Genomic DNA, 68,456 nt, shown 5'->3' with positions numbered 1-68,456 from the left:
TAAGCTAAACTATCAGTTTTCCGCTGTTTCTAGTTTTGTGCTAAGCTAGGCTATCAGTTTCCCTCCACTTCCGGTATTTGTGCTAAGCTAGGCTATCAGTTTCCATCCGCTTCCAGTATTTGTGCTAAGCTAGGCTAACAGTGTCCCCATGCTGCCGGTCTGTCTTTTTAAAAGTAATGAACCGCTGTCTGCTGATGTCCTCGGCCGATCTACAGGAGCACCTCCCCGTGTCTCCAGCAGATGTCGCTCTCTCAGATCACCCCCACCCTGTTCCTCAGCGGGGCCGACGCCCCCCTCAACGCAGCGCTGGTGTCCCAGAAAGGCATCACCCTGATCGTCAACGCCACGCTGAACCACGTCTGCCCCGCTTACCCGGGGGTGGAGTGCGTGCGGGTCCCCGTCGCCGACCTGCCCGGCGCCCGCCTCGGGGACCACTTCGACCGGGTGGCCGAGCGTATCCACGGCAACCGCCCGGGAGGCACGCTGGTGCACTGCGCCGCCGGGATGAGCCGCTCCCCGGCGCTGGTGATGGCGTACCTGATGCGCTACCGGGGGGTGACGCTGTGCGAGGCGCACCGCTGGGTGCGGGACAGCCGGCCCTCCGTCAGGCTGAACGCCGGCTTCTGGCAGCAGCTGCTGCAGTACGAGCGGCGGCTGTACGGGAGGAACACCGTCAGAGTGGCCGAGGAGCCGCCGGCGCTGCCGTTGCTGACGCCGAGGACGCCGCGGCCGACCGGGGCGGCGGCGCCGCCGCCGCAGGCAGCAGAGCAGGAGGTTCGCGGTGGTGCCGCCCCGGTCGCCTCTGACATCACGGTCGTCTCTGATGTCACGGTCGCCTATGACGTCATGGTCCCCTCTGATGTCACGGTCGCCTGTGATGTCACCGGCAAACCAAAGAAGAAGAGGAGCCAAAACCAGCGGCATCAGACACTTCTGAGTCGCTCACTTGTGTCCTGCCGCCTGATAAACCCGGGTTCCCCCAAGAGAGCCACGGAACAACGCAGCGGGTCTAACTCCCGTGTTTTCAGGGTTACGGAGACGGTCCGGTTCTTACCCGGGTACATCGTCGTGGTAACGTCCCGGGGACTCGATCAGTTCCCCTGAGTTCAGCGCGCGTGTTCGTGACCTCTGGTGACGTAAACGTTTGCGATTTCAACATCGACCTGAAACTCGAGCGGAGGAGCGTCGGACTGGTTCTGGTTTCTGAGCGGCTTCGTTTGGATTTAAAACCGTTCCGACACGCTCGGAGAGCCAATTTTTTTTTTTTTTTTTAAATTTGTGACACTTCACTTCTTTGTGGGTCCACAGTTTCTTAATTGTTTGCTGACAGATTGTTGTTGCTCAGGATATTGAAGATTTTGGGACCCTGTTTGTACAGAACTACGATAATAATAACTATAATATAGTTTCTCATTGTAACAAGAAAGTTTCTCGATATCATCGTGATTGATTTATACATTTTGGCTTGTTTTGTCATTATGGTGAGATACCAGTTTAACCCTAATTGCAGGAGGAGAGGAGCCCAGTGCATCATGGGAGATTCACCTGAACCTTCATATCGACAGAGAGGGCGGGTCCTCTTCCACCGAGCGGCCATGTTGCTACAGAAGCTGCAAAGAGACAAACCGAACTCTGTAGCGGGACTTTGACATTTTTTTATGCATCCTACAGGCCACCGTAGATTCACTTATGCGTTTGCAAGCAATCGTACGCTTTGCTGCTTTACATTTTGTGTATTTTTTTTTTTCACCAGGGATCAATAAATTCTTATCTTCAGCTGAAACAACATATCAATTTATTTGTTGATCGATGCAATCGATTTTTATTTACAAGGCAAAAAGATGAGGTTAGTCATGATTTTTTATTCATCTGAATCAGAAAAGTACAAACTAACTTTAAGTTTTTACAACATGTGTCTGCAGTAGAAAGTTTGAAAGACAGATTAAGACATTCTGTAACATTATTGATTTGGAGCTGATGTGTTTTATAAGTTGTTTAGTTTTTCAAATTAAAAGACAAAAGAAGAACTTCCAGCCATAAATTAAACCTGTCTGGATTATCAGAAAACTGCTGCCTCTGTCCTCTTCTCGTACTGGCCAGATCTTTGGACAGGATGGGGTTCGGGTCCAGAATCAGAGGAGAGGTGTTTGGCCTGGTCGCTTGGAGCTCCTGAAGGCAGCTGAGGATCCACCAGCAGGGGGCAGCACTGGATTTTCTTCCACTGCACCCCTGTGGTTGTTCAGGGTTGAGATGTCTTCAGCTCACAGCTCCTCCTGTGGCTCTGACTGTGTCCTGGCTTCCTCTTCTTCTTCTAGAAACTGGTGAATGTTCTTAAACTGCTCCTTAATCTGCCTCTCTGTGTGTCAGTCCTGGACCTGAGTGTGTTTTGCTTCTCTTAAACTCGCTCAGAAACCTTTAACTTCTTCTTTAAGGGCTCCTAATTATTTTTTTTTAAATCGTTTGTCTTATACATATACATCTCGTCTTGACGCCTTTTGTATTTTATTTAAAACACTTTGAATTAACTTGTGGTTAAAATGTGATGTATAAATGACCCTATTAGCTTTTATTGTGAAAACCCCATCACAGGAAGTCACCGTCTTTTGTCCGGCACCGTGAGCTCGGAGCTGCTCGGAAGTGCTCGGCTGGGCTCGGGTTTATTTTCACCCCGCCCTCCCACCTGAGCGGAGCGAGATGAAAACCGGATCCCGCGACGTTTGGGAGCTTCGGCGTCGGACAGGCTGGACCGAGCGGACCGGGAGGCAGAACGGACCGGGAGGCAGAACTGACCCGGATATCGTCGCGGTTGTGCAGAGGTTTCAGAGCTGAGAGGCTCCGCAGAGACACCGAGCGGTTCGTTGCAGCGAAGCCGGGTTGGGGTGGACTGTTGGCGGCTGGAGCTCCAGCTGCGTCCCGCTGAGCGGTGGAGGACGGATCTGCCTGACAGACATGTACCAGGTCCAGGTGAGTTCTTACCTGAGTTCATACTCACATCGTCCAACACAGCACACAACTTTCACTGAGCTGACTGACAGGAACAGGAAACAACGAATTATTGATCTGTCCTAAGGAGATGTATATATATATATTTGTATATATATTTATTTATTTATTTATTTATTAATTTTTTAACTGTCTCCTTCATCTTTTTTTTTTTTTTTTTTTTTCAGTTTATTTGTCTGTTTTAAATTATTACTAAATTATGAGAACATCAGCAGATTCCGTAAAAAAATATTTTAGATTCAAAGAAATTGAAAAAAAAAGGTAAAAAAAATTGAGGTTGTTATTAATCACTTTTTTGATTTTATTCTGTTTTAAATGCACAAATGACATTAAAAAAAATGGGGTTGTTATTAATCACTTTTTTGATTTTATTCTGTTTTAAATGCACAAATGACATAAAAAAAAAAAAACACCAAAAACATCTCTAATATGTTGTCAGTGATGTTGCAGCTAAAAATATGAAAACAATCAATCCCCTGATCGATGTCTTGTTTTCTTCCACCAACAGTCTGAAACCCTAAAATATCCTGTTTAGAGTAAAACATCAAACCGTCACACCTGAGAGCGCTAATATATGCTAATATTTACCACTTTTATTGATTATTTGATTCCTCTCATTGTTGCAGCTTATTTATGACTGAATCGATTAATTGTTGCCGCTCTGATTGATCTGAGATGGTGCTGCCAATTTTCTGTCAGTGAGCTTCTTCATTGATCAACTCTTTAACTGTTTCGTCAGAGAGTTTACACGACTCAGTTTATTTTTTTTTTTTTTTTGGATCAATGGGATGTTTTGCTCAAAAATATTTCTGTATCGACTGCTTTGAAACTCCCCTGTGATGTCCCCTTAAAACTCCCGTGGTGTTCCTCTGTCGTGATTAGTCACCTTCAGGGTTAAATGAACTGCAGCTCGGTGCTGTTCGAGGCTCATGAAACGGCAGCGCCGGGGCAGATTTACAGTTTCATTATCCAGCTGAGCTGCAGCTGCTGCCAGAGAGTCCACCTCCAGTCTTCCATCATTTTCCAAACGGCTTCGTGCTCTTCGTTCGAGTCTTTTCACTCGTCCCTGAGCTTCCACTCGTTTCTGTCCGGTTAAACTTGGTCTTCAGAGACTTATGGAGTGCAGCAGTCGCAGACTCCGGCAGTTAGACCGATCCCTTAGTGATCAGCAGGGAAACGGGATTCGCTCTGAAGATTCGTATCGTGGTTGTCCAGAGCTCTGACGGTTATTGGATTAATTCATCGGCAGGAAAAATTTTCATCATCTGAGTTTTAATAAATCTGATCATTTTCTGTCCCGTATAATTTGAAAACTGAGCTCCTCACAGCTTTCAAATGAGCAGTTCGTGTTCTCGGTCTGACGCACTTTAATCACACGTTACAGTAATGCAGTTTTTAAAACCTTTTAAAGACAACAGTTACGCCAAATCACGACATTACGATATCAAAAATCAAAGTCTCGTAACACGATATGATAAAAAAATATATGTATCTCAGTCTAATAGCTGATTCACTCAAAATGACGGCTGGTGTCGCTGTGATTGTGTGGTAACTGGTCTGCAGTTATAGTTTGAAGTTATATAGCGCTGTTAAACTTTAGCAGGCTACAAAATGTCGTACAATTTTTGTCTTCCGTTTACGCTCTGGTTTACAGTTTTGATCAGGTGGAATTAAAACTGCTGAAGTGTTTCAGATCTCTCGGACCGGCCGACGTTTTATTTTGAGAGTCTCTCTGGTCCAAAGAGTCGGAGGTTTACCTGTTTGTCCCGTGGATCGTATATAAAAGTGGATGAAGCTTCCGGGTCTGAAAAATGAGGCCAGTGCGGAAGTTTCTTTAAACTGCAGTACCACCTAGGGCCACTAGGAGTTGCCTCCAAAAAAGCTCCGAACCCATAGACTCCCATTCAACTTCTCTCATTAAATACAAAGTCAATACAGTTTTTATGCTGTCATTCGCTAAAGTCGCTCATTCTCATGAGTTTTGTCAAACTGTTGGACAAAACAAGACGACGATGAGCATCAAAGAACAAAGTTTTCCCGCTCAGTCGGATCAAAGAATCCTTCTGAACGGTTAACGTTCATGACTTTGATAAAATCGTCCAGAAGCAGAAAGTAAACGCGAGCGTTGAGTTCAGGGGGCATGGGAAAGTGCAGCGCTCTGAGAAGAACCACCAAACATGAGTGACAGATGATGAAAAGCAGCTCAGGTGATCTGGTTCTGTGAAATCCAGCTGGACGGACGTCAAAGGAGAAATGAGAGCGACAAGTCGACGGAGCTGCGACTTTGATCTACCGCAGATAAAACGGAAAGAAAACAAGAGTCTGCCTCTCACAGTTTGTGTCATCTGTATTTTTAAGAAACTAAACCTCTAAACTCTGTTTAATCCGCTGTTTTTTCTTTTTGAATCTGTTCATGTATGAGAATTAAAAATAAGTCAGAATATCTCAGCTCTTCCTCAAACGGACCAGAAGTCAATATAAGTCTTGACTTTTCATTTAAACCAGTTACAGGACCAAATCTTTTTCACTTATTGTTGACCTTTGTCCTCCGGATTTAAAGAAAATTGATGCTTTTAATTTTTTATCATTTGAGACAGTTATATTTTGAAAGACGCCAGGATCCGTCAGTGAAGCGCTGACTCATGGTTCTGTCGGCCGGATGGACGATAAGTCAGAAAACCACCCCTGGGCTCCTCCGCGGGTTTATTTCCCGCCTTGCTGCTGCAGAACAGCTGAGTCAGCATTCAGCTGAACTATCTGCTGAATGGTAGAAAGTGAACTCGCGTGAAGAATACGGACGTGATTCTGTTATCTCTCTCCTGATTGGTTGGGATCAATCGTGTCGGTTGAAAAGAAAATCAATCAAATAATACAGAAAGTGTTTACATGATACTCTGAACGTAAACGATGCTTTCTTGTCTTGTTCGTCTGACTTTTAGTTTAGACGTCTCTTTCAGGACAATATTAGACCGGCAACTATTTTCATCTTTCGATTATTTTCTCGATTAATCAATCTGCCGGTTGTTCTTTTAAAATGTCCGAAAATAGTGACAAATTTCGAGAAACGTTACCCAAAGCATTCAATATTCGCATTTAAAAAGTCAAAAAAAAAAACCTGAATTTGAACAGTTTCTCTCACTCATTTCGGTCACTAAATTATGAAAACGTGTCGGAGGAAGACTCCCGTGGATAAGATGAAGACGTTAATCCCACCTCTGAGGGGCGGCGTTCGTCTTCCTCTCGACCTTCGACTCGAGGCGCAGCGTATCTCTTCAGCGTGTCACTCCCTCTCATTAAACACCGTGAATGAGAGCGCCCCTCCTCCCTCCCTCCCTCCCCCGCCGCTCGACGGGGGGAGGTGGGGAGGAGGGCACGTCTGACCTTGGCGACGGTACGAAAGCGAAGGACGACAGGATCAAACGGCTTCCGTGAAGAGGCTGGAAACATCAGCGGCTCTAATTACCCTCTGAAGAGCCGGCTGGAGCGCCGAGGTGGAGCTCAAGGAAGAGTCGGCGGGTCAGAGCTCCTCGTCGGGACTCTCTGTCCCGTCTCATCTTTGAGGAACCCGAATCTGCGGCTAGAAACATAAACGGTGTTTCCACGGTAACTTTCTGCAGGTCGGCCGTGTGTTTGCGCGATCGTCTCCGTCGGACGTAACACCGCGGCAGATGCACTTCACGCTCTCAGTTACATAACAAACCGGTTTAAAGTTTGATGAGGACTTCAGGCCCGCAGCGTTTGATAAAACGGCTCCGAGCGGCCGAAGGAGACGTTTCATAACGGAACTAGTTTCCCCTTCTGGAGGTGAATAAAGTCAAGAGTTTCATCAGTGGTTCGATATTTAATCTACGGCAGCGTCAGATGTTCAAGATCAGATTTGTTTTCTCCTCATTTCATGTTTCATTTCATTGTCAGGTGACATGAATGCAGAACAACGTCAGAGCTTTATTATTTCTCAGCTGATTATCTAAAACTCATAACGAAGCAATATGCTGTTTTTTGTTTGTTTTCACAGCCGTTAAACAAATCAATGAGAGCGCTCTGGAGACATTTGTCATTTTAATGGGTGCAGATCTACACGGCTGTCGAGCACAAACAGATTGAAAAAAAGCTTTTTTTTCCCCTGTTAGTCTGAATCCGTCGACCTCGTTGAGGTGCAGTTTTTGCACGAGGTTCGTTTCTACGAGGGTCGACCGACACGTTCGGAGACGGTTCCCGTTACATGCGAACGGAGCGCAGCGCAGCGATGCGCACGGAGCGGGAGGAAGCTACGACCTTCACGAGGAATTGTTCCGAGTTGCGTCTCTTGATCGACATCAGCACCTGAGTTACACACGTTGTTTGTGACCGCCGGTACGTGAACATTTGTGATTTCAACCGTGGACCTGAAACTCGAGCAGAGAAACATCCGATTTTGGTGGTTGAAATGCACTTATTGTAAGTCGCTTTGGATAAAAGCGTCAGCTAAATGAAATGTAATGTAATTTTGCATCAAACTCTGGAAAGTCATCAACGGACAGCCTTGAAATGCTTCAGAAAGTCCACAGCAATAAATCAGGGAGCCGGACGAGGTTTGGGTTTATTAGAGGTGCAGAACGTCCGGGCAGGAGACACCGGGGACATTTACAGGGTTGTGCACCAAAGAATTCGTCCCCCAGGGTCAGACTGTCAACACAGAGTTCTGCTGTGACGTCTGAGGGGAAAAACATTCGCTGAGAACAACCTGAACTGTGGGCACGACGGCACTTTGGTCGGTAATTCGACAATCTGTTTAATTGGACACCCGCCCGGAGGGACTCGGTGTGAAGTACGCAAGCGTTACCGCGGTAACGTGGAGCTCCACGGAAGGAACCAGGAGTCGTTGAGCTCGGTGTCGCTTTCAGAAACGTTGAGTTGGTTCTTGTCAGTTCTGGTTCCTCTGGAGCCGATGAAACAAAAGACTTCCTGTTGGCTGTGTGTGTGTGTGTGTGTGTGTGTGTGTGTGTGTGTGTGTGTGTGTGTGTGTGTGTGTGTGTGTGTGTGTGTGTGAGTCTAGGGGGAACACTGAGAAAGAGGAGAGTAATTTGTCTTCTGGGATTGATCCCAGTTCACCCAGTCAGACCTCGCGTACGCACGCACTCATACTGAGCCCCCCTGCGGTTTTCAGTCCATTAAGCCGAGCAGCAGTTGTTGTTGTTGTTATTGTTGTTGTTGTTGCGGGAGCTGAGGCCGATTTCACCGTCACAAGGTCACGTCTCGTGTTTTCATAAATCCACTGAAACGACTTCACATTCACGCTGCGAGCGGCGTCGCGTGTCCGAGGTGGATCGGAGGAGCTCTGGAAGAGCGAACAGCCGAGTTTAAATGCAACCGAGATGCAAAAAGATTAATACAAAAAAAAAACAAAAAAAACAGCCTTCAAAGCCATATTTACAGTAAAATGAGGCCACTGATGCTTCGACGTGAACTCGGTTACTTCAGAGGAACAGCTATGATTCCAGTGGCTTTACAGGATGGTTCTGGCAGATTGTTCCTTCTCTGAATTATTAACGCGCACTGACTTAAGCAACATGGAGGATAGTCATGCGTCCGGGTCCCTTCGGGGATGTACCGCCGGAACACGCGGTTCCTGGGTCGTCATTACAAACCAGTCGGTCCCTGTAGAACTGGAAATGGAGCCGAGTGTGCGTTCCTGGATTTCAAACACATTTCCTGGAGGGTGTTGACCTCCGATAAGATTGTTAGCCTTCTCAAAAGTCCTGTTGGTGATTTTTATGGACGGGACCTTCAGGTGCATCCGAGAGGAGAAGGTGAAGTTTTGGGGATCTCAGAATTTCATCTCTGCTAATCGCAGACGATGTGGTTCTGTTTCCTTCGTCAGACTGTGACCTGTGGTAAAATCAGGGATGCAAACAGCTGAAATAAGTTACTTCTTCACTTTGGCCGGGCTCAGCCTTAAAGATACGAGAAGGAGGTCCGGTTTGGATATATTTTTTTTCATATTATTCATCATTGTACTTTGATTGAACCAGCGAAGCTCAGCCGTCTATTTGTGTTCTATTAGTTTAGTTATTTCGTGCGTCTGCATCTCGGAGACTCTTCCCTTCCTGGACAGGATGTAGCGCGGATGTTTGACCAAAGGGCATCAAGTCCTGGAAATAATTAATCACATTAGAAAAAACTGTCTGTATTTTGCGTATTAGTCTCTTTTTAAAGGGATAACCAGAATCCTTCAGAAACCAGCTCACAACTAATCCTTTAATGAACCCCCTCGACGCGTCCTGAACCAGACGGCCGTTCACCGTTTGTCCTCTGCAGGCTCCCGTAGCTGTCCTGTACTGTAGTTACAGTCTGGGTGACTGAGTCACCACGAGCCACTGGGAGGGGAAAACGCTCTCATACAAGATTAATTAGCAGTCGAGACTGCTGGATCATTGGTGGATATAAATATCTAAACCCTCCGGGGACTCAGATATTCCTCCATCAGTCGCCTCCCTCAGCTGCTGCCGTCCTTGGCACAGTTTCACCACCATACCTTTTTTTTAATTTCTGTTTTCATTTAACTGGCCGTGAGCTCGTCGTTAAGGGAAACCGAAGGCGTCGGTACGTCCCTGCCCCCCCCCCCCCCTCCTCTCCCAACACCTGTGTGAACATCGCATGAAGCTACTACCTTAATTAAAACGACGATCTCGTTCTCCCGCTGGCCTGACCCTCAGCGGGACTCTTCGTTTTACCAGATTCCACTTTGAAAGCAGAAATAAGTTGTTTTCACCTTGAATTCAGATTGAAAAAAAAAAGAAAACTAGCAGATTTTGTACTGATGACATAAGAATCCTCCGAGTCTCTCCTGCCTGTCCTGAAGTGGAGACTCTGAACACTCGCGTGTCACAGTGTCAGCGGTGCAGTTGGTTCTGGAGCAGAACTGATGGATGAAGGTGGTCAGGAGCCCCGGCGAGCCCTTGCCAGCCTGACTCATTAAAAACAAGAGAAAAGAGCAACAAATGCACACAATAGCTTTTTATCCACACTATTGATCTTAAATCCTTTTTGTTTGACTGAAGCTTTGTTCAGACGTTATCATTTTAAATCCTCAAAGGCAGGAAAAGGACTGTTTTCCTGCTGTTGTTTAGATAAACTAGGGACGTAGTTGTTGTCAGTATAGTGGACCTAATTTGCACAGGCAATATTAAAAGGAATATACACTAACAACAAGACAACAGATTGATGTGCAGGAGAACTGGGCTCATTGATTACCTCTAATTGAATTACACTGTTAAAAATCGAATTATCAAACCAAATTTAGTTTTAAATACAAAACACTGTAATCCAATGAACATCAGAAGTTATTTAGGTAATTAACTTTATTTAGTCACAAAGTGCTTCACACAAATTAAAATGTAACCGAAAATTAAAATCTATGTTAAGAGTCAAAAATAGGTCAGTTTGAATTCATGAACCTTCAGGTGAAACTTTGAAAACATCAACGGATTTAGTTTGCAGACTGAGGTGTAGTACTAGTAGTAGTATTACTGTTGTAGTACTGTAGTAGTATAAGTACTAACTGCGGTGTAGTACTTTAGTAGTAATAATGTAGTAGTACTGCATTAGCACTAGTTGTACTGTAGTGGTAGTAGTACTAACTGAGGTGGAGGATGTGCTGCAGTCGTAGTAGTAATACTGTAGTAGTACTGTAGTAGTAGTAGTAGTGACTGAGGTGTAGTAGTACTGTAGTAATACTGTAGTGGTAGTAGTACTGTAGTAGTAGTAGTAGTAGTGACTGAGGTGTAGTACTTTAGTAGTAGTACTGCAGTTGTATTACTGCAGTAGTAGTACTGTAGCAGTACTGCAGTAGTAGTACTGTAGCAGTAGTTGTAGTACTGACTGAGGTGGAGGATGTGCTGCAGTAGTAGTCGTACTGTATTAGTAGTACTGCAGTAGTAGTAGTACTGACTGAGGTGGAGGATGTGCTGCAGTAGTAGTACTTCAGTAGTACTAGTACTGCAGTAGTACTGCAGTAGTAGTAGTAGTAGTAATAATAGTACTGACTGAGGTGGAGGATGTGCTGCAGCAGCACTGAGCTCAGCTCTGCTGGGACGCTGCTGATGGAGGACTGTTTGCTCAGCACAACAGAAGGTTATTTTTAGTCCGACAGTATCGCCACCGACAACACACACACACACACACACACACACACACACACACACACACACACACACACACACACACACACACACACACACACACACACACACACACACACACAGACACACTTCACATCCGGACGACCGACACTCTGAGGAAACGGAGCGCGAGAGAAAACGCTAAACAGAGAAAAAAAAAGGCAGCAGACAGAAGTTCCTTCTGATCGCTGGTCTTCAGCTCCTCTGATGAGATCTGGCTGCTCAGTTCAGTAACAGTAGAAGTTACAGTAGAAGTAACCACACTGGTGATATGCACCAAAACGAACAGGTCAGACTGTGCTTGTTCCCCTGCAGCTCGTACTCCACATCTGCAGACAGAAAACAGGACGCTGCAGTGTAACGTGGAAGCAGCGCTGCAGTTTGGAGGATTCGCTGAGCCTCCGGCTGCGAACTCGAGCTGCTGAACATTAAGTGTGGGAGTTTACGCTCCGTGAACTCAATCACTCTCTTATTGAACAGCAGCCGCACAGTAACCGTCGTCTTGTCACAACAGCCTAAACGATCGCTGCTGTTTCTCATTTCTGATTAACTGCGTCTGATCGGTTGGTGTTAGATCAATAAACACATCAGGTTCATTAAAGTGTTGGATGACCTGCCGTCAGCCGCCTTAAAGATGCGGGACGACATCGCCGAAATCTGTCCAATCGGCGAGCTCCCTGCCGGCCCCATGTGACCTCTTGTTTTTGGTAATCCGGGGGGGGGGGAGGCGGAGTTAAAAGGGAAACGGAGGGTTTGTTTTTCTCTGTTCAAACGAGCTGAGCTGCAGCTGTGACGGCGATCCGGCTGACCTCGCCCACGTGTCACACACCTGTCAGGCCACCTGTACACCGACTCTCGTGTATCTGATACAAACAGGGGATTAATACCGTGTAATATTTGCAGACGTGAGAAGTATTAAAACGTTGATTGGTTAATAATCCTGGGAGGAGGAGGATGAGGAGGAGAAAGAGAAATCAGAAAGGTCGTGTTGCAGCTCTCGTACCTCCGTCATGTTTTGTATTCGAGCCGCTCTAATAATAAAACTGTGCCTGATGTTTTATTGATAACACGGTGGAGCCCGCTGGCTTCACCGAGGCAGATTTCACTCCAACAGCTCGTCTTTCTCTGCTGGCACACGCCTGTCATGACTCATCACTCTGCTGTCTGAGCATTGGGAGGTGAAGAGTTCAGCTCACCTGACGCACCTGTGCTCGCGTTCGGCTGCGCTAACGGGAGAGTTCCGGATGTGGAGAGCGAGCTCGCCGCCTCGTTGGAGGCTTTTAGTTTCAGTGGGTTTTAAAAGGTGTAAATGGAGGAAAGCAAAGAGGACGTTTGATCTGTATGTGGATCAGATTCCTGCATCTATAGCACATCCCTGTCTGAAGATCAGTAGCCCCGAATCTAGATCATATTTCTGTATCTCGATCAACATCCCCACATCTAGATCTATATCTCCATATCTAGATCAATACATCTAGATTGTATGCCCGTATTTCCTGATGAAACGTATCTCTGTATGTAGATGACACCCTTGAATCCAGCTCCTCATATCTAGACTGTATGATTCATCCTTGTTATCTGGATTCCATCTTTGTATCTGGATCCTTTTATCGGGCTCCAGATATCTACACAGTTTTATCTGGACCGCATTTATTTGCATATCGAGATCCTTCCATCTAGATACTTATGGAAAGCTGATCCATGTATGCAAACGGCAGTCTGTAATCTGAATCCTTGTATTTAGGTCATTTTATCAAGATGTATCTTGGCCAAACCATTGAATCTTTGCATTTAGATTGCCGTAGCATCTGGTTCTTTTGACCTACTTCTCTAAATTTATATCGTTGTATCTGGATAATATTCTTGTATATACACAGTTTTATCTGGACCATATGTATTTTCACATCTTGTGTCTAAACACTATTTCTTTGCCTGGTATGTAGATTACATAATTTACTCTGGTATCTTTCTGTTTAGGTCATTGTAGATCTTATCCTTGTATCTTTATCTCTGAATCTAGATACTCGTGTTTCCTGTCCTTCGCATGTCGACCTTATGCTTGGATGAAGGGTGTGCTAGCTGGCCATAGCTTCTCAGAAAGCTAACATAGGGATAGACATGCCAGCTGTTTGTGCCGAGCATAGCGCTGGCTAGCGGTTTCCCCCTGCTGCCAGTGTTTGTGCTAAGCTAAGCTAATCTAAACCGTCTCCGCAGTGGTGAGACAGAGGTGAGGAGGGTTTATCTGACCTGCTTGCAGTGTTTTGAATATTTGCTGGAGCTAATCCGGTGTCTGGGTGCAGTACAGCTGCAGCATAAGTACTGCACGTCGAAGTGACGTCAGGCCGAAGGTTCAGGGAGGTTAAATGGCTCACGGCTTGTTCACACAGCAGAAAAATCTCCGTGGGCTTAACATCTGCAGCTGCTAAGTGCTCTCTGCTGTCACGGGGAATATACAGAGTGTGTGTTGAAGCAGACGGCTGGCGGTGTGTCGTGTTCTTCGCTGATGGATTTTAAATAGTCTTGTGTGTCTGGTTGTTGACGGCCTCGGGTTTGATTGCCAGCTGACCTGCGACCTCAGGTTAACATGTAGCTCCGTTACTCTGGCCGCCTTTGCGCAGTCAGCAAGTAGTATGACATGTTAGCAGTTCGCGAGCAGCTTCAAAGTGTTTTAATGCGGCTGAACTCATCACATAGTTACTTTACGTCTTTAGACGACTAAAAAGTCAAATGGTTAACCAACATTTTGACTTGCGGTCATTTGCGAGCTGCGGAACTGCGAATAAAAATCATTGTTTTATGTTCAGGACATCATTAGAGAAAATATAGATGAATCCAGGTGATTGACAGAAGCTCTAAAATCAACTGCGCTGACAAAACACCTGCAACCATCTAAAAGATCTGCAGTTTATTAATACAATAAAACACCAAAAATGTCAGAGAAGTGACTAAACTTTACTATAAATGTGTTAAATTAAAACACTGAATGGAAATGCTGTACGACTTATTGATTTTTGGATCTTCTATTTAACCAGTTTCATTGAGATCAAGATCATTAAAGCAGCATTAAAAACGATTCAGCACAAATACAATACGTAGAGAAATATTGATCGACACATAAATCCTGCACAGGTGTGTAAATATTAAACATTTAAGATACAAGGATTCCAATCACAGACTGATGCTCTACCGCTGCGGGACCTCTGAAACTAACATGAGGCAGACTGACTCGTGTGAACGACAGCTCTGATATGGAGCGTATCTCCGTGTGGAGTCACACTCGCGGCTGTGTTTTCATAATGAAGAGGGGGAAGGTGTGAATTCGCCCCCAAGCTTTGGGACGGCGTCACCTTTTCTCCGACGGAAACAGGAGATTCATCAGTGTGTTAAATTCCCATCTTCCAGCTGCAGTGACTTGTGATCCATCACCTGCTGGATGATGCGGATGGGCGGGCGGGCGGGCGGGAGGGGGATGGGGGATGGGATGCGATGCAGCAAAATATGCAGACTGTTCTGGCAGATTTTTAACATCGATGTACCAGCGTGCCTTTTTATTTATTTACATTCTGGTGTTTACAACATAAACGATTCATATCTGTCCTTATTCTTTATTCTCTTTTTCCTCTTTTTTTAGTCACTATGAGACCACATTGTTTTACAATCAGATATGTTTTAACGAAAAAAATAGCATGAGTACCATAGACTGTATATAAAAGGCAACGTGGCTTTCCACGTCTGAAAAGCGAGGCCATTGCAGGAGTGCCCTTAACTTGCAATACCACCGAGGGCCACTAGGGGTCGTCTTCAAAAAGACTCCATAGACTCTTATTCAACTCCTCTCATGAAAAGTCAGTACATTTTGTCACGATGGTGTCATTTGCTAAAGTCACTCCTCCTTATTAGTTTTCTGGCAGCTCGTCTGGAAAAAATAGAAAATTAGGCAAACTCAAAACTCAAAAAGTGTTATGTTTGGGGGAGGGGCATGCCTGTTTGATTGACAGGCCTGGGATGGGCGGGGCATAGGTTCCCAGTCAGATTGAGTCGGATCCACTGCTTGCTCCTCCCCTAGCTCATCCAAATATGGTCACGTCTGGCTCCAAAATTGCAACAATGGCGAAACCCAAAAAAATGGCGAAGTCGAGGCTTCAGACTGGCTGTTCAAACACCAACGGGCGACGTCACTGTCGGTTGCCGCTTGGTTACGTACGTGAATTAAGACGTGACGTCTTCCAGCGTTCAGTGAGAGAGGAGAGATTCGTCGCTCTGCTGCAGAAGTTAACATCAAAATACTGAACTCTTCGAACGGAGAAATACGAACGTAATCTGAGAAACAATCAAATTTAACGAAGATCTAGTTTGACTTTTATTCTGGTTTTTTTTTTGTTTTTTTTTAAAGAAACAAGCAAAACTCGATTTTCATTATCTTCGTGTGTCGTCGCTGGAGAGCCGAGTGATGTAATCACCAATAACATCGTCAGGCTCTGGATTTATTTTTTTGTTTTTTGTAATTTGCCGACATGTTCACATTCAAAATGATTACAGTCAGTCTGACTTCATGCATGTTTGTCTCTGCTAAAAACAACATAAAATTTTTCAGGGATGTATCTCCTTGGAAACGGACATTTAACAGTAATTTATTGGCTGACCTGAGGAAGGCTCCGAGATATGAAAGTACTCGGACGGTAATCTAAAATTCTGCGTCCGCTGCGTGTGACTGAGTGAACATGAGCGGATGATTAAATGAACCTGTCGATCTGCCTGTTGTAGGGGAAAGGGGAAAGGGTCGTTGCCATGGTGCTGAAGGAGCTTCCTGGTAAAAAGGCGTCCTCTGAAGGAAACCCCCTCCTCACCGTGACAACAAAGGTTGGCATCTCGACCACGCTTGTTTTGTTGTCTCGCACTGCTCAGAAATTCCTTTTTTTTTTTTTCATTTTTATTTTTGTCAGCTTGAAGCTTCGAACCTTCAGCTTCATGTTTCAAACTTAAATCAGCTAATGAATAAACTCTACGGAGGAATTATCCACCGAGTCAAGAAATTAGTTGTTTTAAAAAAAAAAAAATTTCATCCTGTCAATAATGAAATCATTTTAATGATCACCGTTTTATTGCTGCACCAAAGTCCAATAAATCAATCACTGTGATCATTGAATTCAACCCCCAACCGTTTTACTACAGCAGAGAAAAGTTTTGAAGCATATTGTGAGCTTATTTGTGTATTTATACAGACGCTGAGCTAAGAAATGAAACTGAATGAGTCAGTAAACGGACCTGAATTTATGTTTCGCTACGTAACTTCACATCCAGATTTATTCCCATCTCTTCCATCTTGTCCTGTATTCACTGAGTTGTCTGTTTTTGTTTCTATTGTTTAGTTATAATTACTTGTGTTGTATTCATCACCAAATTCACTTTTGTATTATCATTTCATTTGTTCAGTCTTTTACTTTGAAATTGAAACCCAATTCATCCAGAACCTCACAGTTCTTCTCTATGGAAGGGACGGACAGGACTCAGAGGCCCAACTGGAGGGAGGATAGGGTCCAGTTTGAGGCCGAGGTTCTCCCAGTCTGTGACCTTGGTTCTCCCAGTCGGAGGCCTTGGTTCTCCCAGTCGGAGACCTTGGTTCTTCCAGTCTGAGGCTGTGGTTCTCCCAGTCGGAGGCCTTGGTTCTCCCAGTCGGAGGCCTTGGTTCTCCCAGTCGGAGGCCTTGGTTCTCCCAGTCTGTGACCATGGTTCTCCCAGTCTGAGGCTGTGGTTCGGAGGAGCTCTGACTCCTTCTTGTTGACAGGAGGTGGTTCAACATGTGATCCAAATCCTCCTGGACTCCGTCCTCTGGAGGCTTCTGGACTCGTCCCGCTGATAAAACAGCCAGAACACAACAGAGATTATTTATCTTGTCAGAGAACTCCTCTGGTCCTCCAGGAGCAGCTGTAAACTCGGCTGACTCCAGATAAAAAGTGGGAGACGGAGGAACAGATGGCTGATTTCGAAGCTGTCTGAAGCCTCAAGGGAGGCCGTGGAGAACATTTCTTTCCCCCGAGGCAACACACTGTTGTCGGTTCTCTTGGGGCTACTGAAAGGCATTCTGGGAACACAAAATACAGCCATCACTTCGCTGTCTGAGACCTGATTTAACCTGATCACAGAGCAGTGTGTGTGCCCTCCTAATCCTAATCCACACAGCCGTGTACGCCACATGTCAACTGGAATATGCCTGTTTTAATCCTGTCAAAGAGCACAACAGCACCGCTGTTCGCTAAAACCTCCCGGGCTGCGATCAGCTGTCAGTGAGGAGGACAGGCAGCGGTCACCTCGCAGGAAGTGATCCTTTCAAAGTAAAAGACTCAATAATGGATATGAGAATATGAAACCGAATCTGGTGATAAATACGACACAAACAATTATTGTTAAATAAGACAGAAAAATAGACATAAATTAAAAAAAGGGAGAAATCTGGGGATAAACCTGGATGAGAAGTTGTGTAGAAAAATATGAATTCAGGACTGTTTCCTGACTCATTCAGTTGAATTTCTTTTACCACTGTTAACTTGCTTACTACAAACTCTACGACATTTAAAAGTAAACTAACTATCCTGACAGAAAAGTGACACTGCTTCATACGTTGCTCTGTCATTTTTGTGCCATTTGTCGTGTAACGTGGACGGAAACCAATCTTTAAGTCGCTTACATTTGTAATATTCGTGTTCAAATATATTGACGTCGCGGAAAAGCCGCTTAATTCCTGAAGCGTAAAGAAAAACACAAAACACCTGCTGTCGCCCCAAATGTATTTGCGTTGCAGCTCCGGAAACAGTATTTATTTTCTTTTGAATAAGATGCACGCAGGTACATACTTCTGAAATTCTTTTCCATCGGTCGGATATACAAAACACGTCATTTGCCGAACTATGCAAAGATGATTACGAAACAGAAAACGTAATTCTGCAATAGAAGCGTCGTTTCAATTTTATGAACCTTTTAACGTCGTGTATCATGCTGCACTGGTAAAGCTTTAGAAATACAAACTGAAGGAGACAGTCTGGCTTCAAACAGAGCAACCAATACCTTAAAACAAATGATTATGAATTAGTAGTTAACATAAGAATGATGATTTTAAATTAAGCTTATTACTGAGTTTTCTTTCAGAATATGTGAATTAATCGTTAAAAAAAACCCACTTCCAGTGTGTAAAGACTTTGACAGTGGAGCTTCAATAAAACTCAGTAGTAACTCGGATAATTAAGTATCAAAGTTTCTGTACCTGTCAGTCAAACTTCAGCTCCGTCCAGGCAGTTTGTTGTTGTTTTTACGGTTTAAAATTTCACCAAATTTGTACCAGATGTGAAAAATGTTCTCAGTTTCACACTTTAAAAAGAAACACGTACTCCCAGTGATTTTTATTGGAGGATGAGTTGAATAACTGGTGGAGATGTTTGGACACCAGAACTTCCTCAGTGTTGTGTGAATATCGTTGTCGTTGTAGCAGCAGTCCTTCCTGGTCGCAGCGTCAAAAGCAGGTTTTCGGAGCAGCAGTTTGTTTGAACGAAACTCCCTTCAGGCTGTTCGTCAGACCTCTTCCTGTTTCAGCAGCGGCACTTCAGAGGAATTAAACATTTAAAGAGATTGTAACAGTGAAATCAGCAGCTGCTGTGAGCATGAATGGATTTCATCATTTAAATTTGTATCCTCGGCTGCCGTCTGAAAAGACTCCACGCAACCACCGAACGATTCTTCGGGTCTTAAAAGATACATGAAATGTCCCGAATCTGCTGCGGGTTTGATCCTCATTTAGAAAACATTTCATTATGTTCCGGACCCGTCGTCACGCCATCCTTTTATAATGCGACATGCATGTTTTCTTCTCTTTTTGCAGCTTCCATTAAAATGCAGCACAGAGTCTATAAAAAGTCTTCACCCTCCTCATCAGGGTTTGTTTTCTAACTGTCCAACTGAAGTGAGCGAAGAAGATTGGATTGAGATTCTGGACGTATTTATCAAACATCTCCTTTAATAAAGGTCCAAAATTACTGTTTGACTCCTGGGAATCATTTTTATTTTTGTTTTTCTTCACTATGGAAATAATCTGCAGTCCATTGGATGACCAGGAGCTGCTGACAGCTGTTTGGAGACATGTTAATGGGATTTATGCTTACAGTGGAATCCACTGCAACATTACAGATCCAGACTGCAATTTAGGATTCCTTTCATTATAGATTAATCCTAATTTACATTTTTGTATTAATTAAATGTAATACATTTTCCAGTTAACCACTTAGGATATAAAATGTAACAAGACAGTTAAAGAGTCCAGTCCAATATCCCTGCAGTCGAGGTGACATGCTCAGATGTCTCCATTGTTTTGACCTATAAACTGTATTTAAAAGTGGACGTAACGCGGAAGTGCCTTAAGCTGCAATACCACCGAAGGCCACTGGGGGTCGGCTCCAAGAAGCCACCGGCTACATCGACCTCCATTCAATTTCTCTCATAAAATACAAAGTCAAGACATTTTTTCCCACAAGTCGTTTCGGTGTCGTTAGCTAAACTCACTCCTTTTTATTAGTTTTCTGGCGGCTCATCTGAAAAATAATCCCGTCATTAATTCAATATTAGGCTTCAAAAATGTGTATGTTTGGGGGCGTCTGTTTGATGGACAGGCCTGTGGTGCAGTCAGGTTTCCGCTATAGGTGCATAGTGTCCTCCGGTTCCCAATCAGATCAAGTCAGATCCACCTCTAGCTCCTCCCGCAAATTATCCAAATATGGTCACTTTTGGCCTCCAACATAACAAAATGGGCGACGGCCAAAATCCAAACTCGAAGCTTCAGAACGGCAGTTTACAAACCGATAGGTGACATCACCGCTAACCGCTGTTTTTGTTTACAAATTCCTGAAACAATTAATGGATTATGAAATGAATGCAGATCATTTTTTTGTCGATTAATAACTTTCTTTTAAAGAAAACTTTACAGAAGTCGTCGAAACGTCCAACGAGGTGAACTTTCATCCGTGTCGATGTTACTCGGTAAAACAGAGAAGCCCACTGAGAGGAGTGAAGACCTTTATGTTTTCTGCATTGTAGCATTTTAGTTAACGGTCGTCATCATCATCATCTTCCTCCTCCACACTGATAGAGTCCGTGTGTCACATTCTGCTCTTCGGTCTAACGGGTGTTTGTGTCTCCAGCTGGTCGGGGAGCAGCAGGAGAGTCGGCCCCTGCTGAGTCCCTCCATCGACGACTTCCTGTCGGAGAGCCGCAGCGACGCCGCCTCCACCTCCGCCCGACCGCTCACTTCCAACACAGCAGGTAGACTCCCGCTAATTATCACCTCATCACCCCCTCTGTCACCGCCCCTTCCCACCCTCCACCCCCCTCCACCGCTCAGCAGGGATCTTTCTGCTGCTCATCGGCACCTTCATCCTCCTCCTCCTCCTCCTCCTCCTCATGCTGCTCCCCCTCGGTCCTCTAAAGCTGACGAGGCGTAAACCAATCGGGCCGGCAGATGTTTTTTTTTTTTTTTTTTTTTTATACGAGGGTGGATCAAAAAGTACGGAGACCCCTGTTGCACGTGAAGCGAACGCAGCACCACGATGAAGCTGTAACCTTCGACGAGGAAGCGTTCCAAGTTAACAAACATCAGCGGCCGAGTTCCACATCGTTTATGTGACCGCCGTCACACCGTTCGCGTGGCATTCGGGTTTCAATAAGGGCAAACGTCACCGTCCAAGAAAAGGCGCGTCAGGTCAGGAGCAACCAGGTGGATTTTCTTTGACATTCGCAGGGTTGTGCACCAAAGAATTCGCCCTCCACAGTCACACCGTCAACACCGAGTTCTGCTGGGAACCTTCTGAGGCGTCTGAGGGGGAAAACATTCAGGGTAAACCTCAAAAACGTAAAAAAATCTAACACAAAATTGCGCTTTCTGCTCAAGTTTCAGGTCCACAGTGAAATCCCAAATGTTCACGCAACAGTGGTCAATAAATACGTGTGCTGATGTCGGTCAAGAGACGTAACTTGTAATATTTACTCATGTAAAGTTATTCTTTCTCCATGTGCATCACCGTGCTGGAACAGAAGGTCTTTGATTGCACCTTGTACATTAGAAACAAGGTAATAAAATGATTGATTATTTGACACGGTTCAAGTGAAGTTAAAAGTTTTGGCTCAAGTGGTTCAGTCCACACGTCCCCTCAAAGCAGCAGATATATCAGAGGAGGTTTATAATCCCTCCGGCCCAGTTCTGGATCTGCTTCTTAAAAGCGTCTCATTTTACTGCTGATCAACAGAATCTTTTCTCTTTTTTTTTTTTTTATATCTGCTCCGTCGGTCATTTGAGAGATTTTAGCATCGCGTTTCGCTCGTGATCAAAGTGTCCGATCCCTCCTGAACGCTGTTTATCAAACAACTTTTGCAGTTGAAAAAAAAAAAAAAATGTCCTTAAATAAATCAAAGAGCAGCTGTTTCATCTGTAAATGTTCAAACTGCACGGTCATTTTGTTTTTGATGTCATCTGCTGAAACTTTTCCATCACGTCTCATCTCATTTGTTCCAGCACATGAAAAACAAACAAACAATCTTTTCACAAACATAATATACATCATCATATACCTTCAGATTTCCTCTGTATGTCATCTCTCCGTATACGATCCACTTTTTAACAAAGTTTTGAAATGAAAATGCATTCATGTGGATGCAGTCTTGAATTGAAATATGAGGACGCGGCTGTAAGACAGATTTTAGCTGTGATTATTACTGATGAAGAGGAAGAGAAGGAGGTGAAACATTTCTCACAAACACTACAGGCTGGATTAAAACCAGGCAAGCGCCCTTAAAGTAATCAGTTCTACGGATAGAGATCAGATGGAACTTCATTTTCAACATACTGGACTCGAACGTTACGGAGAGGAAATCGGAGGTGAACACGTTTAAAGTCTTAAGTTTGGTTAAACTCCAGTTTAAACTCACCTGTAGCCCTCCTCGTCCTCCTCGTCCTCCTTCTTCTCCCCTCTCTCTCTCTGGCTTTTTAACTTCCCGTCTCCTCCTCCGTTTCACTGTTTTCTCCCAAACCTCCTCGGTTCTCCTTCCCGTCCTCCTCTAACTTTCCGTCCTTGGCCGTCATCCTTCCTCCTCTCGCGTTCCATCTGTCACCTCCGACTCAGCAGGTACACCAGCCATTAATTAACACCTCTGACCTCCTCTGTCCTCCTGTCGGCTCCGTCCTCCTCCTCACATTCATTACCTGCATTTAAACCAACGGGGCCGTTCTGATCCTTGTTTCTGTATTTACATAAATGAGAAAAACTGTCCACACGTCAGGAAGTGCAAGGGAGACGGAAACTGGAGCCCGCGGCTGAAATTTCACCTGCTCAGGGGTCGCGAACTGGATCAAACTGTGAGATTAAAGACGCTTAAAGGTCACTGTGAACGACAGCGGTTCTAGGCCAAGTGTCACGTCAAACACGGTGACCAGTTATTGTGTTGTTGTTGTTTGTTTTGGTGAGTAGCTGTTTTAGTTTTCTTTAAGTTCAGATACAAGACAAAACAAAAAGGACATAGTTATTTGTGTTATTGATCACAGAGCTCTGATATAAATATCAGGCCCGACTGATGACGCAATGGGGCAAAAATATCTGCAATAGGAATCCGTTGTGAAAGTCCAGTGTAAAACTTCGATACAGTAATTCAATTCAGTTAGATTTATACAGCACCACATCACAACGCAGGTTATTTCAAGGCACTTAACACGTTTAAGTCCTTACAGCAGAAAACATTATACAGAGAAACCCAACAATTCAACAATTCCCACGTAAGCTAGGAGGGAAAAAAAAAAAAAACTTTCAATAGAGTGAAGGAAAAAATTCCCTTTGAACAAGAAGAAACTTCCAACAGAACCAGAGGTGGGCGGAGCCATCTGCCTCGACCGGTTGGGGTTGAGGGGAGAGCAGAGAGAGAAAAGAACAGCATAGAGATCCGGCTCAACACTACAGAACCAAATGTTTCAACATTCATCAAATTCCTTATTAAATAATGGACCTTTTGCCACATGCAGCGTTGTGCATGAGCAGCTGTTCACTGCATCAAAAAAAAGGCTGTTCCAGTAACAAAAATGTGGAGCCAGATAAATTACTAAATATACTACAGTAGGTATCGAAACCTAATAAAACAAACCAGATTAAAAAAAAAAAAAATCCTGGACAGTCGGGCAGGTCGGTGTTCCTGAGAGTTGTTGAGGATACAGAATGAAAGAGAAGTGCTGCGTGTTCAAGAGTCAGAGTCGTCTGCCCGACTTCTGCCGCCTGAGCACTTTTTTTTCCGGGGTGACCGGCGTCCCTGGAGACCCCCCGAGAGCGCTGACCGGACACGCAGCCTGGTGTGGACGTCCTGAAGGCTGAGAGGGTGAAGCTGCGGTGATTTCTGCTCCTGCACAGAGCAGCTTTCACTCCAGGCAGCGGTGCGACCCGCTGAGGATGTGAGGAAGGTCTCCAGGATGCTGGCGCAGTTTGAAGTTCCTGAGCTGCCAGGTTTCACTGATTACTCTGTGTGTGTGTGTGTGTGTGTGTGTGTGTGTGTGTGTGTGTGTGTGTGTGTGTGTGTGTGTGTGTGTGTGTGTGTGTAACACTTAGAGTCCTTGTCATGTTGAAGCTGCTCCCCCTCCGAACGGGGCCCAGCTGATACTGAGGGAGGTGCAGTCCCTTTGTCGGCCCCCGACACATTAATCAATAATCTGTTAATTGTTCAAAATCGTACGACACAAAATGTTTGCTCCTTTTAATAACGGTGTTGACTGACCCACTAAATCATAGATAGACAGACAGATAGATAGATAGATAGATAGATGGATAGATAGATATGTCAGTTAATGGGTTGGTTGGTTGGTTAATTGATTTGTTGGTTATTTCAGTGGTTGGTTGGTTGGTTGGTTGGTTGGTTGGGTAGTCAGCTAATGGGTTGGTCAGTTAGTTGGATAATTTGGTGGTTCATTAGTCAGGTAGTCAATAAATTGAATTGGTTAGATAGTCAATTAGGTGGTCGGTTGGTTGGTTGCTTGGTCGGGTTGTTGGTCGATCGGTCAGTCGGTCGGTCGGTCGGTTGGTTGGTTCAGTATGAAACTGAGTGTAAACACTGTTATTGAATGATTGTTTGTAAACCTGTTATTCAGACTGATGTAATCCCAAAATCGAAGCCATCTTTTCTCAAATGGAGGAGAAATCTGGATTTTGGGGTTTAAAAAAGTCAAATTTATAGTTCAGGTTCAGTTTATCGTGGATTGCTTGTCTGCCACAGACACACCGAACCGTAACCTGTTGGACTGAATGCTGAGTTGTTGTTGTTGTTGTTGTGAGATGTTGACTGTCCGTCCTGTCGTCCTGCAGTTCTGTCCACAGCTCTCGACCTGGTGGACCTCAGCGAGCCGGGGGAGAGCAGCGGGGGCAGCACTGCTGGCAGCAATGGGAGCGTCAGCAACAAGGACCGGAGGAGGAGTCCTCTGAGGAGGAAGGGCAGCTCGAAGAGTCCTCGACGCCGAGTGAGACCCGATGAGACGGAGCTGATCCAGGTGGAGGTGGAGCGCCTGCCCGCCAGTCCCAGAACACCCGAGAGGATCTCACTGGACTCGGGTAACTCAGACGAAACCAGGACATGGGGAACAGCCAACAACAAATAATTAACATATTCATTTTCATTACATTACTGTCAACAGAGGAGCATCTCTCCCAGGATGTGTGCTGCTTCTTAATGAGTCGGCAGAAAACTGGAAAAAAACATCAAACCTAAAATCTTCTGTATCAAACTGTGTTCAAGTCCTCAGATTAGATGTTATTTTACTTAGCAAAGGTCTCTATATACACCAATGTATTGATCACTTTGACAAAGTTTAAGTGTATTTTTAGATTTTTTGAAAACATGAATTAATATCAAACTTCGATCCATCAGGTGAAGTCAGTCACGACTCTGGCAGGATCACGTTGGAGAAAACGGCTTTATCATTACTTTATTTTTACAGCACTTTTCATGCAAGTTAGTGCAGTTTAAAGTGCTGAAAAGATGATTGACGGACAGGTGTAGACTCAAAAAAAAAAAAAAAAAAAAAAAATGTACAGGAAAAAAATAATGAAAACAATATTTAAAAATTTGAAACACCATTTGATATCAGCTCAGCTACAGCTGCTTTCCAGCTGATTAAACTTTCAGTGTGATATTTGTTTTTATCGTTCACGCCAACAAAATCAGTCACTTCAAGTAAAAACAGCATGTTTGATGTCTCAGTGCTGCCATCAAAATAAAAGCTACGTTACAGATATAAAAAAAAGTCTATAAATACTTTGTCCGGGCCGTCGTCGTGGTGTTCGGTCATCGGAAACAACCTGGAGAAACAGCCTCGTTGTGTTTTTAGCCGCCTCTCGTCGCTCATTTCGTTAAAAGCTTTGAACTCAGTGAGTCCTGAGTAAAAAAAAAAAAACCAGTGGAAGTGCACTTTAATCTGAGCTTTTACTGTGATGAGGATTCAACTTCCTGTTGCACCTGTGTCATCCTTTCACGCTCCCATTCAGGCAGCTGAAGTCTCACAGGTTATATCTTTAAAAAAAAAAAAAAACGTGTCATCACAAAAACAAGACAGAGTCATTTTGTTTTTTTTCAGTTATACATAAAATAGACATGAATCCTTCTTTCATGAATCTTCCTTTTCTTTCGAATCAATATGAATAAAACCGACAGGTTGGAAACAAGTGAGACAAAGTTATCGGAGAGTCATCTGACCCAAACTGCTTCGGCTTCCACCGCCGTATTTTATTTGAATTTCATTTTAACGTCCAGTTTTATATTTGATAACGTCTCTGTTTTTCCTGATCTGCTCCGGTTTGCTGTTGAGCTCCGTTCTGATTTTTTTTTTTTTAAAACACCTGAAACTGTCAGAAGAAGAAAGAGTTGTTAGATCTGAAGTGTCCCGTGTTGTCCTGTTGCAGTCAGTCTGTCGTCTCCTCTGGACAAATGGGACGAGGTGAACCTGGAGTCGGAGGACGCAGGACGCAGGAAGAGATATGAGAAGAGGTGCACCTCCCATCACTCGTCCAGTGAACTGCTGTGGTAACTTCTTCTTCTGCTTTCTCTGAGCTGCAGTCGGACAGATTCCCCGCCGAGCAGATAAATAAACAAACTTCTAATTTAACCAAAATTAAAGTCCCTGTTCTACAAATGTAGCTCAAAGAAACGCTCACAAATGTGCGAAAGCTAAATAGCAAAGTTTTTCTTATTAGCGTATCAGTGATGTGGAGTTTGCTTTTTCAATTTTCTTTTAAATGTGATGTTTTCAAGAAGTCATGCTGACAGTAATTTTTTTTTTTTTATCCCAGATGAGAAAAGTGTTTCTGAGCTGTAGTGAGTCTCACAGATGATTCAGATAAAGTGAGGACGACGCAGAAACGATCAGGATTAGAAAAATACCCAGAAAAGAATTTGTAAAAAAAAAAATAATAATAAAAAAATACCCAAAGAAACAGAATGTGAAAAAATGCTGTCGTGGACGTTTCTTCAAAGAAACGGTGTTCGGATAGTGTCCGAGTCGGGAAATGTCCTGATCCTGTTCCTGCTCCTCAGAGGATGGACCCTCTCAGATTCGACTGACTCGACAAACTTGTTGCTGCAGCGCCACCTTTAGGACAGATGAAGCATCATCACGTAGTTCGGTCTCTGGCTGCAATGAGCCCTGCAGCCTGTAGGTGGCACTAGCGGGATGTTTGTATATTATTAACGGTGTCGTGTTCCTCTGGTTTCTTCTTCAGGTCTGCAGAGTTTAAAACTGATCCGCTAACGAAGAACTCCTTCGACATCCACAGCTTCGATGATCTCGACTGCATATCTTCAACGCAGGTTAGCTGCTGTCTCACACACACACACACACACACACACACACACACACACACACACACACACACACACACACACACACACACACACACACACACACACAGGACTCTGAAGCTCTTTGGTTTAAACTTCATGACGATGCATTTCTGAGGTTTAATTTTCCTTTGAAGCAGAAAGTAAAATACATCTTTTAATCCTTCAGTTTATCTGAAAATTTACAAATCCTCATAATAGTTGATTCCGTGTTTTTATTGGCGATGACACGAACAGAAAGCTGCAAAGAAACTAATGAATGTGTCGGCGTGTAGTTCAAGGAGCCTGGGATAAAGGAGTGTTCTCTGCAGACACTCTGTTGGTGAGGTCAGGAGTTTTATGTCTTTAGATTGCAGCTTTGACTTTGTTCACAAGTTTTTTGACATTGTTTTTACTCTCACAGTGACGGCTGCTGGCTGACCTTTCTCTGTGTGTGTGTGTGTGTGTGTGTGTGTGTGTGTGTGTGTGTGTGTGTGTGTGTGTGTGTGTGTGTGTGTGTGTGTGTGTGTGTGTGTGTGTGTGTGTTCAGGACTGCGGGGCGTCCAGACAGCGCAGACGGACTCGTTCTCTCTTGGCCAGAAACGAGTCTCTGGAGGACGAATTTGTCAGAGCGAAGGCTGCTGTCGAGGTACACGCCGCCACAAAATGTCGTCTTTCCAGAAAAGTGTCATCGCTTTTCCGGAAAAAAAGAAAAAAAGTTCTCACTTTTCCACACAGAGAAGTTCGAACACAGAAGTGTCCTCTCATCCACCCGTTTTTTCCTGTGATCTGGCCGACGGTAATAAAACGTTTCGAGTTGCTCGTCCGGCGGCTCCGTGTTGTCCGACGCTTTTGCTGATGTCCAGAAACGGATCTCTTGCTTTCCCGCCGCCGGAGTCGACTTTCTGTTTCGGCGGCGGTTCGGACGAATGGCGCTGCACTCGGATCATCTTACTGCGGGATGAAAGCGGGCGGGCCGACAGACTCGGGATCAGCTTTCGTATCTGATCCTGAACACGTGACGTTACCAGCGGAGCGTCCTCGGCTCACCGGCAGCTCTTCGTTTCTTTGAGGAGCCGCTGAAGGGAGCGTTATTGTGCTCACGCGTGATCACGGCACAAACTCGCCAGAAGGGCGGTTTTACAGCTTTACTGGAAATCTGGAATTTGAAAATCAAATGTCTAAAGCAGGAATTTTGTATTTTTACGTTTAATATGTCTCTGAAGGTTTTGGGGATTTTTCAGGAAGTTTTGGAAAGTTTCAGGAGGTTTCAGCAAATAACAGGAGGTTTGAGGTTTTAGGAGGTCTCCAGATGTTTCAGGAGGTTTCAAGAGCTTTTAGATTTTAGGGTGTTTCCAGGAGGTTTCGGCTTTGGGACGTTTTCGGGAGGTTTCAGGAGGTTTTAGTTTCTGAAGGTTTCAAGATGTTTCATAATGGAGATATCAAAATGTTTTAGGAGATTTCAGGTTTCAGGAGTTTTACGCGGTTTTCAAAAGGTTTTCGAGATGTTTCAGGAGGTTTCAGAAGTTACGAGATATCAGAATGTTTTCGGGTGTTTCAAGAGCCTTCAAGAGGTTTTAGATTTCAGATTTCAGGAGGTTTCAAGAGGTTTCACTTTTCAGGAAGTTCCGGAAGGTTTAGGGATGTTTCAGAAGGTTTTATAAGTTTTCGGGATTTCAGGACGTTTCAGGAGGTTTCGTTTCAGGAGGTTTCAGTTTTCAGGACATTTCAGATTTCAGGCTGATGATGCTCCGTATGATGCGGTTCAGTGGCAGTCTGGCGGCGGTGAAGCGATCGTCTAACCGCCCGGTGATTGAAGTGCAGATTTTCTCTGTCACATATTTAATTCGAGGCCCTCATGCCGGTGAGTTCTCGCTCTCCTCTTCAATCCCATCGGCTCGTCGCCAGCCAACCAATCGCGGCGTCTCCTCTGATTGACGAGCCGCTGATTAAAAGCTCTTCCTCATCACGGCTGACTGTTTCTGAATTTAGCTGCGTGTGTTTTAATCCGAGGAGGTCAGCGCGGTGTGACGCTCGAACGGCAGACCTGAAATACGAACACGACTTTGTGATTTTATCACAGCATCCTATTTGTTTTGCAGAAGCGGCGAGCTGGTTATTATTAAAGCTGCAGTGAATAATCAACTAAAAACAGACACCCGGCCTTTGATGGCTCTGTTGGGGTCGGTTTGCCGGTATTTTCGTGGGTTGGTAGTTCAGCCTGGTTTCACTTCTCTCGGGTCAGAGTTTTAACGTCCGTTTGGATCTTTAAGCTTCGTCCGTTTCTTCCGTGTTGATGCTGAAACTCAATGACCGTCTTTCCTGCCTTAGTTTTGCTTCGCGCTAAGAGCTCGTCCGTCAGCGTCCGCCGGTTTGCTTCTTCTCCTGAAGGTGATTGGCTCCGACAGCCTCGAGCCGGCCGCGCTCCAACAAACAGCGGTATGGATTTTAGAGGAAGCAGCCGGAGAACGTGACTCTGAGCCGAGAGCTGGACGTCTCTGTTTGTGGAGGAGGTGAAGAGAGCGTTCGTTCCTGCTGCTGCTGAGATTTTAATGATTCACGCAGAGTCCTGATCCACTATTTATACTGCTGCTGCTGCTGCTGCTGCATAATGCCGTCTGAGCTCAGAGACACTTTGAAAAACAAAGACTCTGACAGCTGAATGACTAATTTATTGAAACAGACCACCTTCATACTCAGTGTTACAGAGTGAAACTTTCCTAAAATATCTGATAAAAAAAAAAAAAAAAAAACAGGAAGTTAATTACAACTCCCAAGATGCATTTCAGCAAGAGACATCAAATCAAGAGAGCTCCACATTGAAGGTAAACATCACCCTGAAACACTGTGGAGTTTAAAGACGAGGCCAATTACCAGGCGGAGAGGCTCCAGTGAAAGACGCTGTCCAGGTGCATTATGGGAAGTGTAGGAAATGTGATGTCTTCGGACTAAATGTGAGGATATCTGCACTCAGCTGTTCAGATTGGGTTTTGTAATGTATGTGGTTTGTCCGTGCGTGTGTGTTACACGTTACAGTCGGACACAGAGTTCTGGGATAAGATGCAGGCTGAGTGGGAGGAACTCGCTCGCAGGAACTGGCTGGAGGAGTCCGAGGATCAGCGGCCGAACCCGCCCACCGTCCCACCTGCGGAGAAGGTGAGCGAGTTCAACACGAGCAGTCTCAGAAGTTTTCGATCGCACCTCGTAGACTTCTGCACGGGCATAAAGCCGAGACCTGAACCGGGCCCCAACCCGACTGCTTCTGCTGAGTCTGACAGCTGTGATCTAATTATTTCAGAGATTGATGCAGCTGTGGAGAAACATAACAAATTCTCTCGCGTAAAAATAGGTCATCTGACAACAACAGAAAAACACAAAAAAAGGGGAACTCCCTCCTACTTTTCTTAAAACTGTGGAATAATTCCTGCGTTCTGAAAAGGCCTCGTGTTTTAGACGATGTGTTGATGAGATTACTCGGTATTAAGGAAATCAAAGTCCCTGTTAACGTTTCACTCTACTCTCTGTCATTAAAAATGTTTCCCCAGCCTCCACTGCTCTCTCGTCAAAGGAGGCAGTTATTAATAATGACAGATTATCACTCAGATGGATGTTTTGTCAGCATTAATCTGTCGCATTAATCCTCTGGACTGACATCACCCGTGGGCGCCTCGGTAATCCTGCGCCGTAATTCTTCCTTCGCTCAGGTGTTACATCACCGCGACGACGCCACTCTGATGTCGACACGCTATCGAACATCTGCTCACACACATAGAACAGATCGCACATCAACTTCCTGAGGTCTCTTCTTCATTTATTCAGAGTTTTGATTCAGATTTTAAAAACTCTTTCAGGGTTTGAAATAAAGATTTCAAGTCAGAGGAAAGTTGCTATTTTTAGATTATTGTTGCTACCAGCGACAAAAAACAAAAAATTAGTACACTGATAAATAAATCTGCAAATAAAAATGGTCTCTAATAACAAAGGCCGGTTATTAAAAATGAGCAGTCATTCACCTGTGACAGAGAAACTCCACTTTTTAACAAATTCACTAATTAATATAAATTAGTTGGATTTTACTTTGCTGTTTTTTAATCATTGACAAACGGATGTCGAAGAAACTCAACACTTCCTGCAGAAGTTTCACAATAAAAGCTTGCATTCCAAGTCAAAGTTTTGTCATCGTTAGTTTCATGGCGTATTGGAAGCCCATGAATGTCGAATGAAAGAAGCCCGAGGATGGATCCCTGAGGAACGCCACTTATCAGTTACATCCACCAGAAACCTAAAACAACCATCCTGATAAGATGCCGTTCCGGTCTGATGTCTGAGGTTTTAAAAGGTCCATTTCTCTCTGCAGGGAAGTTACTACTTCAATGCCAACAACCCGTACAAAGACTGGCCCAGCGCCTTCGCCGAGGCTCAGGAGAAAGGCCGAGAGGGAGACCTGAACGCTGCCGTCCTGCTGCTGGAGGCGGCCATCTTACAGGACCCGCAGGACTCAGAGGTGACACGTTACACCCAGCTGTATGTCAGACACGTCTGCCGCAGAAAATAATCTCAGAATGATGATTAAATCGGACCTTCAGATCAGGCAGAGGGAAAAAAATTAAAACCCGACTGGAAATATTATTCGGGCAATATTAAACCATCGATTGTATATAAAAGTAGCTTGCGGGTCTGAAAAGAGCAGTACCACTGAGGGCCACTTGACGTTGGTTCCAAAAAAAACAACTCCATCTCCAGAGACTCCCATTCAACTTCTCCTGTGAAATACAAAGGCAAGAAATTGTTTCCACAAGTCATAATGGTGTCATTAGCTAAAATTACTCTTGTTAGTTTTCTAGGCGGTCCATCTGAAAATCATCCCCATATTAATTAGATATTAGGCCTCCAAAATTGGTGTGTTTGGGGGGTGAGTGTGTTTGATTGACAGGCCTGTGGTGCAGTCCAGTTTACGGGTTGAGTGTGCTCGAGTCAGATCTAACGCTCGTTCCTCCCCAACTTGTCCAAATATGGTCACTTCTGCCTCATAAGCAGCAGGATGGCGACAGCTGAAGTACAGAACTCGAGGCCTGAAAACAGCATTTCACAAACCAACGGGTGACGCTTCGTTTCTGACTGCAGGTTTGACATTTGTCCGCTGGGAGTTCAAAGGAGTGACTGGTTGTCCCGATATTCCTGAGGTCTCTGCACGAGTTACTTCTGGCAGCATTTGATACGAGATCGACCATCAGCAACGTTTCTGTCGGTGTAGTTTTAAACCGGCCGTGTGGCACAGCCGTGTTTTAAACCCTGTTTCCACAGATCTTCAAAAGGTCTTGAATTTTTAAACGTTCCTACCATAAAATGTCTTTTTTAGTATGAAAGGTCGTAAATGTTGAATCAATGAACTGGCACTGACTCACAGGATTTCACATCACGTGTTTAAATATTAAATCAGCTTCTCGTCTCGGCTCAGTTCTCAGACCGTCGCCTCCTCTGCTGAGGCGATAACCACAGCACAGGCGGCGCGTTTTCAGGTTGTCCGTCCAGTTCTTGTGAACGCGATATCTCGGCAGCACTTTGATGGAAGTCCTTCAAATTTGGCACAAACATTCACTTCGTCCCAAAGATGAACTGATTCGATTTTGGGAGTCAGAGGTCACTGTGACCTCGTGTCCTCCCCATTCTTGTAAACGCAATACCATAACTCAGGAGCAGAAGGGGAGATTGTGACCAATATTTCACAATTGGTCAGATACAGACACTAATCTCAGGTGCTGATTGTACAGATCTTCTGTGCTGTCGGGTTGAAAATGTGTGTGAAGCATTCATGTTTTACATTTTATAGCTTCTCTGCAGCAACATCCATATCTGAAGCTTCGTCTACTGTCATGGCTACAACTTTTATCCTAGTCAACTTTATTGGCCAATTCTTTCAAAATCCTTACTACATATATGAGTCGGGACAGAACTGTAACCTGACTGGTTGGTGGAGGCAGACAACCATGAGGGGAGGATTTTAGCTTTTGCATGTGTTTGTTGTATGGAGGAAAAATATCATTTTGATTTTAAACATGCATCCCAGTGCTGATGTGGGTTTGTTGTTCTGGAGATGGTTCAAATTTTCTTTTTGAAGTTCTGAAGCATTACATTTCTTCTCCTTCGTGGGTTTTCAGGCTTGGCAGGTTCTGGGGATGACTCAGGCTGAGAATGAGAACGAGCAGGCTGCCATCGTGTCACTGCAGAGGTCAGATGGCTGTTTCATGGCTCTTATGTATCCAGCAGCGCTGCACAGACTTTGCAGTTAAATTATTATTGGAGTTTGTTGTAATTAGAAAAAAAAAAAAAACGTCTTCATTATGTCAGAAACTGCTGAATTTATGAATGTCAGACAACATTTCTAACTTCATGTGTTCACCTCCTAAAGAGATTCAAGGTTAATAATTCACTGACATGTTAAAGGTAAACACTGACGTGCTTTGACCCGCCGCAGGTGTCTGGAGCTCCGCCCCAACAACCTGCCGGCTCTCATGGCGCTCGCCGTCAGCTTCACGAACAGCGGCATGCAGCGGGAGGCCTGCGACGCGCTGCGACGCTGGATCAGCCACAACCCCCGATACAGGCACATGGTCCAGGACAGCAGGAGCCCGCTACGGGGCTCCCCGGCCACACCGCACAGGGGCCCCCTCACCTCCAGACCGGGAAGGTAAAAAAAAAATAACTGAGCAAACCAGAACTGTCTACTGGATTTCTGAAGCGTCCCGGAGGTTCGAGGAGTCTGTGGTCCAAATGCACTCAGCAAAAAATATAAACATAACACTTTTGTTTTCGCTGCCAGTTTTCATGAGTCGACGTAAAAGATCAAAGACTTTTATCTACGCACACAAAAGATTTTGTTTTCTTAAAAAAAAAAAAAAAAACTTCACAAATTCTGTCGTACTCATAAAAAATAGGAGCAAAAAAAACCCAAAATTTCTGTTTATATTTTTGTTGAGTGTACTTCAGTACCCATTAATCTCAGTGGCCGTTGCTATGGAGACGCCTCCACCCTGAGCTGTAACATTAGAGACTATAGTCAGAATATTTGATTTAAATATCTGAATTTCTCCACGAATCAGATCTAAAAAAATCTCCTGAACCGGAAAATTCTGTGATTGGATGATACTCACAGCAGTGACTTCTGGGATGTGTAGTTGACTTTTCTTAATTTGAACTGAGGGTCTCCTCAGTCCTCTTTTTAAATGGATCAACTTGTTTGATCATTCAAAGTAGACAAAACTCAATGTTTCGTTAAAGGACCAGTTCAATGTTTTTATGTGTCTTTTTCGATGTGTGTGTGTGTGTGTGTGTGCGTGTGTGTGTGTGTGTGTGTGTGTGTGTGTGTGTGCAGGTCAGAGCTGCAGGACGTGTTGCTTCTCTTCCAGGAAGCGGCCATGTTGAATCTGGATTGTGTGGATCCGGATCTGCAGACCGGACTGGGAGTCCTCTTCAACCTGAGCTCAGACTTCAACAAGGCGGTGGAAGCTTTCAGTGCAGCGCTGTCCGTCAGACCACAGGTAACACACACACACACACGCACACATATCGAAACACACAATCTAAGTTTCTCTACTGAGATTTTGATGCTTCTCTTTGATCCACTTGATAGCAAACTGAATGTTGTCACGTCGATCTTCTGGAGTTTTTGGTATCACGAAGACAAAACAATTAAAAAGAACTGATAGATTTATCAATAATAAAACTAATATTTGTTAGTAAAAAAAAATATGTTAAAGGAACAATAGTATTTTTACAAGGGTGTACTTGTGCAGCTCTGTTCTTCTAGCACCGGTCATGTGAGGGTTAAAATCCCGACAAAGAACTTCAGGAGTACAAAATGTGATTTATTTATTTTTTTCTCTGATGATGTGATGCTTTCCTCGAACAACCAATCGAAACGCTTCTTATACGTACTAAGCTCCTGGAAACATGTGGTCATCTGTCAGGATAAAGGATTAATATTTCTATAACACAGATTCTTTCAATTCATTTATACAATCTAAAGGAATTCTACAACACATCAATTTATTTGCAGATTTTAAGATTTATTAAATATTTGTTTGAGATTGATAATCACTAAAGATTTCTCTAAACTCTCTCTAAAAAAAACCCAATTACAAACACTAAAACTGAGACGCATCAAACCAGAAGGCCACCTGGAGAACCAGACCTGCAAAGGCCAGTGGTGCATTTTTCTATGATGTGAACTTTACTGCCATCTACTGGATTTTAATATGTAGGACATTTAGTAGGCCAAATGCTCTATCTCAGGCAAGTGATGGGGAGAACCTCCAGGAAAGAACCAGTGGTCGACAAGCGACATGAATTAAAGACTTCAAAAGGCGCAACTGGACAAAAAAATAAAGACAATAGACAAAACTCAAATTGGTGAAAAAAAGTGTATCGGACATGACGTACAAAAAAAGTGTTTGACATAAAGATAATATTTGACATGGTTTCATGGTCCTGGACTGATACAAACACAACTAGAAACGAAATGAAGCAACATCACTTGAGAGGAAACGTGTCGATACTGGATACAGATGTTGGAGCTTCAGGTCTCCATGGTGCGCTGGATCAGCAGGCGGACGGTCTGCTGTTGGACCCGTTCGCCTTTGGACTATGATGTCATGATGATGTCTGTCCCTCTTCAGGACTACCTCCTGTGGAACCGCCTGGGAGCGACGCTGGCGAACGGAAACCGCAGCGAGGAGGCGGTGGAGGCGTACACCCGAGCTCTGGAACTGCAGCCCGGATTCATCCGCTCCAGATACAACCTGGGAATCAGCTGCATCAACCTGGGAGCTCACAGGTAACACGGTCGCTCACCTGTCTGACCTCTGACCTCTGACGTAAACAGGCGACAGACGGCTCGGCAGACGTGGAAACAGAAACTATAGTAACTGGAGATTCAAATTCTCTCATGAAATACAAAGTCAGTACATATTTTCCACAAGAAAATGACGTGCGGTTGCTAAAATCATTTCTTCTCATTAATTTCCTGGTGCTCCTTCTGAAAATAATCCCATAATTGATTAGATATTAGGCCTCAAAAAGCGGTATGATTGGGGGCGTGTCTGTTTGATTGACAAGCTTGTAGTGCAGTCAGGTTTTCCGCTGAAGGTGGGCGGGGCGTAGTGCCATCAAAGATCGAGCCAGATCCACCACTTGCTCCGACCTCATCCCATCCGAATATGGTCGCTTCTGGCTCCAAAAAAGCAAGATGGCGGCAGCCAAAATACCAAACTGGAGGCTTCAGAACCGCTCGTAGTAGAAAACATCTTCCTTTTGAAGGTCAGGTCAGGTCATATAGCATACTGGTGCAGTCTTGTAGTTCTTGCTCTTGACCCGGTCCTGGTTCTGGTTCTTGTCCCGGTCCTGCAGGGAGGCGGTCAGTAACTTCCTGACTGCTCTGAACCAGCAGAGGCGCAGTCAGCGCTGCAGCCACCAGCAGATGTCGGCCAACATCTGGGCCGCCCTGCGAATCGCCATCTCCATGATGGACCAACCCGAGCTGTTCCAGGCCGCCAACGTCGGGGACCTGGACCTGCTGATGAGGGCTTTCGACATGGCTGACGTCTGACTGCGCGTCCCGGTGGGTTTGGTTCAGAGGAAACACGAAGGCTGTCTCACGGAGGCAGCGACACCACAGATGGAGACACTGACCGTGAGAGATTTTTTTGGGGGGGTTTGAAACCAAAGACACGACGACGGCTGCTTGTGGCAGGAAGAAAAAAACAACAACTTCGCAATATAACAACACAACCCTTTAGCTTCGTAAGAACACTGTTTATAGCTCTGTAGTTTGAGCGCCGACGACGAGTTTGGAGCTTCGTTTGTTCAGAGCGCCTGCCGGTCCTTTTAAAAAGTCCTGAACCGGCTTATATTCACCTTTTAAAAATCAGGCCTGTCAAGCCATCGAATCGTCTCAACTATCAGATGAAAACGTCTTTATTTAAAGTGTCATTGTGTCAGATTGTAACCACACCTAGCAGGGCTGTCACCCTGGACTATATCACGGCAACAAGCTGAGTTTGAGTCGAACCGCCGGAGGAAACTTATCGTAAAGCTGCTGAGACCTCGTATATATTCAGTCATATTTCAGTATGAAGTCTCTGTTTTCTGTTTTAAAACTCGGCTCTTCCTCCCTGTTCACCTGCTGTCTCCATGAACTCAGTATCATGTTCATTTCAATGTCACGCATCATTATTTCCCAACCCACCTGCAGGTTTCACAGTTTTTAAAAACAATGACTTCAGGTTCCTTAAATAAAGGCTTTAATTTCATCTTCAGAAATCTTAAAATCAGAAGTCTCTTTCTTTCTTTCTTTTTTTTTTGTTATGAGTCTGAACAATAATTTAGTTCTTCAGTTCAAACTATTAAACCGTAAATCTTCACAGTTTTGCTCAAAAAAATGGTTGAAATGTTCTTTTGAATCTGTTTTCTGCTGTTTATCTAAGTCACGTGAATTCAACCAACCCGTCAGCTACGCATAACCAGCAGTTCAAGAAATATTCTTGTTTTCAAACTTCTTTAACAAAAACAAAACAACTTTATTTTTTCAGTGCACCTTCTATAGCACACCGTCAAATATTTACAATTTGTGAGCGTTGCCTCGAAAGTCTGAAACAATAAACAGTCGATGAAATCGCAAAATACAAATAAGAAAAAGACTCCAGTTGGCCGGAAGCACGGAGACATTAGAGAGTTCACAATAGAACTGAGGTTTATTCAGATATATTCACAAATTGAATGTTTATGTATATAATCAGGGTTTTCACCGTCTTTCTACCAAATGGGAAGGAAAGAAAATCGGGCCGACCGTTACCGCCACGTTCCCTTTGATTTGTGAAACCGTGTTTGCATATGTAAATATTCATTTTATTTCATTGCAGTGAAACCGTCCTGTGTTTCCAAATTACATGCTTCCCTTAGTACACTAACAAATACTGGTCTCGCATGTTGGGACTCGTTGTTTCAATCCGCACGCTGACCAGAAATACACTCGGTGTGTGAATACGTCACCCTCCAAAATATCTGCAGCTTTAATTGTTTTACCAATAAATTAATGTGGTTTTTTTTTTTGGTTTTTTTTTGTGCCCACTGTTGAAATAATAAACACACCGATTTCTCTGTCCAACCGCAGCAGTGAAAAAGAAACCACTTTAGTGCGGTGCTTTAATCTGAAAATTCTTTATGACAGTAGCCCCGCCCCCTTTTTTATCTTCGTTGCCAAGAATCCCGACCGTACAGGGTTGGAAAATGCCCCGCCGTTTCACACTTCTTTTTTTTTTTTCAGACCGTTTCGAATGCATCATCCATATGTGTACGTTTCTGTACTCGGCAGTGTGAAAACTCAAGACGGTGACTGTTAGTACAGAACGCAGCACGTGTGACGACAGAATACTATCAACGAAAACAAAAAAATCTTTTTCTACTCCGATATAATAAAGTCACACGATCGTCGCTCTTTAAATTTGATTTACTTTCGAGCTGCGCAGCAATTTTTATTCCCCCCCCCTTCCCCTACATTCCCCCCCCCCCCCCCCCCCCCCGAGTTTCTTCTTCACGTTGAATTTTCCCCGCAGACGCTCGGGGACTGCGACTTCTCGCCCGCGTGGCTTTTCATGTGACTCGTCAGGTGCGCCGGCAGGATGAACCGTTTGCCGCAGGCGGGGCAAGGGTACGGCTTCTCGCCCGTGTGAGTTCTCAAATGGTACAACAGGGAATTGCTGTGGATGAAACTTTTATCGCACGCCTCGCAAGAATACGGCTTCTCGCCCGTGTGAGTCCTCGTGTGCTTTTTCAGGTTGGATTTCAGATTGAATCTTTTCCCGCAGGTGTTGCAGGCGTACGGTTTCTCCCCGGTGTGGATTCTCGTGTGGAGCGTCAAGCCGCTTCTTTGCAGGAAACTTCGCCCGCACGTTCGGCACACGTGCGGCCTGTCGCCCGTGTGGATCCTCGCGTGCTCCTTCAGGTGCGACGCGTCGATGAATCTTTTCCCGCAGGTGTTACAGGGAAACGGTTTCTCGCCCGTGTGCGTTCTCAAATGGTACAGCATGGAGCCGGTGTCGTTGAAGCCCTGGCCGCACAGCTCGCACGAATACTGCTTCTCGCCTGTGTGAGATCGGACGTGGTTTTTCAAGGGCGTACTCTGACTAAATCTTTTCCCGCAGATGTTACAGATGTACGGCTTCTCGCCTGTGTGGGTTCTGTAGTGTCTCGTCACGTCGGACTTGTATCTGAAGGCTTTTCCACAAACGTCGCACTGCAGAGACTTTTTCCCCGCGTCGCCACCCTGACTCTCTGACACGGGAGAGGCGTCTCCATCGTTTCTGTGATTTCTCTTTCTGAGACGCCGCTTCTTCGGCTTCGGCTCTGCGTTTCTGGTCGATCCCGAGTCTTCGCGCCGGCTCCCTCTCTGATCTCGGCTCTCAGCTACAGGAGAGTTGTGAGACAGGAGCTGGTCACCGTTTGCTTCTGGTTCACTGTGGTTACTTTCCTCAAAAGTAACGGTCACCATGACGGTTTCCGTCTCCTGCTTCAGTTCGAGCTGCTCTCCCTCCTGACTGATGGAGAGTTCCTGTTCTTCCTCTTTAATCTGTGGAGGTTCTGGTTCCTCCTGGTCCAGACTGGAGTTCCTCTCCTGGTTGCAGAGCTGCTGATCAGACAGATCCTCCTCCTCCTCCTTTTACAGACATTTTCCTGCGGGACGTCTGGAGGGACGAAGGGACACAAGAACAACGATACTAATGTGAGTTTATTTAAACCATCACCATGTCGCTCACACATGAGGGGGAACTTTACCATTTGTATGCAGGTTTTATTCTGTAACGTCCACTCTTCATCAGTAAGGATCTAATGGTAAAAGCACAGCGTACTTTTTTCTTCTTTTAATTTTTTTTGTACACATCAGATGGATGATTTGATGTTTTATCCAGTCAAATCCGTTACAACAGTTCTTGTTAGTTAGCAGGTTAACCTGTCGGGAGGACGTCTGTGCGGTCTTTTATTAGCTCCCCAAGTACACGTAATATGTTTCTTATCTCTCTAATTCAATCAGTTTGTGTTTGTCTTTTACATCCGGTCTGTTTTCTTCCTGAAAAATAACTGCAGCTGCTCCATAACTTCCGTCCGCAACGTAAATTAGGATCCTGCACGTGTTAAGTTTCCATTCAGACCGTTATGAGTGTTACAGACCTGTTCTGTGTAATTTGATCTCGGGTTTCCAGGTGACATCCAGCAGTCTGCGCTGACGGTCGATCTCCTCCTCGTACCGGGCGATGGTGCTTTCAAACACGGAGAGTATTTCTTCCGCAGCAGCTGTCAGTCGCTCGTTTATTAACTCTCTCAAATGTTGAACCGATGACATCGTTCCTCGGGACAACTGGGAAAAAAAAAATACAAATAAAAATGGATCCGCAAATCCCACAACACGGGCGTTTTTAACAGCCTCCCCAAGCTGCAAAAGCGCTTTTAATTGTTTGCGTCACACTGTGGACTTCCGGTAGACGCAGCGAGTAGGAGCGGAGTTTATTCAGGGACGTCAGTTGGTCCTTTTAAAAAAAAAGTCCTGAAATTGTTGAAATTCACCTTTATATATATATATATATATATATATATATTTTTTTTAAAGTATGAATTTTTAAGCCATCAAACGGTCTCAAATATGAGATGAAACCTTTTTAGTTGAAGTGTCATTCTGTCAGACTGTAACCACGACCCGCAGCACCGCAGCATGAAATTCTCCGTCAATAAAATGTCTCCACAATTTTTCTGTACGTCATTCGCTAAATTCACTCTTCCAGATTAGTGTCCATCTGAAAATAATCCTGTCATTAATTATTAAAAAAAAAAAAAAAAAAGCCATGTTCTGTTTGATTGACAGGCCTGTCAGGTCACGGCTGTCGGTGGGCGGGACGTAGCATCGCCGGAGCTCCAATCAGATCGAGTCAGATCCCCCGCTTGGCAAGCCGGAACAATTCAATCATCTGACCCAAACCGATTGGGTCCTGGCAGGTCAGGTTGTGAATTACAAACTCATTAAGACATCTACAAACGTGAAATGCGTCATTTATTTCCAACAGGCGGAGCATTGAAATGAGGTGCAGTGAGCAAAGGTGTGTCATTTTGTTAAACGCCTGTCCGTTAAACTCGTGTTCATGTGCTTATTTACTTGTACTCATTTGTATTTAGCGGGGAAGTGGATCCGATCACACCGGGACACATCAGGACAGCTTGATAATGTCAGTCATAAATCATTATTTCCCAGTGCGTCCACAGGTCTGAAAAACTTTTGAGGAGTTCTTAATAAAAGCTTTAAAAGATGTTGAGTAATATCATCTTGAAGTCAAAAGTCTCTTCATGTTTTTGAGTATGTCCATTTGAAAGATATTTTATTTTCCGTCTACTTGAGCACAAAAAAGCAGAAAATCTTCACATTTTTTTGCTCGAAAAATGGCGGAGGTGTTTATTGCAGCTCTGAAAACGGTCATTTTGAGTCTAAAATAACCAGAAGTGAAAGAAATATTCTTGTTATACAACTTTATTGACATTTAAAAACAATTTTTTTTTTATAAAGTGCTTTTGTTTCAGCAAATTGTACAAGTCACCTGTAACGATAGAAAGTTGACGCGATCAAAAAAAAAAAATACACAGAAACATGAACTGAAACAACCTGCCTTAAACGAACAAGGAAAGAGTCCAGTTGGCAGGAAGCACTTGAACGTTTCTCAGTTTCTATGTAACTGAGGAAGTTACAACAAACAGTTTTAGGCGTACACACAAAAACCAAAAATGAGATGCTTTTTTTTTTCCTCCACAGAGGTGCAGGTGGACGATACGAACCGACTGTAATCTCCTGCTTTTTTTTGTTTTGTTTTTGTTTTTGTTTCTTTCCTATTTACATTGAAGCGTCGGGATCCGACAGAAACACGCCGCGTTTACCAGAGAGAGAAAAAAAAAAGAAGAAAATAGTCCGTCCGTCCGTCCGTCCGTCCGTCCGTCCCCGCCTCTCCCCGGATCGTTTTCGGTACTACGACTTCTCGTTGGCGTGAGTTCTCATGTGCTTTTTCAAGTGCGACGCCTGAATGAATCTTTTCCCGCACGTGTTGCAGAGATGCGGCTTCTCGCCCGTGTGGGTCCTCAGGTGGCACAGCAGCGAGTAGCTGTGGATGAAGCTCTTGGCGCACAGCTCGCAGGAATACGGCTTCTCGCCCGTGTGGGTCCTCGCGTGGCTGTTCAACTGCGACCGCTGGACGAATCTCTTCCCGCAGGTCTTGCAGAGGAACGGCTTCTCGTCCGTGTGGATCCTCGTGTGCACCATCAGGTTGTTGCTCTGGTTGAATTTCTTGTCGCATATCTGGCAGGCGTACTGCTTCTTGCCGCCCGCGTGCGTCCTCATGTGGCTGTACAGCGCCGACGTCTGGTTGAACGCCTTCCCGCAGGTCTCGCAGGCGAAGGGCTTCTCGCCCGTGTGCGTCCTCACGTGCAGCGTCAGGTCCCAACTCTGACAAAAGCTTTTGCCGCACGTGTCGCACGAGTACGGCTTCTCGCCCGTGTGAGTTCGGACGTGGCGGTTCAGGTGCGACCGGTGGAAGAATCGCTTCCCGCAGGTGTTGCAGAGAAACGGTTTCTCCCCCGTGTGGACTCGGTGATGTTTCTTCAGTTGGAACTTGTATTTGAAGACTTTCCCGCAAATGTCGCACGTGACGGAGTTTTTGCAGGCGTCGGCGTCGCGGTGGCTCTCCGGCGCGGGACGGCCGTCTCCACCGTGAGCCTGGCGTCCGTCTTCCGGCTTCGGCTCCGCGTTTCCGGTCGATCCCGAGTCTTCGCGCCGGCTCTGATCTCGGCTCTCGTTGTAGGAGAGGAGCTCGTCGCCGTCTGGTTCCGGCTCGCTGTAGTCGCTTTCCTCGTAAGCGGGCGTCCCCATGAAGAGGTAAGCCTCCTGATCCAGTACGAGCCGCTCGCCGTCCTGACTGACGCGGAGTTCCTCCTCTTCCTCTTTAATCTGCGGAGGTTCCGGTTCCTCCCGGTCCACGCTGAAGTTCCTCTCCTGGTTATACAGCCGCAGGTCGGAGACCGCTTCGCCGTCATTGCAGACACGTTGCTGTGGGACGTCTGGAGGGACGAAAGGGACACGAGAAAAAAGGTTACTGATGGGTTTAAAACCTTTTTAATAAAGATTTTAGTCTTGGTTACGTTATTTATAGGCCTCGGCTGCTCTTCCGTAAAGGCACAGATTCAGATCCTACCAAGTTCCCCTCGCTTGCATAGTTCTTCGCTTTCTCTTACTGGCCCCGCCCACAGCTCTTCAATCACTATGCTGTTCTTTTCTCTCTCTGCTCTCAGAGGATTTTGTTTCTCTCCCAGCTGTTTGACCGCGTGGTGAACTGTTGGCTTCCTCTGTATAATGATGTTAAGTTACGGCGGAAGGACTTTAACCATGTGAAGTGCCCCGAAACAACGCGCATCTGAGAAAATAGATTGTACTTTTGAACATGTCGATCACGATTGGATCTAATTGGAAGAAAGAAAACAACAACAACAACAAAGCACTGCATACTTTTCTAGTTTTGATGTTTTATAAAGTCAAATCTGTTACAGATTAATCTGTTAGCACGTTAACCTGTCCGCTGGAAGTTCGTCTTCACAGACCTGTTCTGTTTAACTTTATTTCGGGTTTTAAGACGATATCCAGCAGTCTGCGCTGCCGGTCGATCTCCTCCTCGTACCGGACGATGGTTTCCGCGAAGACTCCGAATATTTCTTCTGCGGCAGCTGTTAGTCGCTCGCCGATAAACTCTCTCAGAAACTGAGCTGAAGACATCGTTCCTTCGACACCTGAAATATTCACGTTACACGAAAACACAGCCGTCTTCAACGAAGTCCACACATGTACTCCGCTAACGCCACCAGTGCTTTCATTGTTTACTTCCGCCGAGTGTCACACTGGGAAGTTCCGAGAAATGCGGTTATTTCACATTTTGTTCCGCCTTCAATTGATTGTTGTAGTTGGTCGACGTGGATTTATTCCCCCCCCCCCACGTACGTATAGTTTAACTAAACGCCATATTTTTAAGTGCATTATAAATATTTGTATGCAAATCTTTTTTTTTTAAACAAAGTAACTGCAGCTGTCAACAAAACATAGTTTATCTACACAGTCTCGTGTTTGCCTGTGTAACATAATAAAGTAGAAGTAGGTTTAGTATAAAATGAAATTATTCAAAGTAGAAATACCTCAAAAATACTGTTGTTTTTTTTTAAAAGGCCTTGAAGATTTCATCTGTTTTGTAATTACAATGCAATCTGAGGACAATCAGGTTGTACTTAAGAGTACTTCAGTATACGTACTCGGTTACATTCAACCCCTGTAAATATGATTGTTCAAGTATGGCACCATGTGAACTGTCACTTACAACGACCATTTAATCCATTAGTTTGGCAACATCCGTCTGAATAACCAGCAAAGCAAAGAACTCTACTTGTTATCAAACTTATTCGACAAATGAAAGTTTATTTACAGGTATATAGCGCCGTTACAACGCCATGTCGTTTAATTTTTTTGAAACGGTAAAAAAAAAAAAAAAAAAAAAATGTATATGATCACATAAGGCATACAAACATTGAATGAAACAACCTGCTCTAAACAAACAAGAAAAATACTTCAGTTGGCAGGAAGCACGAGACAGTTTCTTCGTTTCAACAACACAGACTTTCACAACGTTACTAATGCAGAGTATAAAAAAAATATTTGACATTCGGGCGGAGTCACGAATCAGAATGTAACATTAAATGACGTAATACACCAGTGAACATCTTGTATGTGCCGTTTTTCAGTAACATGTAGGTGCCCGCACAAACAAACCACGACGGTGAAGAAGAGGAGCTGCTTTTTTAAAACGTAGGAGTGCTGCAGACAGACGATACGAGCTGCCGAACGGCCTCTCCTCTCGTGCTTTTTCTATTTACATTGTTTCACCAAGATTTCATAGAAGGACATTGCATTCACACACACACACACACACACACACAAAAAAAGTAGTAGTTTTGGAGATTTTATCTTGTAAATACAACTCCGTTTCCCAAAAAGTTGGGACGCCGTGTAAAATGTAAATAAAAACTGAATCATGTAGACCCACGTGTAGTTGGAAATAGAACAAAGCTGGGCGGTACCTCTTCTCTTTAGCTCTGAGGACACTTAACTCTATTATTTCCAAATTGAATTTAAAAACTTTGATTTTTCAGACCACGGGAGTTTTTCCACTTCACCTCAGTCCATCTGAAAGGAGCTCGGGTCCCTCCGAGAAGGCAGCGGTCGACTCTGGATCATGTTTAATATCTGCTTTTCTTCTTTGCGTGGTCGAGTTTTAACCGTCAGTTTTGGACGCAGCAACAAACCGTGTTCACAGACGATGGTTTTGAGAAGTGTTCCTGAGCCCTTGCAGTGATCTCCACCACAGAGCTGTGTTTGTTTTTAATGCAGTGCCGCCTGAAGGCCCGCGGTTCACACGCCATTAAATATTGTTTTTGGACCCGTTGCCACTCAAACTAATTAGTTCTGAGATATTCCTTGAAGTGTTTTTCAGGTGGTTTTTTTTTTAACAACTTTGTAGCTCCTGTCTCAACTTTTTTTTTGAAACGTATTGCTGGCACAAAATGCAAAAATGAGCACTTATTTTTCATAAAACAATAACATTTCTTAATTTCAACATTTGACGTGTTCTCTTTGTTCTGTTTTGAATTCAATATAGTTTTACATGATTGACAGCATCCCGAGTACAAGATGGTTGCTGAAGCCGAGTATAAAGGCACTTAGCATCTGAAAGATCCCACTTTTAACCTCAACACGTTTCCTCAAGCTTGGCCTTCGACAGGATGTTCCCCCACGGATGTCTCGGGACCACCGTGAGTTCTCATGTGCTTTTTCAAGTGCGACGCCTGAATGAATCTTTTCCCGCAGGTGTTGCAGAGGTACGACTTCTCCCCCGTGTGAGTTCTCATGTGAGTTTTCAGGTTTGACTTCTGATTAAATCGCTTGCCGCAGGTGTTGCAAAGGTACGGCTTCTCCCCCGTGTGGATTCTCGTGTGGAGAGTCAACGTGCTGCTCTGAATGAAACTTTTACCGCACGTTTCGCAAACGTGCGACTTCTCGCCCGTGTGAGTTTTCATGTGCTTTTTCAAGTGCGACCTCTCGATGAACGCTTTCCCGCAGGTGTTGCAGAGAAACGGCTTCTCGCCCGTGTGGATTCGGAGGTGGTACATCAGCGAGTTGCTGTGGATGAAACATTTACCACACATCTCGCAAGAAAACCGCTTCTCGCCCGTGTGAGTCCTCATGTGACTCTTCAAGTGCGATCTCTGAATGAATTTCTTCCCGCAGGTTTTACAGACGAAAGGCTTTTCGGCCGTGTGGGTTCTCATGTGGACCATCACGTTGTGACTTTGGCTGAACTTTTTCCCGCATATTTTGCAAGAGAACAGCTTCTCACCCGTGTGCGTTCTGTAGTGTTTCTTCAATTCAAAGTTATATTTAAAACCTTTTCCGCAGATGTCACATTGTGCAGACTTTTTACCTGTGTCACACAGAGTCGCTGACGCGGGATAGCCGTCGACATTATCGTCGCTGTGAGTTCTCTCTGCGTTTCCGGTCGATCCCGAGTCCTCCTGCCGGCTTCCTCTCTGCTCTCGGCTCTCAGCTGCAGTGGAGTTGTAAGGAAGGAGCCGGTAACTGTTTGGTTCGGGCTCGTTGGGCTCGCCTTCCTCATAAGTAGGAGTCACCATGAAGAAATCCGCCTCCAGCTTCACAACAAACGGCTCTCCGTCCTGACTGATGCAGAGTTCCTCCTCTTCCTCTTTGATCTGCGGAGGTTCTGGTTCCTCCCGGTCCGGACCGGAGTTCCTCTCCTGGTTACAGAGCTGCTGGTCGGAGACAACTTCGTCCTCATGACAGACATGTTGCTGCGGGACGTCTGGAGGGACGAAAAAAAAAGGGACACAAGAAAAAAAAAAAAAAAAAGGTTACTCCTGTGGATGATGGGGGGGGGGGGGGGCAAGGGACGATATGTTGTAGTTTAAGCGATCAGCAGGTCTCCACAGTGAGTTAGTTTCATTAAGACCATCATAGCTTTACAGACCTGTTATGTTTGCTTCTATTTCGGGTTTCCAGGTGATGTCCAGCAGTTTGCGCTGACGGTTGATCTCCTCCTCGTACTGGACGATGGTTTTTTCAAACACTCTGAATATTTCTTCCGCAGCAGCTGTTAGTCGCTCGTTGATAAACTTTCTCAAATACTGAAGCGAAGACATCGTTGCTTCAACGCCTAAATGACGTATCTGCGATACAACAACACAACCGTCTTCAAACACGATCCAGACATCCGCTAAGCTAACGCTAGGCGTGCTTTCGTTGTTTACTTCCGCCGGATGTTACACTGTAAAGTTCCCGCAGAGGCAGTGAGTTGACCTTAAGTTCCGCGTTCAAATGAAAACAGGATTTATTTTGTTGCAGCTGCTCCGAGTGGAGATTTTTTTTTTACCTACTTCATATACCCACCTATTGTTAAATTTTACGTTATATTTTATAAGTGCATTGATGATTTGTGTAAGTAAGTCTTTTTAAATAAAGTAACTAACTGTTGACTAAATTTAGTTCAAGTTTCAGTGTTTGTGAAGGACCACAGAATTCATGTTTTCCAGTGTGATAAAGTAAAGTTGAAATAGGTCTAAAATAAAATGAAAATACTCAAAGCACAAATACCTCAAAATTCAAACCTCAATACCTCAAAATTTTTAATTAAAAGTGTTTACAGTTTCATACGTATTAAATGCAATCTGGGTCGCCAGAGGGCAATCATGTTGTACTTGGAGTATTGTAAATAATTATTACTCTTCAATTAAGGTCCCGTGACTACTTTCTAACTGTCAACTGTTTTCAGTTGAAGGCAGAACTAAAAGTCAATTCGCTGCCTCTGCCGGAACTTCACAGTGTGACATCCGGCGGAAGTAAACAATGAAAGAGCAAGTAGCGTTAGCTTAGTGGGTGTGTGGACTTTGTTCTCGTACAAATACAGTAAAATACACATTTCAGTCTCTGAAGGAACGATGTCTTCAGTTCAGTATTTGAGAGAGTTAATAAACGACCGTCTAACTGCTGCTGCGGAAGAAATATTTGGAATCTTTGCAGAAACCATCGTCCAGTACGAAGAAGAGATCGACCGTCAGCGCAGACTGCTGGACATCACCTGGAAACCCGAAATAAAGTTACACAGAACAGGTCTGCGCGATTATAATGGGGTTTTTTTGCTCACTGATGCAGATGAGATTTAATTTCACGTTTATCTTAGATGTGTGTAACCTTGGGGTTTTTTTTTTTGTGTGTGTGTCTCGTTTCGTCCCTCCAGACGTCCCGCAGCAACATGTCTATTGGGAGGAGGAGGTTCTCTCTGACCAGCAGCTCTGGAACCAGGAGAGGAACTCCAGTCTGGACGGGGAGGAACCAGAACTTCCGCAGATCAAAGACGAGCAGGAGGAACTCTGCATCAGTCTGGACGGAGAGCAGCTCGTCCTGAAGCAGGAGGCCGAAGCGTTCATGGTGACCCCGACCGATGAGGAAAGCGACCGAGGTGACCGGCTCCTCTCTCGCAACTCTCCTGTAGCCGAGAGCCGAGGTCAGAGAAGAAGCCGGCGCGAAAACTCGGGATCGGCCAGGAAAGCGAAGCCGAAGCCGAAGAAGCGACGTCTCAGAAACAGAAATCAGAGGAGTCAGAGAAACAGAAACAAAGGCGACGACTCCCCCGCCTCGGAGAGTCACGGCGACGCCGACGCGCGTAATGATTCTCTAAAATGCACCGTGTGCGGAAGAGTCTTCAAATATATGTCCGACGTAAAGAGGCATTTAAAAATCCACACGGGCGAGAGGCCGTTTCCCTGCAACACCTGCGGCAGGAGGTTTTTCATGAAGCAACACCTGAAGTCTCACATAAGAACTCACACGGGCGAGAGGCCGTACACCTGCAAGATATGCGACAAGAGCTTCGGTCAAAGCAGCGCTCTGTCTGTCCACACGAGGACGCACACGGGCGAGAGGCCGTACGCCTGCGACACCTGCGGCAAACGTTTTTTCCTGCAGCAGCACTTGAACGCTCACACGAGGACTCACACGGGCGAGAGGCCGTTCTCCTGCAAGATATGCAGTAAAAGTTTCAGTCAACTCAGCGTTTTGTCCAACCACATGGGGACCCACACGGGCGAGAGGCCGTACACCTGCAGCACCTGCGGCAAGAGATACTATCGCCCGTCGCTCCTGAAGTCGCACATGAGGACGCACGCCGGTCGGAAGTCGAAGTCCTGAAGCGACTTTTCATCGAAAAAAAAAAATACATCCGATACGAAGCTTGAAGAAAACGTGTAAATATCTTTTCAGATTTCGACAACGGTCGTGTGGGTTTATTGGTTGTCAGACGACTAATAAAGAATTGTGTCAAACTGCACAATCAATAAACTCGATTGTATATCTTCTCTCATTTCATGTCCTACTACGATTGTGATTACTTTCTGAATGTTGTAGTTGTTGTTGTTGTTTTTTAACCCTACGTCAGTTAAACATTGAACTCGAGTTCTTTCTGCTAACTAGTCTTTTACATTCAAGAGCAGGTTGTTTTATTTCATGTTTCGAAGTGTTTTGTGACCACTTTGAGTTTTTATTGTGTCCGTATTTTTTTTTTTTTTTTTTTAAATGACTGAAACAAACTCTTTTCAGCTTGACGTTCCCAAACTGATGGATTCAATGACTAATGTAAATACTAATGTTCTCAGCCTCAGTGGGTAGTAATGCATACAAATGATCAAAGCCTGTTGTGTTTTCTGATCTCATGTATTACTTCTGACATTAAAGTTTTTGTGACTGTAAGAACACCAGATTCACGCTGAAGTCGAAAGGGAAAGCCGTTCGTGGTTGTCGCACTCGTCTGTTGAGGAACGTGGACGCATCATTAGTGACGGTACATGAGGTCATCGGTTGTTTCAGGACTGCTGACTGCGTATAAAAGTGGACGTAGCTTCCGGATCTGAAAAATGAGGCAGATGCGGAAAGTGCCTTCAGCCGCAGTTCCACCGAGGGCCACTAGAGGTCGGCTCCAAAAAGCCTCCGTAGACTCCCATTCAACTAGTTTCATAAAATTCTCAGTCAATAAAATTTCAAATTCAGTTATCTCGGCGGGACGTGAAATCGCCGGGTTTTCCAATTAAATCGAGTCAGGTCCTACGCTGGCTCCGCCCCCCAGCTCGTCCAAATATGGTCAACACCGGCTCTAAACTAGCTCGGAACTAGCAAAGATGGCGCCGGCCAAAGTCCGAACTCGAGGTTTCATAACGGTCGTTCACGAACCAACGGCTGACGTCACTGCTGGTTAACCTGATTTTCAACTCTGGGCGACTTGTCCTCGGAGACATCAGTTCCCAGCTGGTGTTCACTGAGACATTCGTACACACCTCGTACAAATGTTATTACGAAGACCCCCCCCCCCCCGCCCTACTCACTCCCCAGTACTCAAACTGGGTGAGGAATTTGATGCGGAAGGGTTCGGCCTTACACACCTTGTCCGTCCATCCATCCATTCAACTGTCTGTCCTTGCATCCATCCATCCATCCATTCGTCCATCCATCCATCCATTCGTCCATCCATCCATCCATTCGTCCATCCATCCATCCTTCTGTCCGTCCATCCGTCCTTCCATCCATTCGTCCATCCATCCATCCATCCTTCTGTCCGTCCATCCATCCAACCATCCGTCCATCCATCCATTCGTCCGTCCATCCATCCATCCATCCATCCTTGCATCCATCCATCCAACCATCCGTCCTTCCGTCCGTCCATCCATTCGTCCATCCATCCATCCATCCTTTTGTCCATCCATCCAACCATCCGTCCGTCCATCAATCCAACCATCCATCCTTTTGTCCATCCATCCAACCATCCGTCCATCCATCAATCCAACCATCCATCTATCCGTCCCTCCATCCATTCGTCCATCCATCCATCCATCCATCCATCCATCCATCCATCCATCCATCCATCCATCCATCCACCTGTCCTTCCTTCCATCCGTCCCTCCATCCATTGACGCATCCATCCGTCCGTCTGTTGTGAGGTTGCCACGGCTCTGTTCACATTTATTTCTATATATTCTTATATATTTTCAGCCCAATTTAAAACATTTATTAGAAAATAGAATTAAAACCAATCAAATATAAAATAATAATAATAAAAAAAAGTTGTCTGCTTTCCTTCGATGAACCAATGAAGACAGTTACATTACAGTTAAATCTAAAACTGCCTGTTTGATTTAAAGACGGTTTTATTGACGCAGCAGACAGGACATCAGCTCCCCGTCGAGGTTCTCGTGAGGTCCCGGTCCTGCTGGAGTTCATCCCCCCCCCCCCTCCTCCCACGGGCCCCCCCGCCGCCCCCCCACACTCTCAGCGAGGCCCTGTGTGGGTCAGACAGGAACAATATGGCGCCGGGAGGAGCGTTAGCCTCCGGACCAGTCGTCGTCTGAAAGACTGGAGACCCGACAGGATGAACCTCTGCGCCCAGTATCTTCGGTGAGCTCGGTGCCGCTTCCTCCGTCCGCTCTGTCGGGGGGACGTGTGCGCTCAGAAACGCGGGTTCCCCCCCCCCCTCGGTTCGGTGTTCGGTTCGGCTGTTAGCGCCGGAGCTAACTCCCCCCCCCCTCCTCCTCCTCTTCCCCCCCCCCCACTGAGCTAACCGTTGCTGCTAAGCTAGCTTCACATATCAACAAACGAGAGTCGACGCGTCCTTCTGCCGCCGCCTCGCTCGCATTTATTCGTACGTGAACGGGTACCGGACACCGAAACCGGAGCAGCCCGCAGACCGGTTGTGTGTTTGTTGTTGTGCCGTTAAAGGTCAAATTGGTGTTTACCCGCCACACAGACGCGTTGTGTTATTGCTAGTTAGCTTTAGCTTCCCAGCGTCGTTCTGCGTATGTGTGCTTTAGCGCCGAGCTAACTGGGAGCTGCTCCGTCTTTCCTCTGACATGTTTTTATTTAATTATTTTTGTTGAGTTAATCACCGCCAGCCTCTCAGCGTCACGACTCACTATTTACTCGAGCTGTGTGTGTTTTTAACCCGGTAACGTAAACGTGGAGGAGGGAGGGGGGGGTCGGTTAGCAGCGGGCGGTTGGTGTTGGACGTTAGCTTCCGCTGCTAGCTTCGGAAACGAAGGTTTATTGTTGTTGTTGTTGTTGTTTTAATGTGTTGTAATATTTCGCTGCATTTCGGATCCAGGAAGTAGTCTGAGCCCGATGGGAGAAGGTGGGTGGAGGAGGGTGGAGGAGGGGGTGGGGGTGCTTTGGACATCCGACAGGGGCGGTTTTGATGTTTTGGATGGAGACGGACGTAAAGCAGCGTCACGTTCACCTGTTAGCTCGGAAGTGCTCTGTTTGTTTGTTTGTTTGTTTGTTTGTTTGTTTGTGTCTAACCTCCTCTTTCTCTTGTTTACATCCTCCCCAGACAGGCAGAGGCCCTGAAGGCTGACATGACAGGTAGGTTTGCTCCCATCGTATCACCTCAAACAGGGAGGGAGGGGGGGGGTATATATTAATATTAATATTAATATTTCACATCGAAATGATTCGTACCACATTTGTTTCTACGTTTGCAAAATATATATATTTTTTTTAAATAGATTGGCGTCATTCTTCAGGGAAAATGAGGGATTTAAAAATGGCAACCATATCTTTTCTTTTTTTTAGTTTTTTTTTTTAAATAGGTGATATTAAGATATCAAAATATCCCGCTCTGGGTTGGAAATCTGCTTTTTTTTAAAAATTTATTCTTCTAAACTGACGCGGAGATGCGTTAACGTGACGTATCGCAGTGCGGGTCGCCGACGGCTGGACAGACGTACGAGCGGCCGACCTGAGGACGAAGGAAGCTTTCTTTGGGGGATATTTTGAGTTCAGACTTGAACAGCTGAGCCGACCACCACGGATGAAGCTGTGTGATCTTGTCTGCTCCGTGAAAGTTTGTGGGCGTTTGTTTTTGGGCTCCTGTCACATTTTTTGTATTTTATTTTTCTCTCTCACCACGTGCTAATTTTTCCACTGCAACTCTGCAGAAACGGATGATTTCTGTTGTGTGATGATGTGATAAAATGCCGGTTCATTTGTTAGGAAATACGCGCCATGTGAGTACTGAGCTCCTACCAAAGACGTTAGCTGCCACCGCGGGGCTCCAGTGTAGTTGATACCGTAATCGGTCCTCCTGCAATTGATTAATTAATTACCGAACACCAACAGACTCATTGTGAATGTGGTGTCTGGTGCACCGGGGCAGGGTTATGCTCGGCCCGGTTGGCTCCTTCAGCTCTGGTAGACACACTGTCAAATAAAAAAGCGGGTTTTTGAAGGGAAAAAAGATAAGTGATGAACTAATAAATAAAACACAAATGCAGTGTTTAGTTACAGTATGTTGTCAAGGAAGGAAGAAAGTTCCTGATCAGGCTCAAAAGTTTTTGGTGTTATTCACTGCACAATTCAATGATGTATTTTTTTTTTACCATTTTAAAAAACCAAAAACAAACTTGTTTGTGTTTTTGTATAAATGGTTTGATCGTCACCATCAGCTGCACAAATCCATCGATTCATCGATAGGTTGATCGAAAGGCAAAATTCTCATCGGTCTGTTTGGATGATCAAAGAATCACTCAAGTTGTTTTTAAGCAGCAGAATTTCTGTTCCCATCCTCTCAGTTTGAAGAGTTTTTGCTTTTCTGTGTTTCATTTCACTCTAAACGTGAACGTCTGTTGCTTTTGAACGATTTGAGTGGCTTAAAGATCAACAGGGAAAGAACGAGCACCTTCGTTTACGCTGGTAATAATTGTTCGTCTGCAGCTGTAGTCCACAAAGAAAGCCTGAGAGGGAGAGGTGAGATTATAACCGGCTGATAAGCGGTCGAACTGTTTGTTGGCTCGAGCTGTCGATTGTGTGCGTCAGTGTTGGTCGTGATGATTCATGCGTTTGTCCGCCTGCTACACGCCGGCGAGTTTTTACACCTGACCGGCGCATCGAATTGTTTTCCTACAGAACGCTCCGTCCGGGCTCACTTCACCTATTTATACCTTGCAGTTTGATTTTTTTGTTTAGAGCAGCGGCTGCAGCTCACGACGGTTGGACACCTGCCACGCTGTCTGGCAGAGCCAACTCCACTGAGCCCGAACGCTCTGATGCTTTTTATTTTTATGTGGAGCGGTGATGGAAAAAAAGGATTTGTCTCCTCTTGTTTGCATTGTGGCTCCGGAAAGTCTCTTTGTTTTCTGTCTTATTTGCAAGTGATTCTTTCCGCATCTAATTGACGACTCCCTGGTGTCCTTACCTACAACCAACTCTGTATTACCATACGAAAGCAGATACAAAGGGAACGGGGGTGACGGTCAACTGTTTGTCACACTGTATAAAAGCTTCCCTAAGGAGAGCCCTGCTAAAAAAAGAGGACTGCGGAGGAGAGGACTGCTGGGAAACCAGGCTGGGTAGAGCCCGGCTGGGGCGAGGACTGTTGGGGAGGACTGCTGGGGGGAGCACTGCTGGACACCTCTCTTTGAGGGTGCATGTAGTTGCTCCTTCTTGCAAGAATAAAATGTCCGATGTGTTTGATTTTGAACCGAGCCTCTTGAGTAACTTTTCCAACAAGTGGGTTTTTTTTTGTGTGTTTTTTTTTAATATCTGGAGGACCAGCTGACGTCTTTTTAAATGGATCTCCAGTCGAAAAGCAGAAAGACGAGACGTGTCGGACGCAATCATGGCGGCAGAGTCTTTTGACTTCAAGTCTTTTATTCCCTTTGAACTCGGCTGAAACTTCAAACTTCAGTGTCACTGACGTTGATTTCGGAGCTGCGCTCAAATACACTTTGAATCTGAATCCTTTCAAGTTGCTTATCAAATCTCCAAGAAGTTTATCTTTCAACATTTGCAAGTGACAACAAGTCAAATATTTATTTTAGATCTGTGGTCAGCTGTTGTTGGCAAGAAGACAAAAATATTACAGGCAGCGATTTATTTGGACCGACCATTAATCAAACCCACATTTAATGGTGACGACCTAAATATGAGCCGAGCAGCTGAGGATACGAAAATACTCCGACGAAAATGTTGTTACTGAAATGTCTGAATAAATATTGTTTAAACTTTACAAATGTTATCAGGACGTCAGTACACAAATTATTAAGAAATTCACAACATTATGATTAAATCGTCCAAATGCTTGTTTTGATTTTGCACAGTCGGCTGGAATGGAGGGGATGAACACGGGGCTTAATGAGCTCCGGTTATTGATCTGATGCGTGAAAAGTTGAAGTGGGACTCTGCTGTGTTTAACGTGCTGCGATCAGATGATCAGCTTTCTCTCTGTTGAGCTCCAGAAACGTTATCTAACGTTTGCAGTGGGATGTTGCAGCCTGGTATGCAGTCGGATGGCTTCAGACCAGCAAAAATACTGCTTCTGTAGTTTGTGGGTTTTGAATCCGGCTTGCTTTTGTCTAAATGCTGCTGACAAAATATTTGAACTTTATCATCGTTTCAAAAACGGTTTTTTTTTTTTTTAAGTTAGTGTTTCATGAACTGTTTCCACTTCCACGGGTGTGAGTTGTTTTTTTTGTGCTCTTGTAAATTCTGTCTTTGAGCTGTTGACCTGAATGTCACATTCAACATTTAACACCGCTGATACAAAAGTTAAGGCTTAGCTGTCGTGTTTTTGAAGGACATTTTGTTTTCTATATTGTCATTGCGTTTAAAAAAAAAAAAAAAAGTTTTTCTCTCTTTTTTTTCTACATGATCATTTGAAATGATCTAAATTGCAGCAGCTTTTTGATACTTTGCTCAAACATGAGGAGTAAAATAAACTGCAGATTTTCATGTCGTTGCTGACCGTTTTGAATATTAATGTATTTGTTAACTTCAAGGAAAAAAAAACTACTGCAGTTTTCTCATACTGACTCGTGTGTGTGTTCAGATTCGAAGCTGGGGGCGGCAGAGGTGTGGACGTCTCGGCAGGCCCTGCAGGACCTCTACCAGAAGATGCTGGTGACAGATCTGGAGTACGCTCTGGACAAGAAGGTGGAGCAAGACCTGTAAGCTGCAACACGCTACATACTTTCTGCACATATTTCAGCCACGATGGAGTTTCACACCAAAAAAAAAAGAAGGATTTTAAGCAGACATCGATCTTGAGCCGGGCGCTTGACTTTTCCCAGATATAATGTGACAAAGGATTCGTCCACCTGTGGTTATTTCTGAAGCGATCTCGCGCCAGTCTCCCGAGCACACCTAAAACATAGAAAGCCTTCCTGCCTCCGCCTTTCGTCGCGTCACCGACGGACTCTGATCTCCGGGTCTCTCTCGTCTCTCTGGTGATTTCGGTCCTGATGTTGATTTCCGTTGCCCTGCAGGTGGAACCATGCTTTTAAGAACCAGATCACGACGCTGCAGAGCCAGGCCAAGAACCGGGCCAACCCCAACCGCAGCGAGGTCCAGGCCAACCTGTCGCTGTTTCTGGAGGCAGCTAGCGGCTTCTACACGCAGGTAGGACTCGGGGAGGGTGTGGGGGAGGGTGTGTGGGGGTGGGGGGGGGGTGGTTCGGGCTCGAACAGCGTCCGTAGATGGTGATGTTGCCGAGGTCCTGCGCGGTGTTTCGAGGAGAGTAACCGTACCGGACTTCTTGTGTTCCAGTTACTGCAGGAGCTGTGCACTGTGTTCAACGTGGACCTGCCCTGCCGCGTCAAATCCTCTCAGCTCGGCATCATCAGCAATAAGCAGAGCAACACCAGCGCCATCGTCACCCCACAGCCCAGCTCCTGCTCCTACATCTGCCAGCACTGCCTCGTCCATCTCGGAGACATCGGTGAGCGTCGCTGGGTTTTTTTTCTTTCACAAATCAGCACGACCACAAAAAAAAAAAAAAAAGAATTTTTTCGGTTTCCTGCGTGGTAATAATCTGCAGAAACGCTGTAATGTTTCCTCGTGCTGGTGAGTGGAGCAGTTTTTGATTGATGTCCAATGCAGAGACTCGTGTAGTTTAGACTGGGGGGGGTGGGTGTGTGTAACTCGGGTGATTATCTGTCGCTATGATTTACTGAAGTTCCCTAAATGCAGCGCACCCAACTCGTGTGCGACCAAAACATTTCTAATAGAGTGAAACCTCCGCCCTTAAAAAACAAACAAGACCAGAGCAAACAAATGGCTGCACTGTGTGTGAGACGCGAGATGGTTTTTCATTTCGCTTTTAATTCAAAAGGGATACAGGAAGTCGTGGCATTCGGACAACAAATCATTTCCGTTTACACTTTTATGGTGAAGTTGTAGGTGTTGTTGTTATATTTTATGTTTTGGACTTGACGACAGGTTTCACCTGACAGACTGTGTGCGCTAATTAGCAACAAAACAAACAAACAAACAATCAATCCTGCTAACTGACGAGAAAGGTGTCAGAACATGGAGGATGAAGATTTTTTCCGATGCTCATTTATTCCCGTTTCTGTGTTTCAGCACGTTATCGTAACCAGACCAGCCAGGCCGAGTCTTACTACCGACATGCAGCTCAGCTGGTTCCATCGAACGGTGAGTCTCGCTTTTCCTTCCGCTGCCGTTCGCTGAAGTCGCATTTGAACTTGGACGAGCAGTCGCCCTCTTCAGTCCAGACACGTTGCTAAGCTACGCTGAAGTCTTGTGTTGTGTTTTTCTCACTGTTTTAGGCTGCAGTGTTTTTTTTGTTTTGTTTCTTGGAAGGCTAACGTGAAGGCTTTTTTCAGGTTTTTGACCGGCAGCCACGTTTGTAGTTTTCTCCCCTGTGACGCTCCTCTCTGTGCCTCCTGCAGGTCAGCCCTACAACCAGCTGGCCATCCTGGCCTCCTCCAAAGGAGACCACCTCACCACCATCTTCTACTACTGCCGCAGCATCGCGGTCAAGTTCCCGTTCCCGGCCGCCTCCACCAACCTGCAGAAGGCTCTGTCCAAGGCTCTGGAGAGGTGAGAGGACACGTCGCCCAGAGATTCTTTTTGTATGAGCTGTTGAAGTCAGAGAAAGAGATTTAATTGAAGTTGCGGAGATTTATTACTTTACTTGTCCGTCTGAGGGGAAATAAGAGACCTTTGAACTCTTTTAAATAACACGTCCCTCGACTGGGATGTCTCCTCATTTCCTGCGACTAACATCCTCCCTACTGTGTCTCTCGCAGTCGCGATGAGGTGAAATCCAAGTGGAGCGTGTCGGATTTCATCAGGGCCTTCATCAAGTTTCACGGTCACGTCTACCTGAGTAAGAGTCTGGACAAGGTGGACGCTCTGAGGGAGAAACTGGAGGAGCAGTTTCAGGTGCAACAAACGCACAGTTTCCCCCGAGTTTCAGTCAATCCTGCCCGTTCTTTCAATCGGTTCTGACAACACGGCTTTCGCCTCGTATTGTGTGCGTGTGTTTGTGTGCGCAGAGGCTGATTCTGCAGAAGGCCTTCAGCTCCCAGCAGCTGGTCCACATTACCGTCATCAACCTGTTTGAGCTCCACCACCTCAGAGACCTGACGGCCGACGGCGGCGAGCAGAGCTACAGCAGCGAGCAGCAGATCAGCTGGTTCCAGCTGCTCGGCCTCTTCAGTAAGAACATTTTCAGACGGAGAACACGTGACCGCCGGACTTTCGCGGCAACGTTTCTCACGACTCTCGCTTCCCGTCTCCTCAGTGTCCTTCCTGGGTGTGATGTGCAGCCGCGTCCTGCTCAACAAGAACCGGGGGGAGGAGATCATGGGGGAGTGTCCCCTGCCGGCCATCAAGGTGTCTCTGGACTGGCTCAAACTGAGACCCAGCGTCTTCCACGAGGCCGCCGTCGACAAGAGGCAGCAGTACGTCCTCCTCCCCTGTTTTTAATCATAACGGAAAGTATTTTTGCTCACTGGCTGCTTGAAGATGTCTGTGCTGACAGGCTTGAACTCCTCTTCCTGTCTCTCAGTATCTGGCCCTGGCTGGTGTCCATCCTCAACAGTTTCCAGCCCAAAGAGGACGACGTGTCCTGTTCATCAGGTAGATATTAACGACCATCTTCACTAACGCGACCTTTTTTTGAACCGAAGTGAACATCAGGATTCGTTTTCAGCTCCCTTTCAAAGTCGAATTTGTTTGAGCAGATTTAAACCGCAGCGGAGGACTCGGTTGTTTTTGGTGCGTTGTTGTAGCTGAGGGTGCGTTTGTTTCCTCCCCAGTGACGCCCCTGCCAGAGGAGTTTGAGCTGCAGGGTTTCTTGGCTCTCCGGCCCGCTCTGAGGTACCGACTCGCCCTCCTTCTTTCAGTCGTTTGAATTTTCAACCTCGTCTCGATGCTCTTAACGTCTGTCGGCGTTTCAGGTGTCTGGACTTCACCAAAGGACACCAGGGCATCCTGGTGGACAGGGACGGCCTGCCGGTGCACGCCCGACACCAGAGACTCATCAGTCTGGGCAAATGGGTGGCGGACAACCAGCCGGGGTGAGTGTTCATCTCCTCTGCTGCTGGGCCTCTCGTGTGACGCGCAGTTCAAAGTTGATCAGAGACAAACCTGGTTTCAGGTAGTTTGTTCTGCTCACAGCATCGTAAGATGACAGTTTATCAGAGTGTCTGTTTCCCTGGAGACGAGTTTCATTGAGACCACTTGGCAACTTTGGTGAACTGAGTTAAATAAAAAAAGAATTACATACCATAACATTAAGTTTTAGAAGCAGCTGGTAGCAGAATGATTTTCCTACTGGAATATCAGGCTATAATAAAGGTGAGACTGCTGGCTTGACATACAGGTCGGGTGCTTTTAAAACATGCTGATATTCTGGTTTGGCTTTCAGCTGTTTGAGCTCGAGGTTTGTCCATTGACGGCTTAAATTTACACTTTTACTGCACTTAAAAAAAACAAAAAAAATGTAATTCACGAAATGAGTACGGTTCATCAACTCGAGTAACGTTCACTTGCAGGTCTGCGAGGCTCCGCCCCCCCCTTCTCCCCCACTGCGTGAAACACGCGTGACAAACAAACAAATTTGCGTGACTTTCAGTGACATGAAAATGCAACTCTCATGGAGTTGAAATTAATTGGGGGAGGGGGGTCCCGTCGGTGGGACGACGGGGGAAGCACTGATCACTATGAAATATGCAGTTACGTCAGCGTTCCTTGTTTGACTGGTATTGTTGTAAACATGAAAAAGTCACAAGCATTGCGATTGAGCACGTCATGGCCGCCTCCTTTCCTGCAGGCTGATCCAGTGCCGCGTGAGCGAGGACGGCCTGCTCGTCTTCATCACCGACATTCCCGAGCAGGCCATCGTGGAGCCGCAGGAGAAGGAGGTGCCGGTGCTGCAGGAGTCGTCCAACGGCGAGCAGACGGCCAACGACGGCGGCAACGCGGGCCTGAAGTCGGTGCTGTCGGCGGGGAAGACGCAGAGCTCGTGGCCCGACGGCGGCGACCGGCCCGTCGTCACCTTCAAGGAGAACATCAAACCCAGAGAGCAGAGCCGCGAGCCCACGCGGAACCACCACCAGAAAGACGTCGGCAAGGAGCGCCGGGACTTCTGCAAGGGCAACGGGGCCGCCGGGAAGGGAGACCTGAAGCGGGACGGCAAGAGGAAGAGCGAGCTGAAGAAGACGGGTCACGAGAAGACGGCCGACGCCGGAAAGCTGGTAGGCGCGCTCGCATTTAAATGTCGTGTCGCTCGCTCGAATATAATCTGCACGAGCAGTGGCGTTGACGAGGCGTCTCCTCTCGTTCAGGTGAAGGCGCAGACGGAGTTGAGGAAGACTCCGGTGTCCGAGGCGAAGAAGACTCCCGTCACTCAAGCTCAAACCACCTGCTCGTCTCAGTTCATCCCCATCCATCACCCCGGAGCCTTCCCACCGCTGCCCAGCAGGCCTGGTAGGTTTGAGCCTTCGCTTGTACATGCAGTTCATATAAGATCCGAGAAACCGCGCCCCTCTTCCTCACATTGTTCATTTTCCCAAAATATCCCTCTTTTTCCAAAGTTGTCTTTAAATTCATTCAAAGCGTTTTGAACAGAACACGGAAAAATCGAATAGTTTGTTGTCATCGTGTTGTCTTAAAATAATTTATTGTCTCTTTTCTCCGGTTCTGAAGTGCCTTAAAGTGCCGGCTCCCGCACAGAAAACCACTGACTTCAATCGACTAATTCAAAAAGCATCAACTTCTCTCATGAAAATACAAAGTCTATAAATGTTTTTTGTTGATTAAATAAAAATAAACGAAGTGCAGTCGTACTTCACTTCCTCTAAATCAGAAGATGCTTTTGTTGCCGCAAAATCTGCGGTGGAATAATTGGCCCTCGCGTTGTGTCTCGGTTTAATCTCTGCTCCTGATTGGTTCCTCTGCAGGCTTCCCCCCCTCAGCCTACGTGATCCCGCCCCAGGTGGGGTTCCCGGGGCTGCAGGTGAATCCGGGCTTCACCTTCTCCACCGGGGTGTCCGTCCCCGGACCTTTCCTCCAGCCGACCGTCCACACGCAGGCGGGCGGGCAGGTCCAGGCGGGGAAGCAGTCCCACATTCCCTACAGCCAGCAGAGGCCGTCGGGGCCGGGGCCCTCGGGTCAGGGGCCTATGAGCCAGGGCCCCTCCCAAGGTCAGCCGCCGCAGGGCCAGGCGCCTTCCCAGCAGGCCTTGCAACAGTCGGTGCAGCTGCAGGTCCAGGCGATGAGTCAGCAGCAGCAGTCGCCCACCAAACCGGTGCAGCAGGTCGGGATGGGGAAGAGTCCACCGCACCACCCGGGACTGCAGCAGGTTAGATCACATGACACCCCCCTCCACCTCCGCCTCCCTCCTGCCTGGCGCTGTTGAATTCAATAGTGTCATAAAAGCACGTTTGTTTGTTTTTGTTAGAAAAACTAAAAGTCAATATGTACGTGATCCATCATAGATCTTAACTAAAACTGTTCTCATTTGAACAATTCTTTATTTTAAGTTGGAGCTAAAAGTTGTTTATAACTTACTTACTTTGGAGTTCTCTTATTCTTTTTGGACAAACTTTGACGTCCTGCAGGTTACACCCGAGCGCTGTCTGTGTGTTTGTTCGCCGACTGATGCTCTGCTCTTTCTGCTGCGTGTCTGGTCCGAACAGTACATGCAGGAGCAGCCGGCTCAGATGTGGAACCAGGCGCAGGCGGCGCTGCAGAAGCTCTCTCCCATGCAGATATCCATGAAACAGCCGCAGCAGCAGCAGCAGCAGCAGGCCTTCTACATGGCGGCTCAGGATCCCATGAAGATGTACGAGCACCAGCTGCAGCCGCCCGCTCAGCCGCAGCACCCCAACATGGATAAGAAGATGAAGTACCCCGACGTCAAGATGCAGGACTTCTACTGGGAGCCCTCGTACAGGATGGGCGACGGCCTGGCCGTGATGGCCGACAGGATGAAGAGGCCTCCGCCGGGCGGCATCTGTCCGGAGCAGGAGGTCCCCGCCGGGCCCCGGGGACCCCCTTTTGAGGTGAGCTGTTCTCCCGGGGGGAGGGAGGGAGGGAGGGAGGGAGGGAGAGGGTTGTCCTGTCCGGTCTGCTTCGCTGTGCTTACTTTTCCTGTTCGAGTGTTTTTTTTTCCTTCTTCTTTCCTCTTAGTTTCTGATCAGAAGGTTTTTGACAGATGTTGGGCGAGTCAGGTCGCAGCATTTGGAACCACACGGGCAGTATTTTATTTCTGCTGGTGGTGTTTTGCAGGGAAATATGTTGCAGTGATGGATTTAAAGCTGTGATTTAAAACAAAAAAATAAAAATCTTACAGGTTAGTGTAAACCAAGAATAATACACAAGGCTTCAAATTGTATTGAGCGCAGACCGTCTTGGACGTCAGTAATATTCCTGGCACATTGAAAGCTTTGAGAGTTTATGACGTCCGTTGTCGTCTAGTCACTTTTAGCATCGTGTGAGGAAAAGACAGTCAAGATATTTATTTATTTTTTTATTTTTAACAAGGGCCAGATATTGATGAATAATTCAGTAATGTTCCAGACACATTTAGTGAAATGCTTGATATGTGTCCCACTGGAAGGTGGTTTCCACAGTGGACAGTCTGACTTGTTAAGAGCTTTCAGCTTAACTTTCCTTCTCTCCACCTCTTGTCTTACTGCCTTGCTTTCTTTTCTTTTTCTCTTGTTTTTTGCCCCTCCACCTTCTTCCTCTTCCTTCTTCCTCTTCCTTCTTCTTCCTCCTCTGGCTTCATCTCTCACTAGGACAACAAGAGCTCGCCTCTTCTACCTCCCGACCTGTTAAAAACTCTAGCAGATTTTGAGGAGGAGGAGGAGCTCGTCTTTACTAAGCCTCCTGATTTCTTCCAGGCCCTGGCTGGCCCTCTTAGCACTGCTCCTGGACCAAATATATTTGTATGTAGCCCTGTCTTCCTCATCCAACACCCCGACCCCCTTGCCCCTCCCACCCCCCTCTGCATCCAGTCCCGTCCTGCTCTAAAGCCCCTCTCTTCTCATTCATCTCCATTTCTTCACCAGAGCTGCTAACACCATGTGATTTTACTTTGTGTAGAATCATAATCATTATAAAGAGTCCCAGCCACAACCTGCAGACTTATTTACCAACGAAAGAAACAGTTTCAGCACCAAAATGCTAAAATTGAATTCGTGACTAAAAACAATTTCACAAATATTTGTCTTTACTGACGTTTGAATTCTCCTTCGGGATTTTCTTTACCTGTAAGTCAGATTTGCGAAAGATTTAAATAAATGTTTGAATATGTAAAGAGTTGAACCTCCACAGGAGGCCGAACTTCCCGTTGAACAGCCTGGAGTCCTTCAGATTGTGGCTTTCATCGCATGCTGAGTGTCTTTAAAGAACTGAAACCCAAGAACAAGACAAATCAAAACAGCTTCAGGTCAAAGAGAGAAAGAGGAAACGGATCTGGACGCTTTTTCTTACAGAAATAATTCAGGATGTTTAAATTAGTTTAGTTTTCAAAAAATTCTGATGTGTTTAAGGTTTTAAAGGAGACGGACAGATTTCTGACACATCAGTCATCAAATATTGAAGCTAAACTTTAAACTGAGCTGCGACACGCGATGCAAAAAAAAAAAAAAAAACCAGATGTAATTATACGAGTCCAGATCAGGTTAGTGTTGAAAAAGGCACAGATTTACAAGCGCTTTAATAAAGTGTCACTTCCTGTCTGGCGTAGCTGCTTCACATTAAAATTCCTCCAACCTTCGTGGCATCTGGAGAAACGTTTGTTTTCGGTGAAACAGCTGCAGCTGCGTGACTCGCTGCTGCGCGCCGTTGTCGTCATCCCGTCTGTCCTTTCGCCTCCACAGCTGCCAAACCAGACCAGGATGGAGAGCGGCCCCGAGGTCGGCGGCCAGTCGTCTTCTCTGCTGCCCATGTCTGGCTTCCCGATGCAGGTCAGAGCCTCCGGACGTCTTCATCTCCCCACGTTCACAAATGCTCACACACTCAAATTCACGTCCAACTGGCACCGATGTCCAGTCTGTTACAATATCATCGGATAGTGCAGATTCAGCATGTAACAAGTCCAGTCATGTTATTTATTTATTTATTTTTTTAAATAAATACATTCAGATTTTAGTTTTTGCGTACATTGTAATTTAGCCTCTGCTTTTAATTTGTTTTCGGGAGGTTGCTGCGGTGACAATTAGGATGAAAAGAAAAACATAGTTCATCCAGCAGATGGCAGAATAGACATTTAAAGAGATAGATGAATACTTTAATCATCCCAACAAGAACATTTCATTGTACAGCAGATCATACAGAAATCTGATTGAAAAGGCAGAAAAATAAAAATAAACAACCAATAAAAGACTAGTTGTGGGAAAAAAAGATTTAAAAAAAAAATAAAAAATCAACCAATCAATAAATACATAGATGCATAAAATAAAAAGTGTACAAAGTAGAAACACAGTCCCTTAAAACTCTCAAAGTCCCGACTCAACGAATTACTTAAATAATGCTTTTATTCAGAAAACCAAAAATGTTTGTTTTCAGATTTTTCATCCCCGATCACGTCGGACGTTTATTTGTTTTGATTAAATCTTCTGATGAAATATCAATAAATATGCTGATCAAGTGAAGTTTCTGGAGCTGATTCAGTAACCAGACAGGACTCTTGTGTTTATTTTGTGGGTTTTTTTTTTCCCAGGAGTACAACCAGAACAGCATCTTCAGTCAGGCCTACGGCAAGAACCTGCCGCCCAGCTCCAAGCCCGACGCTCCCATGGTGCACCAGGAGCCGTCGCTCTACTCGCTGTTCGAAGGGACCCCGTGGTCCCCGTCCCTCCCCGCCAGCTCAGGTACGTCACACCCGCGGAGAAGCTCGTCTAAATTCAGTGCGTCTCGGTGAAACGTGTCTCTTGACGTAACGCCGCGCTCTGATTGGCAGACCACTCCACCCCGGCCAGCCAATCCCCTCACTCCTCCAACCCCAGCAGCCTGCCGTCCTCCCCGCCGACGCACAACCACGGAGCCATGCCCTTCTCTAACTTCGGGCCCATCGGCACTCCGGACAGCCGGGACCGCAGGGTGGTGGACCGCTGGAAGGCCGACAAGACCGGTGAGCGACGGCAGGAACCAGAGCTTGGGAACCGGTTTACAGGTTTTAGCCGCTTTGACACGTAAAACTCCGATAAAACGAACTACGGAGAGCACAAATAATCCTTTCTTTGGATTCATCAGATCCGAATTTCTGTGAATATTTGCGTTTTCGGGGGTACAAGCAGTCGCAGCCAATCGTGAACTCCGGATGACCTTTTCGTGATTTTTTTTTTTTTTTTTTACGCCAATCTGAACGATACCAAGTGTCGGAAAATCTGTCAAAGTCCCCCGAATCTTTTTTCCGTTCCTCGTGTTGACGCGTCGTCGTCTTTTATTTTATTTTTTTATTTTTGTCTTCCAGGAGCGGTCAGCGGCTTCGGCCTCGACTACCTGCCGGCCGCCGCCTCCTCCGCGGCTTCGGACAACAGCTGGCACCAGGCCGGACCGACCGGCAGCTCCTGGACCAATCAGGAGTCTCCGATGGAGGAGTCGTCCTCCACCGTGCTGCTCGACAGCTTCAAGGTCGGCAACTCTTTCCCAGCCGCGGTTTGCGTTCGATGGCTCCCGCGAGCGCGTCACAGTAAGGAAGCGAAAACGTTCACGAGCCGATACTCCCAAGTTACGTCTCTTGATCGACACTTCGGAATTGAAACTTGAGCAGACAAACGTCAGCTGTTGTGTCAGATTTTGGGGGCCGAGTGACGGCCGTGCTCCGCTCCTCTGGAAACAGAAATGTCACTCGGAACGTCTCACTTTTTGGAGCTTGACTCAAAAATCGGATGTTTCTCTGCTCGAGTTTCAGACGGGTCACAAAAACGTTTGTAACTCGGGTGCCGACGTCGATCAGGAGACGTCACTGGGGACGTTCACTCGCGAAGGTCGTGAAGGTCACGGCTTCCCTCCTGCCGTGCCGCGCTCCGCGCAACGGTCTCTGAACTTCGACCTCACGACCCCCGACCCCCCCCCCCCCCCCCCCGGGAGGTCACCCCGAATGCCGTCTGCCTCGCGCTAATAACCCTCCCCCTCCCTCTCCCCCTTTTGTCCACCGCAGTCGATCTGGTCGAGCTCCATGATGCAGCCCGGCCCGTCGGCGCTGGAGCAGCTCCTCCTGCAGCAGAAGCAGAAGCAGCAGCGGGGTCACGGCACCATGAACCCGCCTCACTGAACGGCAGCCGTGAGGCGGCGCTTTGTGTCCGGACGTCAACGTGAACAACCACCAACAGGAGGGGGGAGGGAAAAAAAGTTTGACGAAGACGAGCTCCAACTTAAAATGGGATATTAAACCGGCGAGAAACGGTGGAGGCTGGGGAGGCGACGCGACCCCCCGACGAGGCTGACTCACCATCCCCCCCCACACCCACCTCGGCTGTCGAGGAGCGGTGACGCCCCCCTTCTGGAATCGGAGGGCGAGGGGGGATCTCTTCAACCCGCGGTGCCACGCGCCGCGCTTACACCGCCGGGTTTTCCTTCGACCCGCGGGACATCTGAACATTGAGGACAACGCCCCCCCCACCCCCTAACACCCCCCCCCACCACCACCACCACCTACCTCCCCTCCCCCACCCATCCCCTCACCACCACCACTGCCCCCCCACACCTCCTTTGGTTTTGGACAGATGCCACATCTCTCCACAGCTCCTCTCTCATCTGGAAGAAGTTCTTCTATCTTTGAACAAAAACAAATAAAAAAAAAAAAAAAAAACAAATAAGGCAAAAAAAAAAAAAAAAAAAAAAAAAGAAGAGAAAAGATTTTCAAAAAAAGATAACGACCTCCCGGACGTCTGCTCGGTCCCGACGGAGCGCCGGGTTTTTAGCGTCTCCGCAGACTGAAGCGGGGGCTGTTGTGAGAGAGCGAGGCCGGTGTGGCGGTAAGGGAGGGGGGGGCGATCAAAACAAGACTTTCTGATCTCTCCAGTCATTTTCATTACTGAGGAGGAGGAGGAGGAGGAAGGCTCTCTGTGGCTGAGTGGTTGAAGGAAGTGAAGGAGGACAGTTTGGGTCACAGCTATATAAATATATAAATATATATATTTCCTTAGTTGGACTGTCTCGTAGCCGAGTTGTGAGAATCGGGACCGGACGCTGCTTTGTGAAGCCGGGGCGTGGCGTCGCCCGCGGCGACCGCTCGCTCTTTGTCCGACCCTTTTTTTTTTTTTTCCGAAGGAAGGAGCCTCGAGGCCCGACGACGGGACGGCGGCGAACGTCACGGGGGGGAAAGGGAAGATGCGGGGAGAGGGGGGGGCTAAGAACAAAAAACACCCTGTCGATCTTAGCGAGTATTACTGTTAGCTTCAAGAGATTTGCAGACATTAACGAAGAAAAAAAAAAAGAAGAAAAAAAAAAAGAAACCGTATTTTGTGATTTGTTCGTAGCAGTTTTAGCTTCACGCCCTCTGAGGTGAATACAGGTATGTCTATTTAGCTTCCTGCTTGAAAATACTTTCGGGGGTTCTCTTCCTCTCCGCTCTCTTCTTCCTGTTATTTCTTTAATTATCGAAGAAGAAGGGGAAAAAAAAAAGAAAAAAAAACCTTACGATGTAACCCTGCTTGCGTACTTTAACCTGAATTTACCTTTTCGTTCGTGTTCTGCCTTTTTAATCGTTTTTTAAGCGGCTCCGTCGGCAGGTCGGCGGGCGGGCGGAGCCGCGGGCGGACGGGTGTGTACAGGTAGTCGGTTCAGCCTGAATGGGTTCTTTTTGTTGTTGTTTGTCCTCCCATTGTCTTTTTTTGTTTTTGTTTTTCTTCAGTCAGCACTTCTGCTGCTCGACAATGTACAGCAGATTTATTTTCTTTTTTTTTTCTGCTCGCGCCCGGAGGCCCCACCCCCCC

The 68,456-nt window shown here is 45.9% G+C and overlaps 5 protein-coding genes across 12 annotated transcripts in view; 4 read left to right on the top strand and 1 right to left on the bottom strand.

The window, feature by feature from the left end:
- The window catches only part of LOC138633206 (dual specificity protein phosphatase 18), a 1,929-nt gene extending 691 nt beyond the window's left edge, over positions 1–1,238 (top strand). Inside the window, exon 2 of one of the 3 annotated variants that reach the window (XM_069719313.1) lies at positions 216–1,238. In XM_069719313.1, the coding sequence (XP_069575414.1) occupies positions 216–1,104 (889 nt within the window). In that variant the 3' untranslated portion in view covers positions 1,105–1,238. The other 2 variants (XM_069719315.1, XM_069719314.1) reach the window with 2 other exon arrangements.
- Positions 1,239–1,268: 30 nt separating this feature from the next.
- Positions 1,269–37,352, top strand: pex5lb (peroxisomal biogenesis factor 5-like b). 3 transcript variants are annotated; one of them, XM_069719285.1, is made up of 16 exons: positions 1,269–1,634; positions 2,101–2,321; positions 2,590–2,964; positions 15,927–16,022; positions 20,345–20,465; positions 24,533–24,775; positions 26,123–26,243; positions 26,939–27,026; positions 27,586–27,684; positions 30,072–30,191; positions 31,393–31,539; positions 33,194–33,264; positions 33,511–33,723; positions 34,408–34,573; positions 35,711–35,868; positions 36,441–37,352. In XM_069719285.1, the coding sequence occupies exons 3-16, from the start codon at positions 2,950–2,952 to the stop codon at positions 36,637–36,639; spliced, it is 1,857 nt and encodes a 618-aa protein (XP_069575386.1). In that variant the 5' UTR covers positions 1,269–1,634; positions 2,101–2,321; positions 2,590–2,949; the 3' UTR covers positions 36,640–37,352. The 3 variants fall into 3 exon arrangements, with proteins under 3 accessions (XP_069575386.1, XP_069575387.1, XP_069575388.1); XM_069719286.1 differs by having other exon boundaries at positions 1,269–2,321; positions 26,123–26,207; XM_069719287.1 differs by lacking the exon at positions 15,927–16,022 and having other exon boundaries at positions 1,269–2,321.
- A 1,261-nt stretch (positions 37,353–38,613) lies between these two features.
- Positions 38,614–47,477, bottom strand: LOC138633228 (zinc finger protein 107-like). Its single transcript, XM_069719343.1, is given in 8 exon segments — positions 38,614–39,747; positions 39,750–39,772; positions 40,257–40,518; positions 41,749–41,803; positions 42,092–43,175; positions 43,713–43,989; positions 45,921–47,029; positions 47,195–47,477. Coding segments are annotated over 8 exon segments (4,107 nt in total). The 5' UTR covers positions 47,367–47,477; the 3' UTR covers positions 38,614–38,622.
- A 589-nt stretch (positions 47,478–48,066) lies between these two features.
- Positions 48,067–49,798, top strand: LOC138633203 (zinc finger protein 391-like). Its single transcript, XM_069719311.1, has 2 exons — positions 48,067–48,333; positions 48,461–49,798. The coding sequence occupies exons 1-2, from the start codon at positions 48,162–48,164 to the stop codon at positions 49,408–49,410; spliced, it is 1,122 nt and encodes a 373-aa protein (XP_069575412.1). The 5' UTR covers positions 48,067–48,161; the 3' UTR covers positions 49,411–49,798.
- A 1,762-nt stretch (positions 49,799–51,560) lies between these two features.
- Positions 51,561–67,834, top strand: smg7 (SMG7 nonsense mediated mRNA decay factor). Of its 4 annotated transcripts, none has more exons than XM_069719255.1 (23): positions 51,561–51,663; positions 52,592–52,623; positions 56,087–56,204; positions 56,523–56,655; positions 56,803–56,974; positions 57,619–57,690; positions 57,948–58,098; positions 58,308–58,443; positions 58,557–58,719; positions 58,805–58,964; positions 59,072–59,142; positions 59,322–59,382; positions 59,463–59,582; positions 60,338–60,761; positions 60,852–60,993; positions 61,467–61,867; positions 62,205–62,570; positions 63,309–63,458; positions 64,395–64,481; positions 65,237–65,387; positions 65,477–65,647; positions 65,990–66,150; positions 66,680–67,834. In XM_069719255.1, exons 1-23 carry the CDS (start codon positions 51,638–51,640, stop codon positions 66,791–66,793), a joined length of 3,582 nt encoding a protein of 1,193 aa, XP_069575356.1. In that variant the 5' UTR covers positions 51,561–51,637; the 3' UTR covers positions 66,794–67,834. The 4 variants fall into 4 exon arrangements, with proteins under 4 accessions (XP_069575356.1, XP_069575359.1, XP_069575357.1 ...); XM_069719256.1 differs by lacking the exon at positions 51,561–51,663 and adding an exon at positions 51,841–51,907; XM_069719257.1 differs by lacking the exon at positions 51,561–51,663 and adding an exon at positions 51,886–51,907 and having other exon boundaries at positions 52,596–52,623.
- The last annotated feature ends 622 nt before the right edge of the window (positions 67,835–68,456 follow it).

Source organism: Brachyistius frenatus, unplaced genomic scaffold (assembly GCF_029030835.1).
Source record: "Brachyistius frenatus isolate BFR_SWC_R1_liver_20210118 unplaced genomic scaffold, ASM2903083v1 Contig_211, whole genome shotgun sequence".
In the NCBI taxonomy this organism is placed as follows: Eukaryota; Metazoa; Chordata; class Actinopteri; family Embiotocidae; genus Brachyistius; species Brachyistius frenatus.
This window is presented reverse-complemented; position numbering and strand designations above follow the sequence as displayed.

Excerpts from the sequence above, each read along its gene's own strand:
- pex5lb (XM_069719285.1), top strand. Across the intron at positions 16,023-20,344 it reads TCCTCACCGTGACAACAAAG|CTGGTCGGGGAGCAGCAGGA; the intron begins GTTGGCATCTCG and ends TTGTGTCTCCAG. Across the intron at positions 27,027-27,585 it reads ACTGCATATCTTCAACGCAG|GACTGCGGGGCGTCCAGACA; the intron begins GTTAGCTGCTGT and ends GTGTGTGTTCAG.
- LOC138633203 (XM_069719311.1), top strand. The coding sequence starts at position 48,162 with ATGTCTTCAGTTCAGTATTTGAGAGAGTTAATAAACGACCGTCTAACT. Across the intron at positions 48,334-48,460 it reads AATAAAGTTACACAGAACAG|ACGTCCCGCAGCAACATGTC; the intron begins GTCTGCGCGATT and ends TCGTCCCTCCAG.
- smg7 (XM_069719255.1), top strand. The coding sequence starts at position 51,638 with ATGAACCTCTGCGCCCAGTATCTTCG. Across the intron at positions 58,965-59,071 it reads GCCGTCGACAAGAGGCAGCA|TATCTGGCCCTGGCTGGTGT; the intron begins GTACGTCCTCCT and ends CCTGTCTCTCAG. Across the intron at positions 65,388-65,476 it reads GTCCCTCCCCGCCAGCTCAG|ACCACTCCACCCCGGCCAGC; the intron begins GTACGTCACACC and ends TCTGATTGGCAG.